The sequence below is a fragment of the Acinonyx jubatus genome, unplaced genomic scaffold (genome assembly GCF_027475565.1).
Source record: "Acinonyx jubatus isolate Ajub_Pintada_27869175 unplaced genomic scaffold, VMU_Ajub_asm_v1.0 scaffold_39, whole genome shotgun sequence".
Lineage (NCBI taxonomy): Eukaryota > Metazoa > Chordata > Mammalia > Carnivora > Felidae > Acinonyx > Acinonyx jubatus.
Window position 1 is genome coordinate 1 of NW_026463958.1, and position 67,390 is coordinate 67,390.

At 52.2% G+C, this 67,390-nt stretch overlaps 4 protein-coding genes and 1 long non-coding RNA gene across 16 annotated transcripts in view; 4 read left to right on the top strand and 1 right to left on the bottom strand.

Annotated features, from left to right (window-relative positions):
- Positions 1–410: 410 nt before the first annotated feature.
- Positions 411–4,073, top strand: LOC128313780 (uncharacterized). Its single transcript, XR_008294829.1, has 2 exons — positions 411–2,312; positions 3,314–4,073. It is a non-coding gene; the product is annotated as an uncharacterized LOC128313780 (long non-coding RNA).
- Positions 4,074–6,904: 2,831 nt separating this feature from the next.
- On the top strand, positions 6,905–15,274 carry LOC128313779 (tubulin alpha-3 chain). Its single transcript, XM_053213953.1, has 5 exons — positions 6,905–7,063; positions 10,817–11,039; positions 11,925–12,073; positions 12,387–13,067; positions 14,877–15,274. The coding sequence occupies exons 1-5, from the start codon at positions 7,061–7,063 to the stop codon at positions 15,171–15,173; spliced, it is 1,353 nt and encodes a 450-aa protein (XP_053069928.1). The 5' UTR covers positions 6,905–7,060; the 3' UTR covers positions 15,174–15,274.
- Positions 15,275–16,410: 1,136 nt separating this feature from the next.
- Positions 16,411–24,752, bottom strand: LOC106983589 (mitotic-spindle organizing protein 2B). 2 transcript variants are annotated; one of them, XM_027049705.2, is made up of 5 exons: positions 24,449–24,752; positions 23,714–24,096; positions 23,344–23,492; positions 22,246–22,425; positions 16,411–16,671 (listed from the first exon to the last, which is right to left on the bottom strand). In XM_027049705.2, exons 2-5 carry the CDS (start codon positions 23,875–23,877, stop codon positions 16,514–16,516), a joined length of 651 nt encoding a protein of 216 aa, XP_026905506.1. In that variant the 5' UTR covers positions 23,878–24,096; positions 24,449–24,752; the 3' UTR covers positions 16,411–16,513. The 2 variants fall into 2 exon arrangements, with proteins under 2 accessions (XP_026905506.1, XP_026905507.1); XM_027049706.2 differs by lacking the exon at positions 22,246–22,425.
- Positions 24,753–24,863: 111 nt separating this feature from the next.
- Positions 24,864–47,619, top strand: SMPD4 (sphingomyelin phosphodiesterase 4). 7 transcript variants are annotated; one of them, XM_015081793.3, is made up of 20 exons: positions 24,864–25,041; positions 27,350–27,433; positions 28,891–28,977; positions 29,843–29,985; positions 30,139–30,214; positions 30,754–30,862; positions 30,971–31,023; positions 31,541–31,692; positions 33,604–33,736; positions 35,296–35,367; positions 38,630–38,716; positions 41,267–41,412; positions 42,201–42,291; positions 42,938–43,038; positions 43,635–43,798; positions 44,294–44,499; positions 45,107–45,340; positions 45,563–45,694; positions 45,890–46,018; positions 46,133–47,619. In XM_015081793.3, exons 1-20 carry the CDS (start codon positions 24,967–24,969, stop codon positions 46,460–46,462), a joined length of 2,604 nt encoding a protein of 867 aa, XP_014937279.3. In that variant the 5' UTR covers positions 24,864–24,966; the 3' UTR covers positions 46,463–47,619. The 7 variants fall into 7 exon arrangements, 6 of the variants coding, with proteins under 6 accessions (XP_014937279.3, XP_014937282.1, XP_014937280.3 ...); XM_015081794.3 differs by lacking the exon at positions 24,864–25,041 and adding an exon at positions 25,111–25,279; XM_015081795.3 differs by lacking the exon at positions 24,864–25,041 and adding an exon at positions 25,296–25,629.
- Positions 47,620–62,983: 15,364 nt separating this feature from the next.
- Positions 62,984–67,390, top strand: part of CCDC74B (coiled-coil domain containing 74B) — a 6,316-nt gene continuing 1,909 nt past the window's right edge. The window contains exons 1-3 of one of the 5 annotated variants that reach the window (XR_008294826.1): positions 63,188–63,815; positions 65,023–65,064; positions 67,234–67,390. The exon at positions 67,234–67,390 is cut by the window's right edge and continues 6 nt beyond it. Coding sequence is in view for 4 of the 5 variants with exons in the window: in XM_027049698.2 (XP_026905499.2) it covers positions 63,566–63,815; positions 65,023–65,064; positions 67,234–67,390 (449 nt within the window). In the remaining variant the exon portion in view is untranslated. Of the gene's footprint in view, positions 63,816–65,022; positions 65,065–67,233 lie in introns of all 5 variants that reach the window. The other 4 variants (XM_027049698.2, XM_015081774.3, XM_027049699.2 and 1 more) reach the window with 4 other exon arrangements.

The window sequence follows — 67,390 nt, forward strand, 5'->3', positions numbered from 1 at the left end:
ATACTCAGTGTGGCTAAGTCTGAGTTCCACCCCAGGCCTGAATGGAGGGTCACAATGCCACTGTGGCTTTATTTCCACTCCTGACTGGGCGATACCGTTGCGGTCTCATCTCTGACTCATGCCTGGGTTCTTCATTGGCTGAGAGAGAATTGCCTCAGAGGACACTTAGCTCACTGTTCACTGACGTTTGGATTTGAAGGTTCAGTACTTACCCACCTCACCCCCTGGCCTGTTCTGCCTGCAGGTGGATATTGGTGTTGGAAGATTCACTCGTGTGGCTTTGAGGGAGATTAAGACTCCTTTTCATTCAGTTGTGGGTTTGGTTTTTTTTATTTATTTTTAGGGGAGAGGGGCAAAGGGAGAGAGAGAGAATGAGAGAGAGAGAGAGAGAATCTTAGGCATGGAGCATGGAGCCTGATGCAGGGCTCAATCCCATGACCCTGAGATCATGACCTGAGCTGAAATCAAGAGTCAAATGCTCAACCATCTGAGCCACCGAGGCATCTCAATTGTGCCTTTTTAATATAGAAAATTCAGGGCACCTGGGCGGCTCAGTTGGTTAAGTGTCTGACTCTTGCTTTTGGCTCAGGTCATGATCTCATGGTTCATGAGATCAAGCCCCATGTTGGTCTCTGCATTGAAAGGAGGGAGCCTGCTTAGGATTCTCTCTCTGTCCCTCTGTGTCCCCCTCCCCTGCTTGCTCGCTCTCTCTCTCTCTCAAAATAAATAAACTTAAAAATATATAGAGAAAATTATATAAGCAGTTAAACATTAAGGAGAGAATCCCCAAACACAAGTTATTAAACTGAAGTCTAGTCACAAATCACTGCTTATTCTAACCCTCATTTATTTAAAACCAGATTTGTGTCAAAGTCTTTCCAGAGACGTTTTTACAGTTCCAATCCTTCAGGCTTGGGACAACTGATGCTTCCTTCTTCTTATTGCTTATTGCTTCCTTCTGCCTGCCCAGTTTCTACAGCTCCAAAGCCAGAGAGTAGCATGCCTTGACCATGTTCCGCTTGCTCTGAGAATTCCTGTCAGCACTGGATTCCATCGTTAAAAAAAAAAAAAAAAAAAAAAAAGGAATTATATATGAAACTTCTGCAAAAATACATGCTTATTCAATATAATGTATGGTTATTGACAGAAGCTTTTAGCATAACAGAAACACCACAGACTTTGGAATCAGGCCTGGGACCAAATCCTGAGTCCATCAACATGGGATCTTCTGAATTGGAGAGCAACACCTGTCTAGATGCAATGTTCCGTTTTCCTATTCCTTGACTGTTATTAGTCTAATCTCCCTAGCCTAGATCTTCTCAGTTTTAAGGGAAATACTTCGGGGCACCTGAGTGGCTCAGCTGGTTGAGCGTCTGACTTCGGCTCAGGTCATAATCTCACGGTTTGTGAGTTCGAGCCCGGCGTCGGGCTCTGGGCTGACAGCTCAGAGCCTGGAGCCTGCTTCGGATTCCGTGTCTCCTTCTCTCTCTGCCCATCCCCTGCTTGTGCTCTGTCTCTCTGTCTCTCAAAAATAAATAACTGTAAGGGAAATACTTCTAAATCCTTACAGTTCGTGTAAAACCATTCCCAGGGCTCAGCCTGGTCTTTCTGTGAAATGAGGCTAAAATCTCCCACCCAGAATCATTGTGAAGATGGGATGAGGGAGCAGACCCCACAGAAAAGGCCTATGTAGAGAAAGACACTATTGGTGCTAGTATCCTTCCCCTCACTCCCCGTGCCTTTTCATTTGTTATTGAGGAATAACGTTTATGCTGAAAAGTGCACATGGATTGGGGTGTGAATTTCCACAAACAGCACAGACCTATGCAACCAACCTGCAGGTCAAGAAATCACAGACTCCAAGGAGCTCCCCGGAGCCCCTTCCCTTCCCTATTTTCATAGTTTGGGGACTAATGACATTGTCATCCATAGGAGAGAAGCTGCCCTAAGGATTTTCTCCAAAACCTTGTGTGTACCAGCAAAAACCAGCAAAGTTCTCAGAAGGTGGTAATGTATTGCCTTGTAATGGGTTTCTCCTCAGGATATCCAAGTGGACAGAGAGTTTGACGACCTCGCTATCTCAGTGAAGGTAATTCTTCCAGCACTTTATATCAAGACTGCTGCCCACAGAGTGGAGTACAAACGACTTGCCTCCAGTCTACACCCCGTCCCTACTGGCGTCTGTCCCTAAGTGACTGCGGTATGTGGCTTCCTCTCACATTGGCCACTTCAACTTCCATGTGGAGAGTTCTTGGCCTCATGATGCTTTATTACCACTTGAGTCTGCAGTGAGTCCCCATGTCAGCTGGGTGGTAAGTCTTGTGGAGCCTGTCTTCATGATGACTCAGACACTTGTACCCTCCTCTCCATCCCATGGCCTCTGTTAATGCAGACGGTGGGCCTTCCTTTGCTCACACTAATTTCCGTAACATGAACTTGTGCTGTGTGCTACATGTTGAGCTGGGTATGGGGTCAAAGATCTCCAAAGTTCCTGCCTTGGTGACTTCAAGAGACCATGAAAATATAAGGTGGTGTGTGACTGGCATTCCCAAACTCAACTTGCAGAGCGCAAACTGACACAAGGTTTTTGGAAGGTTTTATGTACCAAGAGCCTTAAAACTGCCTATGCCCTTTGATTCAATGGTCTGACTAATCTGCTCTTCAGAAATAACCAGAGATGCATAAAAATATTGATGTCCAGGGGTGCCTGAGTGGCTCAGTAGGTTCATGCGTTCGAGCCCCGCATCGGGCTCTGTGCTAAAAGCTCAGAGCCTGGAGCCTGCTTCAGATTCAGTGTCTCCCTCCCTCTCTGCTCCTCCCTCACTCGTGCTCTCTCTCTCTCTCTCACAAAAATAAATATTTTTAAAAGTTTCACAAAAAAATATTGATGCCCAAAAATGCCCACTGAAAGGCTGTTTATAATATGAAAATTGGAAATAATCTAGATGCCCAATAACAGGGGACTGATTAAGAATTGGAACTCTGCAATCATTAAAAGCCAAGCGTTCAAAAAACATTGAACAACTTAACAGTTTATGAAAAAGCACATGGTTAATGTTAAGTGAGAAAATCAGGATTGAAAAAAAATCACATGGTTTGTCTGGCAATTCCTTAAAAGGTTGAACCTGTAGTTTATCACAGACCCAGCAATTCGTGTCATAGAGAAATGAAAACATGTGTTCACAGCAGCTTTATTCATAATATCCACAAAGTACAAATGTCCACCAACTGATGAATGGGTAAAATAAAATATGGGATAGGGGCACCTGGGTGGCTCAGTCAGTTGAGCAACTGCCTTTTGATTTCGGCTTAGGTCATGAGCTCACGAACCTTGGGATGGAGCCCTGCATCAGGCTCTGTGCTGTGCGTTGGTGGAGCAGAGCCTGCCTCGGAGTCTCTCTCTCCCTCTCTCCCTTGCTCTTTCTTTCTCTCAAAATGAATAAAATAACATTAAAAAAAATAAAAATGGTATGCCCATACAATGGAATATTATTTGGCCATAAAAAGAAATGAAATTTGAGGTGATGATAGCATTCTAAACTTGCTTGTGGTAATGGCTGCACAACTCTGTGAATATACCAAAAGTAATTGGACATTTTAAATAGATGAATTGTAGAGGATGTGAACTGTATCTCAATAAAGCTGTTTACAAGAAACAGGAGTGAAGGATCATGCTACCACAGGAATGTATCATGTAACAGGAGGAATGTGTCATGCTACAACATGAATGAACCTTGAAAACATGATGCTGTGAAAGAAGCCATTCACAAAAGACCACATATTGTATGATTCTGTTTATAGGAAATGTCCAGAATAGGTAAATCTACCAAGACAGAAAGTAGATTAGAAGTTGCCTAGGGCTGGGGCGCCTGTGTGGCTCAGTGGGTCGAACATCTGACTCTTGATTTCAGCTGATTGTGATCCCAGGGGATTGAGTCCTGTGTCCTGTGTCTCCATGCTGAGCATGGAGCCTTCTTGGGATTCTCTCACTCACTTGCTCTGCTCCTGCTCTCTCTCTCTCTCTCTCTCACACACACACACACAAACACACACACTCTCTCTCTCTCTCTCTCTCTCTCTCTCTCTCTCTCAAATAAAATTTAAAAGAAGTTGCCTAGGGCTAGGGAGATGGGAGGGACTGGAGGTTGGCAGCGAAAGAGCATGGGTTTTTTTGGAGATGATAAAAATGTTCTAAAATGGATTGTGATGGGGCACCTGGGTGGCTCAGTCAGTTATGCATCCAACTCTTGATTTTGGCTCAGGTCGTGATCTCACGGTTTGTGGGTTTGAGCCCTCCTTCAGGCTCCCCGCTTACAGTGTGAAGCTGCTTGTGATTCTCTCTCTCTCTCTCTCTCTCTGTCTCTCTCTCTCCACCCCTCCACCACTCATGCTCTCTCTAAATAAATAAATAAATAAATAAATAAATAAACTTAAACAAATAAGTCACCTACTCTAACTTACAAATGGATTGTGGTGATGGTTGCACAACTCTGTGAATATACTGCAAACCACTGGATTGTACACCAGTTTAAATGGGTGAGTTGTGGGGCACCTGGCTGGCTCAGTTGGTAGAGCATGTGATTTGATTTCAGGGTTGTGGGTTTGAGCCCCACATTGGGTGTAGAGATTACTTACAAACAAAAAACATATTTTTTAAAAAATGAGTGAATTGTATGGTAGGTGGATTATATCTCAAGAAAGTTGTTACTAAACAAAAAATCATATTGTTGGATCCAATTTTGTAAAACCCATGTATAAGTATATACACAGGAGAAAAAAAAACTAAGAACACCTTGACATATTAATAATGTTTAGCTATAAGGTGTGGGTTTGGGGATGATTTTTATTTTCCTTATGTTATTCTTCATTTCCTACACTTTCTCCTCTGAATATGTGTTACTTTTAAAACCAGAAAAAATAAATAGTACTTTAAAATGTGATACAGGCTAAAATTCAGTTATGTATGTGGAATGATTGGAGCCGTGCGGGTGGAGGAGGGTGCTGTAGACTGAATTGGGTCCCCCTGCCAAATTCCTACGTTGAAGCCCTAACCCCCAATGCGACTCTATTTGGAAATAGGAGGCAATTAAGGTTACATGAGGTCATAAAGGTGGGACCCTGATCTGATAGGATTAGTGTCCTTGTAAGAAGAGACACCGAGAGCTTGCTCTCTCCTCCCACCCCTATAGGCAGGCACAGCAAGAAGGGAGCCTTCTGCAATCAGGAAGAGAGCCCTGGCTAGAAACCAACCCTTCCAGAACTTGACCTTGCATTACTCTTCTAGCCTTTAGAACCGCCAGAAAATAAACTTCCGTTACTTATGCTACCCAGTCCATGGTGTTCTGTTATGGCAGGTGACCTAAGATAGAAGGATTCACTCTCTTGGAGGGAAGAAGCAGGGAGGGTTTCTCCTGGTTTCCCTGGCTCTCCGTTGACCTCCTTCCATCTCCCTCCTCCCTGCTACCAAAGCTATGTTTCTTTCAACGTTTATTTATTTCTGGGACAGAGAGAGACAGAGCATGAACGGGGGAGGGGCAGAGAGAGAGGGAGACACAGAATCGGAAACAGGCTCCAGGCTCCGAGCCATCAGCCCAGAGCCTGACGCGGGGCTCGAACTCACGGACCGCGAGATCGTGACCTGGCTGAAGTCGGACGCTTAACCGACTGCGCCACCCAGGCGCCCCCAAAGCTATCTTTCTAAGGGCCGACCTAATCATACTATCCAAATGTTCCCAAGGCCTACAGAAAAAGTCCAGCTCCTCTACCTGCTGTGTGCCACTGCAGGAGCAGAGTTCCCCGCTCTTCTGTAAGAAGTTAAGGGTCTGCTCCAACATGCTCTAGGGAATCACCAGAAAGGATGTTGCATTCTGGTGATAAGTTTGGGGTTATGCCAGAATTCCTTTTACCCTGCTTTTCTCAGAAATAAATACACAGTGGATCCCAAAGAAAGTTAAGTCAGTCTTTACAGAATGGAAGAATCAGGTGATTGTACCAAAGTTCCCCAAAATGGACACTGCACTCCAACCCAGCCTTGGCAGGGGAGCCTGGGGTATACCGTCCAACTCCCTTGTCCCCAGAAACTCAGAAATCCCCAGATTAAAGAAGTAATCAAGTCCTGCCTGGTTCCTGGGCGCTGGATGGCAAAGGCCTTTCTGCACCGGAAAAACGGTGGACAAGAAAGCCGGGTGCAGATTTTGGGTATGAAGCTGGCATCTATCTTGTTGGTTGTTAGTCTATCTCAAGTCTCTTGAGATAGAACACACCTCCGTGGACCAGATGAAGCCACTTGAAGTAACAAAGTAACATCTGTGAACATGACTTCATGAGCCTCCAATCAACAGCGTCCACCTTCTCAGGAGACCCCCCCCCCCCCGCCCCGGGCCCCCGCCCTGCCCCCAACTTTCCCCGTAAAACCCCTCGTTTATAAGCCATCAGGAAGTCGGGACGTTGAACACTGGTTTTACGTTCTCCTGGGTGGTGCCACACCAACGAATAGCCTATCTTCAAGGCAAAAACTTGGTGCAAGTCTTTTATTGGCTTGCGAAGCACGGGAGAGCAGCTCTCCTTTGCATTGGTTACAGGTAGATGGTGGGCAGGCCTTGAGAGGGTGTCTCGTTTGCAAAGACCGGAATCACGAGCAGACCGGTGAGTGGGCCTGGGCCTCCAAGCAAGAAGGCAGCACAAGCTTGACGTGAAGCCACGCGCACATTGAGGGCTTACGTGCACGAAAATGTGCTATGTCCCACACAGAGAAAACCGTGACCACTCCCACCTAACATCGGAGGATGCATCAGAATGTTCGGCTTTGGCTAGGCCACAGCCTTCCCGCCAAAGCCATATCCAATCAGAAAGCACCATACTCCGCAAGTCAAGTAACGTCCAATCAGAAGCGGGATTCCAGGCCTAGGTCCGCCCCGAGGCACTGAGGACCAATGGGCACCTGGGCAGCGGCGGGCCAATCCCGGGCCGGGTGCACCGCGCAGCAGCTGCAGTTGGGCGCGTGGCGTCGGTGGCAGCGGTTGAGGTCTGGTGACGGCGTTGGGTAGCAGCTGAACTCACCATGGTGAGACCCCGCCGGCCACTCTCGGTTCATAGAGGCCCAGGCAGGAGGGAGGATGAAGCCCGCCACATGAGGCCCTTGGGTGGGGCAAGACTGGGACAAATCCTAGGACCGGGGGGGGGGGGGGGGGTGGGGGGGTGGGGGGGCGGGGGGGGGCGCTGTGTGTGTGTGTGTGTGTGTGTGTGGCAGGGGAGGGGGGTGGAGATCGGGGGAAAGAGGGGGCTGGGCTGGGCACGGGAGGCCCAGGGCTGCCCGGACGAACAGATGATAGTCCTCTCACTTGTTCTCTGGGTGTGCGAACCCTGAGGGCAGCGGCAACCTGCGTCGTGGTAATGTCCCGGATGAAGGGGGTCGGCAGGTGCAGATGTCTTCTCGAAAATTGTAACTTTATGAGCCAGGTTGGAAGCTGGGTGACCTTGACTTGTTGGGTGGCCTTGATTCAGTCTCTGAGGACAGCCGTTATGTTGGGTTCCTGAGGCCTGGAAGGTGGTTCTCAAACGTTGGGGTCCCAGGACATCCCTAGAGTATGTATGTATGTATGTATGTATGTATGTATGTTAACGTATGTTTATTTTTGAGAGAGAGAGACACACACACAGCACAAGTGGGGGAGGGGCAGAGAGAGAGGGAGACACAGAATCCCAAGCAGGCTCCAGGTTCTAAGCTGTCAGCACAGAGCCCAACGTGGCGTTCGAACTCATGTGATGTGAGATCATGGCCTGAGCTGAAGTCCAACACTTAACCGACTGAGCCACCCAGGTGCCCCTACAGTATTTATTTTTTTATAGAGTTTATTTGAGAGAGAGAGAGAGAGAGAGAGAGAGAGAAAGAGTGCAAGTGGGGGAGGGGCGAGGGAGAGGGAGAGAGAGAATCCCAAGCAGGCTCTGCACTGCCAGCCCAATGAGCTCAACTCACAAACCATGAGATCATGACCTGATGGGGAAGCAAGAGTCATGCTTAACCATCTTAGCCACCCAGGCACTCCATGGACATCTCTACAGTGTAACAAATTAGGACTCCAAAAAGCCTTTGTTTATGTGGGTTATCTCCATAGTCATTTGCCATGTTAGAAATTTTAAAAATATTTATTTACTTTCAGACAACATGCTAACATAAACACCAGATATCCAAGTTGCAATAGCCATAGTTTGTCGGCTCTTGCAAGGAAAATAACATTCTGTGAAAAAAGCTAGTTCAGTTGGCAACTGAAAGCACACAAGTGCTATTTCTTCAAACAGCTGTATTTCAGCAGGTGCACAAGTGCTTTATGGATACTTTCCGTTTTATCACAGTACTTGAGGGTGGATGTTTTATAAAATAATCATTTTTTGCTTCATCATGAATATTCTGAAATGAAATTGCCTTTTTTTTTTTTTTTTTTTTTTGGTCTTTGTACCGTGAGTGCATAAGGGTGAAGAATCTAACGAACACTGGTATAGTTTGGTGCCACTACCTTGATTTGTACTAGGGCATTAAGAGTTTTACCCACTTTTTTTTTTTAAGTTTATTGTTTTGAGAGAGAGAGCGTGAGAGAATCCCAGGCAGGCTCTGCACTGTCAGTGCGGAGCCCAGTGCGGGGCTTAAACTCATAAATGGTAAGATCATGACCTGAGCTGAAGTTGGATGCTTAATTGACTGAGGCACCCAAGCACCCCAGTTTTACCCACTGTTTGATTATGCACCATCAGTGAACACGGTGAAATGTGAACACGGTGAAAAGGGCTGGTTATCTCAGTAGTCCTACTGTGAAATCGCTTTAATTTCCAATTACCCTGAAGAGGTCTGTGGATCTCTAGTGGCCTGAGAAGGCCAGTGATTACTTTGAGGACTGTTAGCGGGTAGGGGATCAGTAGAAACAATTGACAGGAGGAAGAGAGCAGATGGGTCTGCGCATTTGCTGTCTGGAAGCTGAAGCTTCTGGGTACATAGGGAACAAAGTAATCTGCCAAGAATATGAAGAGAGCAGTTGGACTGGAGCTTGAAAAGAAAGAGGATGAAGATAAGGCTGAGTAAAGTAAGGTAAAATTTTAATGATCCAGGTGGAGGTTGGTGATGAATTTTTAATGGCTTTCTATTGAAAGCTAGGAATGATTTCTCTGACTGCTTTTCGTCAGTTCCATTGGATAATCAGATGGAAGTGGCCTTGCAGATCATGTAGCACACCAGCCCCCATTTTGTAAAAGAAAAACCTGAGGGATTTTCTCAGGGTACAGAGCTTCCTGTGATCATACTAGGGCTGAGTCCGTAGAAAACTAAATCAGGCATCCTGTGAAGCATAGGCTGCCTGGATTTAAGTAAGGCAAAATGAATAATACTGATCTGTAAATGGTGTGATTGTGTGGATTCCAAAAGACTTCCCAGAGTGTTGATGAATTTCTTCTCTGAAGGAGTGCATTCCTTGTCATTGGAGAAGTTCTTTCTGCAACTGAATAGTTCCTTCTGGGATGGATTCTTAGGGTATTGTGGCGTTACGTGAATCTCTATGCCCCTAATTGGAGAGTTGGTGTTTGTGTGATAAGAAACGGGACTTCGGGGGCACCTGGCTCAGGCGGTTAAGCGTCCGACTTCAGCTCGGGTCATGATCTCACGGTCTGTGGTTCGAGCCCCGTGTCGGACTCTGTGCTGACAGCTCAGAGCCTGGAGCCTGCTTCGGCTTCTGTCTCCTTCTCTCTCTGTCCCTCCCCTGCTTGTGCTGTCTCTCCATAATAAACAAACCTTAAAAATAAAAAAAAAAAATTGCCTGCCAAACTTAAAAACAGGACTTCAAGTTCTTGGTATTGTATATTAGGATTTAGGGTAGGTGGGACACCTTGAATTTTATTTGATCTCCTCTATGTATTTGTAAGGATAAGGTGTCTAAAATAGAACAAATGATTAATGACTGTACAGTTATGTTTATGGCAGGAAAGATAGGATACAGTCAAAATAGGTACTTTGAGTCTAAGGAAACCACCAAAGGACAGTGTAGTGTCCTACCATTTGTGATGTCTGGTTGCCATTAACTCCTAGCCTTGAGGTGAAGGGAGTGGTCACTAGAAGCTGAGGAGGTGGCTTTATCAAGAACACTGACTGCTGAAAGTTTGTGGCCTTGATAAACACACTCAGGGAGCCCATGGCAGTCCGGCAGGGTGGGAGCCAGGAAGTGAGCACCCTGACCACACTGTCCTCTAACCTCGCAGTCTCTTGCCGATGCCTGCCTTGGCTAATGCAACCAGAAGCCAGGTGCAAGGAAGCCCCTTTAATGCAGTCCAGATGGGTCAGCCTCCCTGAGCACAGCCCTGGGTGGAGAAAATAGAGGGTAGCTGTAGATGGGTAGATGGATGGCACACATATGGTGACCACGGGCACCTGGGCCATGGTGACCTGTGTCCAAGTCCACTCTTCCTTCCCTGATCTGTTACTTGTTACATTCTCTTTGGACAGGACACCATCAGAAACTAATCGCTATACTCTTTCGAGGATAACTGTGGCTGTATGTGACTGTATGGTGTGGCGTTTATCACTGACATTACGTGTATGGTAGCAAACACTTTTGTGTAGGGGCTAAGTCCGGCACTTAGTAGCTAGGGTGGTTTAGAGCACCTCAGTTTTCATAGGGACTTGAAAAGGGTCACATAAGCCTTCTGGGAAAGGTCTGGGAAAGCCATAGACAATGTGAAATACATGTAGATGTGTGTGTTAATATGGTTTCCATGCCATATAGCGTTGGTTCCCTTGAAGACAAGGGGATCTCAACGTTTGTGTTCTGGTTCCCAGCGCGAGTGCATCTCTATCCACGTGGGGCAGGCAGGTGTCCAGATCGGCAATGCCTGCTGGGAACTGTACTGCCTTGAACATGGAATTCAGCCCGATGGTCAGATGCCAAGTGACAAAACCATCGGTGGTGGGGATGACTCGTTCAACACGTTCTTCAGCGAGACTGGGGCTGGCAAGCATGTGCCCAGAGCGGTGTTTGTGGACCTGGAGCCCACCGTGGTCGGTAGGTACTCGGGCACTTGGGCGGCTTTCCCGGGAGAGTGGGAGAGCCTCCCTGAAGCCCCCTCCGTGCCCTCTGTGCTCCTTTGAATCCTTTCTGCAGAAAGGACGGGGTGTACAAGTACACGCCTGTGGCTACATCAGGTGAGAAACTGAGGCTCCTAAGTTAGGAGAACCTAATGTACAGGAAAAGCATAGGCTGGTAATAGATTCGCTCGTGGCCGCCTCAGCCCCAGGCAGGTGGTTGTGTAGACTCCACCTGCGGGGTGCCCAGGCACTGGTCCCTCCTTAACGCTGCGCACACCAAAATGCTGCTGCGTGAGAATCTTGACCCGCATCTGACAGAAAGGTAAGTAGAGAACATTCGTGGGCTTCCTCCGGATTAGAAGGCTGAAGTGGTCGCCAGGGAGAGCTGCAAGGAGAGAGCACCTTTCAGTGGCCACCCAGGGGAAGACAGGATGTCACCCTAAAGCCTGTGAGAGGCAGGCCACAGAGGGTGGCCTGATGGGACTGGCCGGCCAAGGTCATGCTGACCTGGTGACTGTCTAGTAGGTAAGCGATTTTTTAGTTACACTCTTTGAGGTAGCTGTGGGTAGGAGGACATACGTATTATGCACGTGCAGAATCCCCTGTGTGCGGGTGTGAGCGGTTTCTCTTCTTTGAGGACCAGTCAGATTGGACTTTGTACCTCCACTTGACTTTACCTGCTGAGCCATAGATTGCTGTTGTGGTCTGCGTATGACGCAGAGACGTTTTCTACGAGACCCTGATGCCGCCGACCCGCGAGGAACGGCACGTGCTTGGTAGATCCCGACGGTCCCCAAACCCACCCCTCCTGGTGAGTTGACAACAGGCTTGAAGCCCTGCGGCCCACGTGTCCTCTTTGTAGATGAAGTGCGCACAGGGACCTACAGGCAGCTCTTCCACCCAGAGCAGCTGATCACCGGGAAGGAGGACGCAGCCAATAATTACGCCAGAGGCCATTATACCATCGGCAGGGAGATCGTCGACCTGGTCCTGGACCGGATCCGAAAACTGGTAAGGGGGTGCCGAGGAGGCTTCCTGTGGACGTTGCCCCGGACGGGAGGGTGTGCAGGGATTGCGACCAGGAGGTCGCTCTGGCAAAACCCCAGGCCAGAATCTGGAGTCCACGTTTCCCTTCACGTGTGGCTTCAGTGCGTCCGTACATCTCTAACGTCTGCCTTGCTTTGCTCCTGAGCGTCCTGCACGTGCGCTGTGGACGATTTGAATGTGTGATCATCCCGCAGAGGCAAAGAAGCGAGCGTGGCTCGTCGGAGGTCGGCGGTGTGGCTTCCGCAGGCACTGACTCACGGTCTCTGGTTTCTCTCAGGCGGATCTGTGCACGGGGCTGCAGGGCTTCCTCATCTTCCACAGTTTCGGGGGCGGCACCGGCTCTGGGTTTGCGTCCCTGCTCATGGAGCGGCTGTCGGTGGACTACGGCAAGAAGTCCAAGCTGGAGTTTGCCATCTACCCGGCCCCCCAGGTGTCCACGGCCGTGGTGGAGCCCTACAACTCCATCCTGACCACCCACACGACCCTGGAGCATTCTGACTGTGCCTTCATGGTGGACAACGAAGCCATCTACGACATATGTCGGCGCAACCTGGATATCGAGCGGCCCACGTACACCAACCTTAATCGTCTGATCGGGCAGATCGTGTCCTCCATCACGGCCTCCCTGCGATTTGATGGGGCCCTGAACGTGGACTTGACGGAATTCCAGACCAACCTGGTCCCCTACCCCCGCATCCACTTCCCCCTGGCCACCTACGCCCCGGTCATCTCAGCTGAGAAGGCGTACCACGAGCAGCTGTCTGTGGCCGAGATCACCAATGCCTGTTTTGAGCCGGCTAACCAGATGGTCAAGTGTGACCCTCGGCACGGCAAGTATATGGCCTGCTGCATGTTGTACAGGGGGGACGTGGTCCCGAAAGATGTCAACGCAGCCATCGCCACCATCAAGACCAAGCGCACCATCCAGTTTGTGGATTGGTGCCCAACTGGATTTAAGGTAGGACTGGGTGATGTTGAGTGGTGTTACCGGTCAGCAGGCAGCCGACCAAGCACGGCATGCCCTTTGTAGGGGATGCCCTGTTCCATGGCAGCCAGCCCCTTGGTCATAAATCAGTGAGCCGGAGTGAGAATTTATTCAGTGGTGCCATTTGAACTCCCTTCAATGTGTGAGTTATCACATTGTGTATCTGCGTGAGAATTTTCTTTTTTAACAGAACAGAAAGTTTTTGGAAGGATTTTTGTTGCCGCTTCTGGGTGAAAGAATTAGTGTGGGAAAAATAGTTTGGACTTGGAAATGTAGCAATTTTCAAGGGCATTTTGATAATTTATGTGGATATTTGAAATTGGGGTATCACTGTAAACATCAGTGTTCCTAAATCCCACGTCATTCTTCAGGCATAAGGAAATTAAACCAAATCTAAATGTCCCATGCAGCATTTGATTTAACGAAAAATGGTCATGGATGTTTTTGGAAGAAATGGCAACATACTCATTTCTCTGTTAGTAAGATTGGCAAGTTTGGGCAGAGGCTGCCTCCAACACAGTTTGTGCCAGTCTTCCATCTGATACAGAATCGGAAACTTGCTGTAGCTCTTCAGCTTTGTCCAGTACTTGGACGCTAAGCTGTCGATGCTTTCCATCTGGGAAAACGTGCTTCCCTCTGCCTTGCTTTCCATGCCGCCTAGCTGGCTCAGACCTTACTGCTTCTGGTGGGCTTGCTGCAGCGGGTCCTTCACTAGCCCTTCCTACTCTGGGTTCAGGGATCGGCACAGTTGGCAGACCAGCCACGTAGAGTTTTATGTGGACACACCCACACCTGTTCATTGGTGTCTTGTTGGGGCTGCTTTTGTGCTCCAAAGAGAGAATTAAGTAATTGTGACAGAGACCATGTGGCCCACCCAGCCTAGAATATGTGCTGCCTTGCTCTTTTTTTTGTTAACACTTATTTTCATTTTTGAGACCGAGAGAGACAGAGCATGAACGGGGGAGGGTCAGAGAGAGAGGGAGACACAGAATCGGAAACAGGCTCCAGGTTCCGAGCTGTCAGCACAGAGCCCAACACGGGGCTCGAACTCACAGGCCGTGAGATCGCGACCTGAGCTGAAGTTGCACACCTTAACCAACTGAGCCACCCAGGCGTCCCTGTCTTGCTCTTTATAGACAAAGTTTGCCGACCCCAGCTCTAACTGACCCTGTGTATTCCTGCCCAAACCTCTGGTCGTGGTGTCTCCTGGTTTGGAAACTTAGAATGCCTCCCCTTTCGGACCCAGCCCTCGAATATCACCCCCTTTCTCCTACTTAGCACACACATAGGCCACCTCCTGTTGCAGTAGTAGCAACAGTCCTAGGACCTGAGGGTGTGCCTGTCGCCCTATTATGCACAGGCTGGCTCATTTGGTGGGAGACCGGGGGTATGATCTCCCCTGGTGATACAACCATAGTACTCTGAATCGAGTGGAAAAGGTTTCAGCTACAGAAATGAATCCCCATCTTGTAGAAGCCTATGGGGAAAACCACATGAGCAATACAAAGCAGTGTCCCCTTTTAGAAGAAACAGCCCTGTTACCTGAGCACCTGTCACATGTCTCAGTTGCTGGGACACAGCCCTTCAGGCAACTTGGGACTGAGCCGGGAGCCAGGGCTCCTTTTCCCCGGTTTTCCTGGTCTGGAAACCAGCACCCTGCTCACCTGACACCTTGCCTGGCACAAAGAAGGCACCTGCATGTCTTTTGTTTCCATGAAAGCAGCTACCATTTCTGGGTTTGACAGAAGTTGCACAGACTGTTTTCTTCCCCTTCTCTGGCAGGTGGGCATCAACTACCAACCCCCCACCGTCGTCCCCGGAGGGGACCTGGCCAGGGTGCAGCGGGCCGTGTGCATGCTGAGCAACACTACCGCCATTGCCGAGGCCTGGGCCCGCCTAGACCATAAGTTTGACCTCATGTATGCAAAGCGAGCCTTTGTGCACTGGTACGTGGGGGAAGGCATGGAGGAAGGGGAGTTCTCCGAGGCCCGGGAGGACCTGGCAGCTCTGGAGAAAGATTATGAAGAGGTGGGTGTGGATTCCGTGGAAGCAGAGGCTGAAGAAGGGGAAGAATACTGAATGGAGACATGGCTGGCAGGCATTCCTCTCTCCCTCTCTCTCTTGCCACCCTGCAGCACAGGTGGTTTTCAGTTGTTTCCAATTAAAGTTTCTGTATGAAACTTCGGTCTATTGTGATGCTCATTTGGGATACACTCATGTGACTGCACAGATGGGTAGGACCCCAAGGCCTGTCAGGCCGTGTGGAAAGCTGTCCTGGGCTGCACTGTGAGTTGTGTACAGCACTACCTACATCTGTAGGGAGCCAGTGCATACTTGACATGATCTGCATGGCCTGGGGAAAACAGTTCTTTCCAAATTGAGGTTCCAAAGCACAAAGATTGCCTAGATTCTAGCAAAACTGAGTTAGGCTTTCAATTGAATTTGCAATTTTTCAGGTTTCTCTGTTGATGGCACATGGTGACTAATGTGTAAGTTTGGAACTGGAGGTTGAACACCTGAGGTCCATGGAAGGGGGCTGTCCATAAAGTCCTTAATGCTGTGGGTCAAATGTGTAGGGTGAGGACATTGGGCAGGGGCGGGGGGGGGGGTGTTGGAGTTGTATTGGATTCTCCATGGCATTCACAGTCACAGGGTGAGCTCTAGATTACGGCTCATCTTTGACTTTACTGTGCACGTAACCTGTAAGACAGCATTTCCACTCCACCCTCAGACCCTTGCAGCTCTACCCTGGGAATGGTCTCGGCAAAAGCACTGCACCTTTCTCTTCAGCGAAACATGTTGACGTGCATTTATAAAAGTTTTAGTAACAAGAGTTTGAACTGTGCAGGTCACTTCTGTGTGGAATGGTACTGTAAATGTATTTCTCTTACGATTTTCTTCTCTCTAGTTTCCTAGAGTATAATACAGTATGTAATAGTATATGATATATGTAGTATATGTATACAGTCTATAATACATACGTAAAAGATGTGTTAATTGACTGTATATTATTAGTAAGGCTTCCTACTAACAGTAGGCTGTTGGTAGTTAAGTTCTGGGGAGTCAAAAGTTACGCTTGGATTTTCAACTATGCAGGGGTTGGTGCCCCTGACCCCCATTTGTTCATGGGCCAACCATACAGATATTTTTCTCTATGACCTGAAAATAAGGTATTGTAGGGTGAAACCACTGGTTTAGGTCAGTTGGTTGTTACGTTCAGCTGCAGTACATCTAGGCCCACAATGCAAAACTGATTCTCAATCTTTGAGCCTTAATGTATTCAAAAGGTGATAGAAAACAGCTTGGATGGACCCTGGGTTTTTCACAAAGCTTTATTACCAACCGGAGGAAACCACACGTAGCCTCTGCTAGGAGGCTGGTGGAGCCCACAGCTGGGCGGCGTGAGAAGTCTGCCCGTCTCAGGTGCTGCTCCGAGTGGGGCTCTTCCCCGGCCCGCCCCCCTTCGGCAGCCTGGTAGCACTGGGTTGTCGGGGCATTCTTTGGCTGGATCCTTCCCGGCCGCCACGCTCTGCCAGTGCTGGGCCTCCACCCAGAGCCGTGCTGCCTTTGTTTCTCCCTGAGCGGACGCAGAACACAATTGTTAGGAACCAGGGCAAACTCCACAGTCGGCACACCTACTACATTTGTGTTCCTTGCACATTACGTCTGGTACATCTCTGTGCGACCTTTCAGCCAGGGATCCTCTCAGCTCTGAGCCCTGAGGCTGAGGACCACCTGGAGAGGGCACATCCGAGAGAAGTCCTCCACAGAGTGCAAGAGGCCCTCGAGCATAGGTCCTAGGACAGAAGCAGCACGAGGAACAATGGGGAAAGTCCGCAAGGCCCATTTAGGGAAAGGTGAGCTCAGCCGGCTGACTCCCGCCCTGGAGAGTGTAAGGAATCGCCCGACCACCAGCAGCACAGGAGGGCTCGCCACCAGGGCCACCACTTCGAAGCCTCCCCTGGCGCTCCCTGCTCCAGATCACCCACAGCTGAACTGCTGGAAGCACATCCATCAAGAATGGAAGTCAGGCTTTTGGATTTGGACCTTGGAATCTTTCCCTCAGGCGTTTCCCTGACTACCTCAAAGTATTTTGCAAACTTTCGCTGGTCAAGCCTCTTGCTCTCAAGTTCAGCTCCAGGATCCTGTGACTGGCTTCATGCTGAGGCTTGACTGCTCAGAGGAAGCTTGCCCTGACCACAGGCAGTCACATTCAGATGGAGACCACTGGTGCAGATATCCCTTGACTTGTAATTTACTTACCTTCCCCTCTTTCTGTGAAGACAGGAAGATCTGTAATCACACTTGGGCCAAACTTTATTCTAAAGGAATGGCTTCCCTGGCTTCAGGATGTTGACAGCATTCACAAGACCGAGAGGACACCAGGAGGCACAAAATGTGCCCAGGGAGCAGGCTCACCCCCTGGGTCACAGTCCCTCCCCACTGGGCCTTCCCCAGCCAGGGCTCCTCTCTGCTCCAGCCTGGCAGGGTCCATCCTGCAGACTCTGACCAGGGGATGCGTCCCATGTTTGACCCTCAACCTTAATGTCAGTTCTTAGTCAAATAAACAGCCTGCAATGGGGACATGTGGGTTTTTGGAGAACAGACACCATGAATTTCTTGGGGGCATGTTGAGTCACTCCTGGTTCACCATTTTTGTCACCTGGAACAAGGGGAGGCACCTACATTTGTGACACTGCAGTTCCTGGCTTCTTCAAGACATCAGACTCCCTTCCCATCCTCTCTGACACTACTTTCTCCCCAGGACTCCTGCAGAGATAGGACAGCCCTTCCTAAGAGCATTTCTGAACAGCTCCTCCCCAGGGAACAACAGGGGGTCTTTGCTGCCTAGTGGGGTGGAAAGGGTTACCATGGTGCCACTGCTTGGAATGCCACAGCTCAGATTTTCCCCTGCCCTGCCTCCCTGGGCTTGCACAGGTTTGATTCAATGGAGATGTAATAACACGTTACAGAGGGCCAAGGGCATGTGGTGGGGTGAAGCTGGGCCAACTCAGGCTGCCAGTGGTTCATGGAAAAAACAAAAGTAGAGAACCGTCACCACACATTTCCTTTTTCCTGTTACACATTCTGATATTCTGGTTCCCACGGACTGGTCAGTGGGCAAGGATCCTGTCTCCTGTGAGTGCACGAGCCCCGCCACCCTACAGCTCCCAACCTGCTGGTCAGCTATGAGGCCATGTCCCTCTCCAGGCCTGGCCAGACTGGCATAACTCATCTGTAGCACCTGGCCTACCCCTGCGTGCTTAGGTATCCTACAGACTAGGCCCAGGGCTCCTGAAGGACCTGAAAACACAGCTCAAGCATAGGCCACCCCCAAAATGGCAGTGTGGGTCTCAGACGTGGGCCCGGGTCTGAATGCAGCTTTTCTTCACCCTGCCATATATCTGAATTTCCTCTCCCCCTCAGTATAATGACCAGGGCCCTTCTGGAAAGTCCAGGATGAGAGGAAAGGAGAAAATAGCAAATAATGTTCATTTTTAACCTTGATGAGGCTGACAAACCCTGGAAATAAGACACCAATGTAAATTTGAGCCATTAAGAAAACCATCTAACCGTTTATCGAGCTCTGCAATTCTTGGAACCTTCAGGAATCACGTGCTCTCAGTTAGTGGAGAGACCCACTTAGGCCTCATGCAGAGCTGGGGAGGCATTCTGGTCTGAGGAGAATGGTGTGAGGGCCTGTCAGTGGACAGACCTGCTCTGTCCTGGACACAGCAGGGGACTTTCTGGAACCGGTCTTACCTGCCCCAGCTCCCTGCAATGGGGTAGTTAGGGTCCCATGGATTGGAGGGCAGGACTGAGCCAAAGGTGACTATAGGCTAGGGTGGGTGGCAGTGACATGCCCCCAGGCCCGATGCCTGAGGAGCCCTCACGGGTGTCAAAGACAATGAGCACTGAAGGTTAAAAACCGCCTGGCTCACGGTGTTAAAAAGTTGGTGCTCCTCCTACCCCTAATACCTGACCGAACCCCCCCAACCCCAGATGAAGCAAAACCCCAAAGGCAACCCTAAACACACCCCCTGCGGCTGGGGAGCTGGCCCGCCCCAGCGGGACCCACTGAACCATTTAACTCTGGTGTGGCCCATGTGATCCCAACTCCCCATCCCCTGCAAGCTCTGTTGGCAGAGGTGCGGGGGGGATCAAGGGTTGACAAAAAGCCCAGAATGTGAGAAGCTGCTCCCATCTTGCCCATGTTCCCCGGGAGTGGCCTTTCTCCTTCATGGTGGGAGCACTCCCTCGTGCTCAAATGGGCCGGTGGGGCCCCTGAGGTCAAATATTAGTGACTGGCCGTAAGCGGACACTGGATGTGTGTGTGAGGAAGGAAAAGAACAAGGGGGTGAGGCAGCACAGCAAGTGCCCTGATATCCTCAAGGCTGGCTGGCAAGGTCTGGTGGCCAGGGTGAGGGTGCAGCCAGGACCACCTATCACTGCTACTCGAGAGCCCACCAGAAGGTCTACACGCACCAGCCAGTCCTGCTGCCCTCTCTGGCTGAGCACACAGGAGTGGCTTAATCAGTCAGTGCTTCTAGAACACATACAGACATAATGACAAAGACTGATGTGCACCATGGACATGCACACATGCACTTTTAGCCCTTAACTGGGCCTGTGCTTCTTAGGAGAAGTGACCCTCTCCTGCACACATGCAGTACATACAGCCCTGACTCAGCGTTTCAGGCAAAGTTCAATTGTTCTGGAGCAGCACTGTCCCAACAGAAATATGATGTGAACCACATGTAACTCATTTTCCAGTAGCAACATTAAAAAGTAAAAAGTGGGGGAGGGGCCGGGTGGGCTCAAGTCAGTTAGGTGTCCGACTTCGGCTCAGGTCATGATCTCGTGGTTTGGGGGGTGGAGCCCTGTGTTGGGCTCTGTGCTGACAGCTCAGAGCCTGGAGCCTGCTTCGGATTCTGTGTCCTCCTCTCTCTCTGCCCCTCCCCCAGTTGAGCTCTGTCTCTCTCTCTCTCTCTCAAAAATAAATAAATGTTAAAAAAAAAAAAAAGTAAAAAGAAACAGGAAATTAATGTAAGTCATGTATTTTAATTAACCTAAAATGTGCAATATTACCATTTCAGCATGTAATCGATATGAAAATTACTTGTGAGGTATTCTTTTTGTTCCAGTTCTCTGGCATCTGGGTGTCTGGTGTATACTTAAACTTGCAGTGAGTCTCAGCTGCAAGCCCTGGGGGGCCCATGGCTCCTGTACTGGACAGCGCAGCTCTGTGTAGGGCTCACAGCTTCTGCACACCAAACTTCATCTTACACATTCCAGAGGAACATCTTTTTAAAGCATACAGTTTCCCTAAGCCTCAGCAGAGAACACTCGACCGAATTTTATTTTTCCTTGGTGACCACACCCTCATCATGACAAGCATTTACCCTCTTTGTGCTCTTAGGGTCTTCTGTTTCCCCATGTTCTGCCTAGTAAAGCCAGGAATGGATGAACTTGTCAGTGACAGTCCCCACAGGCCACCTGGATGCTGAGCATGCTGCAGCTTACCAGATCAAACTCCTGGGCGGGCCTCCAGCCCCTGGTCTGCAGCAGCTGCCACCCCAATTCTGTGGGAAACCTAAGGCCAGCGAGCCCTAACAGCCCCAAACCCCCATCATGATCCTAGGCTACCACAGTCCCCCAACTGATCACTCTGACAACTCTCCTCATTTTTTTCTACCTCAGATTCTGCCCAAGGTCTGTGTGGACAGACAGATTCTGCAACATGTGGCCTCAGAGCTCTTGGTCTCCGATGGCCTCTGCCTCTTGGCCACAGCACACTCCTGGCATGGCCCCTCATGTGCCCCACTCCCCTCCACTGCCTCCCCACCCACCCCCTCTCCAGGCTGCCCTCTACCCTCACTGGGCACCTCCCCAGGACCTCTATGTCCTCATATCCTGGCCACTGGCTGCCCAACCCAGCAGACCCAAGGCATAAGCACTTGAGAAAACCCTGTGGGGCCCAGCACTCCATGCCACTCCTGTCCCTATGCTTGGGGCTTCTTCCCCACCTCTCTCCGAGCCCCTCTGTGTCAGTGCTCTGAGCACCAAAGCAAACCCACTCCACCTCTGGGCTCTCCGCCCTCCCTTTCCTCCCACCTCTCCCCTCCAAGCTCAGGCCCGCTCCCACCAGTGACCTGGGCCCGCATCTCAGGCTGGAGCGCTCCCCACTACTCCTACCTCAAAGGGCTGCAGGGCAACAGGACTCTGAGCCTGCTTAGCCCTTGCTGCTCCAGCAAGGCTGGCTACACTGGCTTCCTCCTGTCTCTGTCACCATTGGTGTCTCTAGCCATCTCCCAAACTGGAAGGGGGACCTGTCCATCTCACAGCCCCCCTGAGCCCTCAGCGCTGAGAGCCAGCCTGGCACCCAGTCACTGGGTGAGCAAGCAGCAACACCCCCTTGAAAGAGGAGGGCTCCATTCCCAGTTTCTCCCTCCCTCTGCCCACTGATCCCTCAACTCAGCCTTGTAGTCTACTGGCTCTACCCTGACCTGCCCCTTGGCCCTTCCCCATGCCGAGTTTCAGGTGGCACCTAGAACAGCGAGGTAGGTGATGTGGGAAAGGATATGGAGAGCACAGCCAGGGCATCTGTGGGATCTCAGGCCCTCACACGCCCCTGGCTCTGGGCCTCCAGCCTCACCACACCGGGCAATGCCTGGAAGGTACCCTCAGCTCAGGAAACAGGCAGGAAAGGACAATCACATCTTACCCTCTAGGCTACCTGTCAGGTGACAGCATCTAAGCAACCAAGGTGTTTCTCACACCTAAGGCTTCCCTCTCTACAGCAAAGTAAAGGCTCTCCTGCCCCTCGGCCTGTTGCCCTCCTCTCGGGGTGAGGGCACCTCTACAGAGCACAAGTCACACCTGGCAGAATTGGCCTCTGGGGGCAGGGGGCCAATTCCAGAAGTCCCATTCCAGAAGTTGGTCCCATTCCAGAAGTACTGCAAGTGGTCTCTAATAAACCAAGATCTGAAATTGTGTCCCCAATCCCTAAGCTGTGTAACAGGGATGGCCCATAGGGTCCTGCCCTGGCAGTTCATCTCCAAGTTGCTCTGACTCTCGAATAGGGGCCACAGCAGTTTCCACAGAAACAAGAAAGAGCACCAACCCCCAGAGATAAACCAGTAAACGCAACCTGCAAAAGGAGAGAACAGGCAGCAAGAGAACCGGAGGGAACCGGGGGGCCCTGGAGAGAGAGGCGAGTGCGTGGCAGCTGGGCCGTGGAGCAGAACCGGAGAGGCCGCAGGCCGCGGGGCCGAGGAAAAGGAGGGCCTTGCAGGGGGACTACAGCTCTTGGCAGAGAGAAAGGAGGCCTCTGGAGGTCAGAGAGAGACACAAAGAGAGCAGACAGAGCGTGGATCAGTAAGGAAGCCTGCGCTCCAGTGCCCAGGGCCTCTCAGGAAAGGGGGCGTGGGTACCCAGGGCCCTGGCACTCCCTCCCACAGGGACCCAGCCTGCCCCCCACCTGAACATCGGCCCCTTCTCAGGATGTCTGTGAGTGCCCGAATGCTTCTGGCCAAGCATTCAGGTTGTTTCTGAAACTGGGAGCAGATGCGACACACCAGGAGGATGCAGCTGGAGCTCCACTGTGACACCTTTGTCGTGGGCACCTGCTTAGCCCCCAGTCATGACTCTCGAGAGTGAGGAGGCCCCTCAAACTTGAGCCCAGTGCGGTGCCCGCTCAGGCCTCTGCACCCTGCGTGTCTAGGGCAGCCAGGGGCTGCCATGATGACCCGTCCTGCAATCCGAGGAAGAACGCTCAGCTGGCTAGACTCCTGGGCAGCACCTGGGCCCAGATGGGGTATAGGCTAAGGGGCGGCAGTAAGACCTCTGCCTGCCCCGCCCCCTGAACACTTTCCTGGAGGCTGTACACACCGTGAGAACAGGAACCAAAGCCACCTTGTTCCCGCGTTTGTGGAATGAAAGCATTTCTACCCAAGGAAGGAGGCAGCATCCCATATGAGGCTTAGCCTGCTGGCCACCCTGGACACCCACTTTGCGACCACCTGATCTGGACTTGCATATGTAGCAAAGGGTAGCAAAGAAACGAAACTGGGGACTGGAAACCAAAAGGCGAGCCCTTGGACAGTCCCTGTGGGTCCTGGGAGAAGACGCACAGTAAGGCCAGGCCACTCAGGACCAAGCCCACCTTGTGTCTGGCACCGCCCACGTGCCTCCCCTGCCACCCGCCTCCTGAGTCACAGGGGCAGGGAGCACCGGGCCCAGCTCTGACCTCGGGTCTCCGGGACGCTCGATGTGGGCAGAGACACGGCCACAGGGTCCTGGGGCTCGCTCGCCAGCCTCTGCCCAGCACACATGGACTTGAGCATCTGGAAGACAGCGAGGGGCGCCACGTTCAGCTTCAGCAGGTCCACCAGGATCCTGGAGAGAACACACGCGGTGGGCAGTGAGCCTTCCTCGCCCAGGCCCAGGAAGGCCACTTCCCTCAAGACCCCAACTCTACTCTGGGCGCTCAAAGGGGTCCGAAAAGGGCGGGGTGGGGGTGGGGGGCTCCTCCAGATCAGAGGCCCGGGCGGGGGAGCAGGGGTGTCGGGGGGGTGGGGGGGTAGGATGGGCGCGCACTCCCACCCGCGCGCGCTCACTTGAACACGTCGGGGTCTATGGCGCCACCCGCCGCCTGCGCCAGCTCGTAAAGTTCCATCTCCTCGGCGCTCAGCACCTTCTTCCGCCGCAGCGCGAGCTTCTGCAGGGCCGCCTCCAGCCCCGGGGGTGCTCCCGGCCCGGGGCCCGCGCCCGGGGCCGCCATGTACCCGGCTAGCGGGAAGACGAGCGCCCCGCCCCGCCGCGCTCCCTCCTCTGACCCCGCCTCCGCCGGGCCCCTCCGGCAGCTCCCACAGCGCCTTCTACTGGCTCCGCCGGTCGCTTCTCTCCCTGAAGCGCTACCGCCTGGCCTGCCCCGCAGCCCTACAGCAGAGGGCGCAAACCGGTTTGTCTCCTCTCCGCCATTCGAGCCGCAGAAATTTCCCTGCGGGATGATGAGGGATAAAAGCAGAAAAATGTGCATCTTTAGCCCAGAAAGCTGATAGCCTGCATAGTTTTGATAAGGATCAAATAAGTACTGGTTGCTACATTCTTAAAGGGTCTCATGACTGCCTGTATGTCTCATCGATAGTTAATACCGAACTGAATGATAAGCACCAGAGAAATCTTGTGACAGTAGTTTTAGGAGTAGAAATTGCAAGAAGACATTTATGATCTATACTCCCTGCACGTCCTCTCCCCCTTGAACACTAAGCATATAACCACTAGCTGCATACAGCAAAAATGCAGCTCTTTCGGCCCACAAGTCCTGTATCGTGCTACCTAAATGAACTTACTAAGTTGCACGGATCATCTCAAGAATTCTTTTTTGAGGGTCGCACTCAATGATCCCACAACTGGGAGACGTGTTAGGCGTAGGGGATGCCGTGGCGGACCTCAGAAACCCGTTTCTGGGCCATCAGGGTCGGGCCGCATTGGTCGTTCTCGCTTGGGCAGCAGCACCCAGGGCAGTGCCTGGCATATTGAAGGCGCTCAATAAACGTCTATCGTAAGAAGGTCAGTCAATCAATGCACAGTGTATGATTTTTCCGCTCCAGTTCCCCATTAGAGGGCGCGCTTCCAGGACCTCAATAAACGGCTTCTCTTTAGCAGGCGCACGCGCGCTCCTTCCAGGGCACACGGAACTCTGGGCTAAGGGACACAGCTGCCCCCGCCGCACACGCGCATCCGGAGGTGTAACCCATAAACCCCGCCGGCCTTCACTTTGCGCACGCGCCCTTTGAGGTAACTGCTCGCGGAGGTAGCGGTGCGTTTCCCGCCAGGCCAGGGGAGGCGTGACGCCAAGCGCAGCTTGATGACGACATTTCGGCGCCGGGTAGCCGAATGGCGGTCTCCGTCCCTTAGGCGGGCGACTTTATGGGTCCCACAGGTGAGTGGTTGGGGCCGCGTGCGGGACGGCCCCCGCGTTCCGGCCCCCCCCCTTCCGGACCTCCGCCTAAGTCATTTCCGTTTCTACGCGAGCCGCAGGCCTTAGGCCCGGCGCCGGTAGCTCTGCCCCCGGCCGGGCGGGCAGGCTGGGAAGCCAAGGGCTCGGCTGTGCGCCCATGCCGTCTTCCTGGGCTGCGCACTCGTGCCACCTTCTCGCGCGCCTCGCACACCCGGTCCTGGTGGGTGCTTGGTTAACGTTCGTTGACGGGTTGGCGGAAGGGAGAGATTCAAGTTAAAGTTGAGCCTTGGGCTCCACAGGCTGTGTGGGAGGAAGAGCCGGGTGTGGAGTCTCGCCTGACTCTTCCTCCCTGTGTGGACCGACCTTTGTGAGCCTCAGTTTCGTCTTCTGTAATATGGAGCTCCCATGCTCACTTAACAGCATACTTGTGAGCATACTCTGGGAACATACTCTGCTTCTCAGAGCGCAACCAAAGGGAGGCCTGGGCAGTAGTGTGATTTGCTTGGAATGACTGGCGATGCCTCTCTGAGAAGAAACCCCAACAAGGATCCGAAGCAGCCATTGAAGCAAGTGGGTGTAAAGTGGCGGATGAAGGGAACACTTGGTACACAGCGGAGAACGGTGTGATGGACGAGCCAGGCTGTGGCAGCGTTAGAGAACAGGGCAGACGAGACACTGCCCTCTCTTGGAAATACTCCTTGTTTTGGTGCCTCTGGGCCTCAGTTCTTAAACTGCTGCCTATGCAGGCTTCGTCTAAGAAGGAGGTGCTTCCACCTCATCATCTCTAAAGCTCTGCCCTTTGCAAACAGGCCAAGATTTTATGCTGCTTTGATCCTTCTGCTTTGGTCATCTTAATCAGTGTTCTCCTGGCCACTTGGTTCAGGAGCAAAGTGTTTACATTTTCCCTGAAACTGAATTTGATAGCGGGTGCCTGGATGGCTCGGTTGGGCTTGATGGATTGATCACTCGTGGTTTTGGCTCTGGTCACGGTCTTGCTGTCCATGGGTTCAAGTGCAGAGCTTGCTTGGGATTCTCCCTCTCTCTCTCTCTCTCTCTCTCTCTCTCTCTCTCTCTCTCTCTGCCCCTCCTCTGCTCATGTGCTCTCTCTAAATAAATAAATAACCATTTAAAAAAGACACCTGAATTTGATAGCTAATATCAAGAATTGAAGAAAACCTGGAAGATGCTTATATTGCCAAGAAGCAGAGATGCACATCTGCCCTCAACTCCACTGCCTCACAGCCTCCTTGCATCTAGTCTTTCTCCATCCACATACACTTTCATTTGCCACCTCAGCACCTTTACTCTTGCTGTGGGCACAGCTGTGCCAGGAAAGCCATCATCAGTGGGACTCGGCAGGCTCCCTTCCTGTTCAAGTCTGGATATTTTCCGTTTCTGACCTGGATGGTCAGAGAGAAGGGAATCTAAAGAGTTGCTCCTGATTTTCTGATGGCTTGTTCGAAAGCTTCCTCCAGCTTGCTCATCCCCTCCATTCATTCTCATAGAGCACAGGTGACATTCGGGAGATTCACCCACCTGTCTCTGTGGGAGATGTGTTAGGAGATGAGTATATTAGAGTCTTGGCTCTGCTGAGTGAGGGCAAGTGAGTTACCTCCTCTGTGCTGCTAGTTCTTTATCTGTATTGGCCCAGCAGATTGTTGTGAGGAAGTATAGTCTGTTCTTGCTTAACAAACTTAGCAGCTTAAGACTGCGTCCATTTATTATCTCACAGTTCTATAGTCAAGTCCAGGAGGGCTTGGCTGGATTCTCTGCCTAGGATATCACAAGACTGAAATCAAGGTGTTGGTTGGCTTTGCTGTTACCTAGAGGCTCTCAGGAAAAATCTTTCCAAGCTTCTTCGAGTTGCTGGCAGAATCCACTTCCTTCGGGCTGCAGAACTAAGGTCCCCATTTCCTTACTGGCTGGCAATGGGAACTGCTCCATATCTTAGGGTCCGCCCACTTGTTGAGACTTCATTTGTATCTGCAGAATTCCTTCACAGGACCTGCATGAGCATTTGGTTGAATCGTGGAGGGCTATCTTTAAAATTCTGCCTACCACTGAGTATTAAATGAGGAAATCCGTGGAGGGTCCTTAGAACCAGGCGTGCCACACAGCAAGTGCTGTACAAGCTTTACAGATTCGCCACTGCGAACTCGGCTCTGAAGCTGGCCACCACGTACTGCATCAGAACAGCGTTTTTGTAAAACGTGAAACTTGGCAGCACAGGCTGTGCTGTAGTATAGTGTCGTGTGGCAGATGTTGAGATTTCGCCTTGGTTTTTTCACAGTGGTTTCCTAAGGTGGCCGTTGTCAACGTTCCCCAGGAGGCTGCTATGGCGTTCCCTCACCTGCAGCAGCCCAGCTTCCTCCTGGTAAGTGTCAGTTGCCCGCGTGAGGGTCAGTGAGATGATGGTTCTACAGCTGAGGGACTTGAGAGTCCTATCCACTGACTTGAACTTTGCACTGGTGGTTTTCTGAGGGGCATGTGAGGAAAAGAACGTTGGACTTGGGATTAGAATCCTTAGACCTGGCTCTGCCCCCTAATGGTGTAGGACCTTGGGTTTACTCAACCTCTGAGCCCTGTTTTTCTTATCTACAAGAGGAGCTTCTTACCTACAAGATAAGTTGATTCACATGCCATTTTTACTGCTTCCTGAGGTCTGGGGAGGAGCACGGGAAAGGATATACATCAGAATTTTCATGTCTTGTAAACCTTTACACATTTATGGGATATTCTAATAATCGTACTGTCATCCCTGGACAATGGAGGGGCAGGGACCCTGCTGTGCTGGGGGCAACCAGGACTGTACTCTAAGTATTAAACATGACGCCAAGAAGTTAGGTGTGAGGCAGATATCAGTGGTGAGGATTCCTAATTTCAGGTCCCAGAAGATACTTCTCGTAAACATTTATTCAGAAGGACATCCTTCCATGGTGCACCCTCTAGAGCCAACAGATGCAGTGCCTCTGGCATCGAGTGGGTAGAGACCAGGCATGCTGCTAACCTACCCACCCTCCGTGGCTGCAACAGCCCAGGTTTCCACCTCTGACTGAGACACCACCTTCATTTAGAGGTGGCTAAGGCCTTAGGTATCCTTGGGCAAAGCCCCCTTGGTTCACATTCCGATATTTTCTCCTGATCTTAATCCATACCCCATGACCTTGGGTAGATTTCCTTCATTCTTGTCCTGAATTTCCTAGCCTGTCCGTCACCTTCATGATTAGTGTCAACATTTGGTTAAAGCTATCTATCATTTCTCACCTGCGTGCCTCGTTTCTTCAGATAGTGAGTTTAGTGGGTTTGTTACCTACTGAATAAAGGGTAGCTTGGTTGAGAGGCCTTCTGTCACTCTCATTTTGCTGGGCATCCTCACTGATGATCACAGTGGGGTCATCACAGGGGGTCGTCACATGGGAAATTTCCAGTTCACGTGTATACACTCAGTGAGTACCCTGTGGTCTCTGAGGGGTGTCCTACGCATAAGCATCCTCTTCTGGTTGTGGGACTGACCCTGGAGCTGACCCCCTGCTTATGGATTGTGTGGAAGTCACCTCGGTCATGCAAATGTGCAGTTCTCTGCTATAAGTGGGGATGCCTGACAGAGGGTGCAGGGAAGAAGCCTGAGAGTTGGCGATGTAGAGAGCCAAGGCGTCTCCTAGTCGTGTCCTTTAGGCCACTGACACAGGCACGAGGTGCCGGGGAACCAGGCCGGTGGTATGTCTGACTCCTACCTATCATTTGGATTTCTGTTTTGATTCGAGCCAGGATAACCGCAAAAGCCACCAAGTGACTATGCTCATGATCTTTTTGGTTTGTTCTATCTTCTAGGCTAGCCTGAAAGCTGACTCTGTAAATAAGCCTTTTGCACAGCGGTGCCAAGACTTGGTTAAAGTCATTGAGGATTTTCCAGCAAAGGTACAGCTGTGCTAGCATCGCCTTGGGGCATGTCTCATACTCGTTGAAAAACATTTTTTTTTAAGTTTATTTATTTATTTTGAGAGAGAGAGAGAGAGAGGGAGAGAGGGAGACAGAAAGAATATCCCAAGCAGACTCTGTGCTGTCCAGGCAGAGCCCTGTGCAGGGCTTGATCCTGTGAACTGTGAGATCATGACCTGGGTGGAAATCAAGAGCCAGATGCCTAACCGACTGAGCCACCAGGCGCCCCTGAAAAATGTTCTTATGTAAGCCCCTGATTCCTACCTCTGAGCATTGCCCTGGACAGAGGCTTGACCCAGTATTGTAACTGTCGCGTGTATGGACACATTTAAACATGTCAGCATGTAGGCCAGGGGTACTCAGCCACAGGTGCTTCTGTCCTGCATGGGATACTTAGCACCGTCTCTGGAGACATTTTTGGTTGTCACACAGGGGAGGGTGCTACTGGCATCAAGTGGGTAGGGACCAAGTGTGCTAGTAAGTATTCCCAAATGCACAGGACAATCCCCGCCCCAACAAGGAAGCATCCAGCTCAAAAAGATTGAGAAACCCTGATGAAAATACTGAAAAGACACATTTAAATCACACCCAGAATTATCAAATAGTAGTGTAAGCTCAGGCAGCTGGCCTGGACAAGGATTCTCACCGATGATCAGAGGAATGTCATCAGGGGTGGTCAGTGACTCCAGAAATTTCCAGTTCATGTGTACACACTCCATGAACAAGGTGGGCAGTTTGTGGCACGGGGCTGGACTGGGTGGGAGGCTCACGTGGCATGGAGCCCGGCAGTGGGCACCGGTCCTCAGCAAGCCTGCCCGCAGCCTCCCCTGCACACCCATTTCAGGAGCTGCACGCCATCTTCCCGTGGCTGGTAGAGAGCATTTTCGGCAGCCTGGACGGTGTCCTCGTTGGCTGGAACCTCCGCTGCTTACAGGGGCGAGTGAGCCCTGTGGAGTACAGCATTGCAATGGAGTTTCTAGACCCCGGGTAGGTAGGTTTGTCACCCGAGAGGGGCCGGATGTTTCCTCATGGTGATCCCATTCTTGAAGCACTGAATTTCTCAAAACTCAGAAAAAACCGTCAAAGCAAGATGGTTTGCAGTTCGTTGCCCTGTTTTTGTTGTTTTAATTTCATCTCCAGTGGCCCAATGATGAAGTTGGTTTATAAGCTCCAGGCCGAAGACTATAAGTTTGACTTTCCGGTTTCCTACCTGCCTGTAAGTAAACCGTGGGGTGAGAGCCGTGCTCGGGCAGAGCACCCTGCACAGCGGCTGCGGCCGTGGGGGAGGCGGGCAGGGCTTGAGGGGCTGCGGCAGTGGGCACGGCACCATGGTGTCTGCTCAGGGCCCAGGGGGCGTGGCACATAGAACTTCAGTGGCTACTCTTTTTAAAGATCATTCCAAACTCTGCCCATGGGGAAGGCGCCACACTCCTGGTTTGTACCTGGCCAGGGGGCAGAATTAAGGGATGACTTGTTCAGGGGGTTTGAGGAGCAAAGAAGACGGGGAACATCAAGTGCTTGACAAGGCTCAGAAACTCAAACAGCTGCTGCCCTTGCTGTTTGCGGGTGTTCCTGAGGATGGCGTGAACAATTCTGAGTGGAGGCCCTCTTGCTCTGGTGCTACCCAGAGGACGGCACCACTCCCCCAGGCAGGGTCTGAGTGCCTGTGGCCTCCACCGCACCCCTCCCAAAGGCTGCACTGCATGGGGCGCCCTGCCAGAGCCTGTCCACAAGCCCAACACGCTCTCTCCGCAGGGCCCCGTGAAGGCATCCATCCAGGAGCGCGTGCTCCCCGACAGCCCCCTGTACCACAACAAGGTCCAGTTCCCCCCGACGGGGGGCCTCGGCCTGAACCTGGCCCTCAGTATCCTTTGTCAGTCCCCCAGGGGTGGGGAGGCCATGGGTGGCCAAGACGTAATGCTGAGGGTGGTCCAGCAACCCGTGCCTGTTTGCCCCCTGACACTGCCGTCAGATCCGTTCGAGTACTACATGTTCTTCTTTGCGTTGAGCCTCCTCACTCAAAAGGTACGAAAGGGATGCCCCTAAGCAGCTCTTTACCAAAGCCCCCCCCATGAAGGGTGGGGGCTGTGGCCTAGGACTTTCTTTCTCTTCGGTCTCCGCCTCATTTCTCCAGCTCCTCCTTTGCATCCTCCTCCAGCCTTCGCCCTTCAGGCCATTCTCACTTAGTGAGGATGACAGGCTGGTGGGCGGATTTGACAGGTCATGTGGGGTGACCTGGGTGCCTCGAGTGGTAGTCGGGAAGGCTTCCCACAGGAAGTGCTTACTGGGCATGGGCGCAGGGCAGAGGTGCCCAGGAAGTTTGCTGTACATCATCTTCCCATGTGCCGAGAAGGACTGTGGGGTCTAGCCCCCTGTGGTGGGAACTTTGCTCCTGGCACTGCCCAAGGTGCTTGTGTTCGGGCCCTTGGGATATGGCCCATGTCCCAGGGCTCATGTGCAGTGATTTGAGCCCTGCAGTTGCTGGGGTTAGCAGCCAGGGTGGCACCCAGAGCTACACACCAATGCAGATTTGCTTTTCCAGCCACTCCCTGGGACTCTCCACATACGAACTTCAGACTGTGCCTATTTCATCCTCGTGGACAGATACCTGTCATGGTTCCTGCCCACAGAAGGCAGTGTGCTCCCCGCACTCTCCTCCAGTCCTGGGGGGCCCAACCCCTCACCCGCTCCCAGGTAAGGCTCTCTGGTTGCCCTGGCCCTTGGCCTGGAGTGGCCCAGTCCTGTGGCTAGCCTTTAAGGCCTGGTTCTTCCATGAGGGGGTGGTCTGGTCAGCGGGCATTGCTCATAGGGACAGTAGTGCCACTCTTTGTTCATGGTGTCCCAACTTTTCTTATGCCTGAGATCTCAACCCCAGCTGCCCTAGCACAGACTGGAGAGGAGGGTAAAGGAGGACATCTGTGTGGGTTTTCAGTGATTAGGTCCTGTGGCCACAAGGACGAGGGCTGCCTTTGGTCTGGGAGTGGGCTGGGTTCTGCCCACAGCAGCCCTCCCCACATGTGCATCCAAGCCCCACACTGAAGCGGTGTGTTGCCAGGGCTGATTGATGGCACTAGGCAGGTGGTGCTGGAGAGAAAGGGGCTGTGGGCAGGCCACAGCAGGGCTGACATGTGGAGGAATAAGAACAGGAAGAATGTGTGTAGGCTGCAGGACCAGGTCTTGGCCTGAGCCAGAGGCCCTGGGGCAAAAAGCCTTTCGTGCCAGTCCAAGGCTGGGCTGTGGCTAGACCGTGCAGGACGGGAGTGTACAGCCAGCCTCAACTCGAGGGTGAACTGAGGCCTTGGCGGGGTGCATTTAGCCAGTGGCTCATTGGCCGCCTCTCCCCAGGAGACGCTCCTGACCTGGGAGCTGCCAGCTGTGCTCCTCACCCTCCTCAGTCTTGCTGGTGTGCCTTCTTCCCTGGGAGGCAGGTTCAGGCCCACCCCACATCTGCTGACATGTGCCGTGCTGTGACCCAGACCTCACATGCGTGCACAGATGTGCCCAAGGAGGGGGGATTGAAAAGAGGAGGTGGGGGCACGGAGGTGGGGAGAGGCTGCTCCGGCATCAGTAATGCTGCGGCCAAGAAGGACCAGGGCTGGCCAGGTTCACACCCTCTCAGAGGCAGGTTTCTCTGGGCCCGATTTTGTTGGCTTGTTTTAGCATAGATTTGCAGACTTCTAGAAGACTTGCCACAATAACAGAAAACTTTCATGAGTCCTTCACCTACGTTTCTGAATCATTTCGTTCTTTATCTGTATGTGTTTTTCCTGGGCCATTTGAGTAAGTTATAAATGCAATGCCTGTTCCCTCTTAATGTCTTGGAGTGTATTTCCTAAGAGCCAGTGCATTCTCCTACACAGCCTCCTGCACTTCTATCCAAGTCAGGGAATTAATATTGCTACCCGGCTGCCATCTAATCCTCAAACCCCATTCGGGCTGCACTGTCTTCCCCACTAATGTTTGCCACCTGGCTGGGATCTGGGGGAGGGTCACTCTCTGTGTGTGGTTGGCTCTGGTCCCCCTCCAGTCTGGAACACTCTCTCAGTCTTTCCCTGTTTCCTGACCTCAACACCTTTGAAGCGTGCAGCCTGGAGGTGTGCAGAATGCCCTTATCTTAAGTTCTCTGGTATTTCCTAGTGATTAGACCCAGCAGCCCGTGGAGTCTGTGTGCTTGCAACATTGTCTTGATCGCTGGGCCAAGGGGGTGTTGGCCAGGTTTTCCTACCATAAAATTAAATGGGTCCTTTGTGCCTAAATTAATTAACAAAAGGGATTTGTTGGGAAGATCTACTGAGACTCTGTAATTATCAGTGGTGTTCGTGTCCCTTGACGATCGTCAGCCAAATCAGTTATTAATTGGTTGGTTGCCAGAGGATAGCTGTCTGGTTTCATCCTATAGTTATCAGTGGGCATTCTGTGGTAGGAAAGACTTTTCTTCCTGTCTGTTGATTGTGTGTATCGATATGGATTTGTATGGATTTGGGGGTCGTTCTATGATTCAACAAGTGGTAATGGTTACTGTTGCCAGTGATGTTGATGTTGAGATTGCCCCTGGTTGTGCCAGCAGGATCCCCTAACGAAGGCCTTTTCCTGTGTCTCCCTCAGAACACCAACCATGCCCTTCGCTTCTTATGGCCTCCACCACACCAGCCTCCTAAAGCGACACATCTCTCATCAGACATCTGTGAATGCAGACCCTGCCTCCCATGAGATCTGGAGGTCAGAAACTCTGCTTCAGGTGAGCGCGAGGAGGCTCTTCTCATCTTCTGTTTCAAAATAAACTGCCTGGCCACCTTCCACCCCAGGGGCAGAGGCCTAAAGACTGTCCTCAGCCTGAAAGTGGTTCTGAATTGTTGGTGTTCTCCTGCTGTGGCGTGTGGGAATCAGACTAGAAGAAACGTGCCCATGTGTCTAACCTGTATGTCATTGGTAGTATTTTTCATCCCAGCGTCCCCTTTCCAAAGACTTTTGTCTTTCTCATGGTAATATGAGCGCTGCTCAGTTTCCATTGGATCCGTGTAAAAGCTTTCCCCACCTTCGACATTTTCAACCTGTTCCCACGTTGCTGGAGATGTTTCCTGTGATCACCATCATTTGGATATTAAACCCCTGCCCCAGTAGCGTTTTTGTTGTTGTTGTTGTTGTTGTTTGGTTTTGTTTGTTTGTTTTATTTTAGGGAGAGAGCGCATGCACACGAGCAGGGGAAAGGGGCAGAGGGGGCGCAAGAGAGAATCTTAAGCAGGCCCCATTCTCAGCGCAGAGCCTGACACAGGGCTTGATCTCCTGATTCGTGAGATCATGACCTGAGCCGAAATCAAGAGTCCAATGCTTAACCAACTGAGCCACACAGGTGCCCCAGAGTTCAATAATGTTCTGTCATGTGGATATTCCCCTTTTTGTGTTTCTGTTCATCTATGGATGGCCACTTGGGTTGTTAGCACATTTTAGCTATTGTGAATAGCTGTTTCTACATGGATGTACAGATATCTCTTAGAGACTCTGATTTCGGTTCTTTGGGGTATATACCCTGAAGGGGAATTGCTGGGTCATATGATAGTTCTATTTAATACTTTAAGGAGCCGCCATACCATTCTCCACAGTGGCTGTACCATTTTATATTCCTGTCAGCAGTGCACGACCTTACCAATGCCCATCATTTTCTGTCTTTTAGTATAGCCATCCTCATGGATGTGAGGTGGTGTCTCCCTGTGGTTTTGATTTGCACCTCCCTCATGGTTGATGATTTGAGTATCTATTCATGTCCTTATCGGCCATTGGTACGTCTTTGGCGAAATGTCTGTTCAAGTCCTTTGCCCATTTTTTAATTGAGTGGCTTTATTTTTTTGTGGTTGAGTTTTAGGAGTTGTCTTTCTATTCTGGGTATCCGTTCTTTATCACATACACGATTTGTAAATACTTTCCCGCATCCTGTGGGTGACCTTTGTCTGTGGATAATGTCTTCTGACGTGCAAAATATTTTTGAATTTTCATCAAGTCCAATTTGTCTGGTTTCTTTTGTTGCCTGTGCTTTTAGAGCTAGAAATCATAGCCCAGTCCAGTGTCCTGAAGCTTTCTGCCCACAGTTTTTGCTAAGAGTTTTAAGTCTTAGCTCTTACATGTATGCCTTTCATCCATTCTGAGTTATTTATTATTCATGGTGTGAAGTAAAGGTCCAGCTTTATTCTTTTGCATGTAGATATCCAGTTTTCCCAACACCGTTGGTTGAAAAGAACTGCCCCTGGAATGGCTGTGATACCTAAGATGGAAACCATTTGACCATCCAGTGCTCTCTTGCAGGTTTTTGTTGAAATGTGGCTTCATCATTATTCCTTGGAGATGTACCAAAAAATGCAGTCCCCTCACGCCAAGGTAGGTTGCCACACTTTTTCATCCCCTCTGCTCTGGCCCTGGTGTGCCTGGTCCACCTGCTGCTTCTTGTCCTTGATCTCAGCTCGTTGTCAAGGGCTGGATGGTGGGAAGCAGAAACTCACCATCACCCCTTACTCTGATGCCGGACGGCAGGTGGGTTTCATTCTGGGGTGGGCTTGCACCCTGCGGGCTGGAGGCCTGTCCTCTCTGGGGTCCTCCCCATGCTATTTCCAGAGCCCCCTCCCTGGCAGCCGGGATGGCTGAGGTTGTGGTGCTCGTGCTCTGGGGCCAGGAGAGCTGCGGATGCCTCTGGGAGTCACATCCGGGCCTGTTCCCTCTGCTGTCACAGCGTCTCCTGCTTTCCTGCTGAGGTGGCACCCGGCCGACTTCGCTCACCTTGGTGCCCGTACTGCCTTCCACCTCCTCCAGAGCATTGGCAGGCAGCCCTTTCTGCAGTGGGTGGGATCTGATGCCTCCCTGCATGCAGCCTGGCCTGTCTCCTCCTCTTTTTCCCCTCTCTTCCCTCACAGGGCAGCATGCTCATTTGCAGAGGCGTGAAGGCAGCTGTGTCCCTGGAACGTTCCCAGGGCCGGCAGCCTACTGGACTCGTCAGAGTACAACAGCTCTGTTCGCCTCTTATTAGGCAGGGTGGGCACCTAGGTTCACGCTCCATGAAACCGCCTGAAACGTGTGAACTGGGGCCTGTAACCAACTGTGTGATCTGTGGCTTCTGTGCACTTCTGTGTTTGCTCCTCAGACTTTGCTTTTGTCAACGCCAGACAGAATTCTTGAGAGATTCCTTACGAATTAACACTCTATAGGCTAAAATTCACGAGGGTGGCCTGTGACCTTCCCTCTGTGATTCCAGCAAGTGGTGGTGGTTCTGCAAAGTGTTGGCAACCAGTTCTGCTTCTCTGCTGCCCTTCTGAGTACCCATTTGGGGAGCAGCCCCCAACCACTGCTCTCTTAAAGTGCAGAGTGACCCAAATCTCTGTCCTTGACATCACAGGGAACAGAGGGAAAGCCAGAACTCTGTCTTGGGCCTCTCGCGTTACTAAGTGCTTGCACTGCCATTGCTGCTTCCACAGTGGACTGGCTGCATGTTCCTGGCTGGTGCACGGGGGTCAGGGGCCAGGCTTCCCCCTAGGGCCCTGGGGGCTCACTCAGCCCCTGTGCATGTGGCTTTTGCAGAGGCCGGGGCTGCTTTGCTGCATTGCCTTCCCATCTGCTCGTTCTGTCTTCTGAGCCAGGGGGAGCACATTCACTGTCATTTTTAGCAGATCTGCCAGTCACAGAGGTCCTCTAGGTTGTCTCCTGTGAGGATCCCGAGCCCTATACGAGGGAGGAGGGTGGGCCGTCCCTGCCGGAGCAGGGGAGCCTTCCCCTTCTTCCTCACGTTTGCTTCCTCTTGGCCAGACCACAGGGCGGGGGAGAGCTGCTCAGAATGACTGGTAGTCAGGGGGCGACTGGGAAGCCCCCACCAGGTACCCATTGAGGTGTTTAGTTGTGTTTTGTTTTGTTTTGTTTCCTATTTGTCTTTGCCTCCTATTGAGGCTGAAAGCAAAACCTAAGAAAACCTGGTGTGTGGGAAGGGGAGAAGGACAGCCATGGAGGTCTGCTTCACCTGAGGCTCCTTACCATTTACCCAGGCCTGTGCTGTGCTGTTTGGAAATCCTAGCCTTGGGGTCAGTTTTCCTGATGTGAAAGATGCAGGAAACGCAGCTCTGAGAGGTCCCATGGTGCTTCCATGCCTAGCCTGGGTCCGGAGTGTATGCTCGCTCCTTACAGCCCGGGCCTCTGCTCTGCCTCAGCTTACTGGGCAGGGAGGGCTTCAGGAGAGTCAGATGGTCGGTAAAGACCGCATATTCCTGCAGGACACTGTGGGGCCTGCACTGTGTTCCTGCAGGCTGGGCAGACCCCCAACAGGGGAACCATGTGCTCCCTGATTCCTCACTGAGAGCTGTCGCTGAGCCCGGGTCTGGCCCAGAGGAAGGCCATGAAGGGCAGACACCTCCTTGCTGTGCTGCTTCCTGCCCCTGCTCTGCGCGTCTGTGGCTGTGCCTGTCTCCTCGAGGTCTGGCACACGCATTCTGACCTCTCCCGTGTGAAGCATGGTACGCGGTGGGAGGCATGGCCCTCCCAGGGCAGGATGTGTGCCAGGGCCGGCTCTGGGTTGTGCTTGGCTAAAGGGGACTGCTTTAGCAGGCCTTGTCGCTGCAGCGGGGCAGGGCAGAGGTGGGGTAGGGGTGGACAGCTTAAGCCAGCTCTGCTGTCATCCCCCATGGCCCAGGCTGTCCCAGCCTCAGTGTTCCAGCTGCCTCTGGGTGTGTGTGGCCATGACCAGATTCTTGGGGCCCGTCGGGACTGATGGAGGGCTCTGGGTGTCTGGAGTTGGGGAGTCCTGGTGAGGTACGAGAGGTGGGTCTTCCAGGATTCGAACCTATGAGTGTTCACGTTACCTTTAACGATTTCGGGAATGTGGGGTGTGGAAGGTGTCAGGCCTGGTGAGCTAAACCTTGCTTGCCTCTGTGCCACCCTGGGAATCAGCCCCATTCAGGAGGGGTCGCTGATTGGATCTTTGACACCTAGGAACTGATCTCATCGTATATCAGTTTGGTAAATTTCTTCTTGGGACAACACAGGGAAGTCCGATAAGTTACAAATTTTTCTTTCTTGAGCAAAGAGGTCTCCCTCTGGAACTAGCTCCTCAAAAATTTCTCTTCTGAGCCTCGGGGCCTTCAGGGCCTTGGTGGCCATCAGTGTGTCCCAGCAAGACTCCTGGGGGATCCTGGTGGGCTCCAGTGTGCACACGCTGCACACAGAGCATTCAGGGTTGGGGGAGGGCAGGACCCTCTGGAAGGAAAGTGAGTCAGGCTGACCTCAGGGAGCTGGAGAGAACTTCAGGCCCCAGAGACATGAAGGAGGCTGCCCAAGTGACCTTGAGGGTCTGTCTGTCCCTCTGCCTGGCAGGTGGAAGAGCACCCCTTGGGCCTGGCTCTAGTCTGCCCACCAGGAAGGGCTCCGTCTGGGCGGCTGAGAGGGTGGTGTCCCATTGGTCTGAGGCTGCTGGGCTGTGATTGTTTGGATTGTCACTGACGTGCTTTCGTTTTTGTTTTTGTTTTTTGTTTTCTCTCCTTACTTCTGGGCTCACTTTTGTCTTTCTCTCCCTGCTGTCCCCTCCCCGGTCTCTCCCCTCCTGTCCCCTGCCCTGCCCTCTGCCCTCCCTGCCTGTTCTTGGCTTCTCTGTTTTGTTGTCTCTCAGCTGGAGGTTCTGCACTACCGACTCAGTGTCTCCAGCGCCCTCCACAGCCCTGCCCAACCCAGCCTCCAGGCCCTCCACGCCTACCAAGTACTGGCCGCTCTCATATTGTTTTGTTTCACCCCTGCCCTGTGGTGTGAGCCATGGAGCGCATGGCAGTGCAGTGGTAAAGCGAGGGTCCGGCCGGGGGCCAACCGGGGTGATTCAGGCCAATTCCAAGCAGAGTGAGGCCAGTGTGTGTTGGGGATGGTGGCAGGCATCCGTCTTTAGCCTGGCTCAGCCCTCAGCTTGGTAGACTAGCCCGGGTTTGGGGTGTGGGGCCACCAGATCTGCCTGGCCAAGCCCCAAGCCAGTTGGAATGTGGTAGGCTCTTGGGAGTTGGTGACTTCTGTGCTTGGCCCTGGGTTGAGGGAGCGGAAACAGTGTGGCCTTCGCAGTGGCCTGACTCACCTGGCTTTGCGGGCCTGGTACCTAGGAACTGACTGAGCCCAGGGAAGCCCCAAGGCTCATGGTGGCATGGTCTGTCAATCCCAAGCCTGTGTGAGGCCAAGGGGCAGGGAGGACAAGGGCTTCGTCCCCTAGCCTGGAGAGGCTGTTGGTCCTTGAGCATGCTGGGGCCTGGCCTCTTGTGGACTTTTGTGCTCTCACAGAGGTAGGCGAGAGCAAGAGAGGGCCTCACGGAGACTGGTCTGCTTTAGGCAGAGATGACCAGTGTGGACGGATTTGAAGTCTTGAGGTCGGTAGATGGAGTGCAGGACTACAGGCTGTTTCAGGGCAGATGGAGTCTGGTAGTTCATGGATTCGTGAGATGAATGTCAGGAAGTTTGGGCAGAAAGCATGCATCTAGATCCCATGCTCGAGGCCAGGGGTCTGTCCAGTTCCCCCTCAGTGGGAGCACACCGCATTTAACCTGATATTTGAGCACAAGATAAGAAATCACGTTTGCTGGGATGGGGTGGTGAGTGCGCACAGGGTTCCCACTCAGAAGCAGCAGCCACAGGGAAGAGGGAAGAGAATGATCCAGAAGGGCCAGCAGGGGCGGGTTTAGCACAGAAGTGGTACCACTCCAGCGTGTGTTGGGGAAGGGCTCACTTGGCCAAGAGCAGCATCCCTGGAGAAAAGTGCACAGCAGGAGGGGTAAGAGCCCTCCCCCCACCCACCATGGGAAGGGTTGCTGAGCTGAGAAGGGCTGGGCCCAGTGAGAAATGCCACTGGCTTTGGGAAAGTGTCCCTAACGGCCATGCGGGTGGAGGAGGCCCACTTACAGCAGCGGTGGCTGGATTCCTGTGGGGATTTGGCTCTCGAGGGTGGGGGGGGTGAGAAGGAAGGTTTGGCTTCTGTCCAGAGGGAAGATAGCCCAAGGAGCTTCCCGGTTCAGTGCAAATGCTCTGTCCTCCTCTAGGGAGATGGTGGGTGGGTCGGCGAGGGGCCAGGAATGAGAAAGGGGGAGGCTCCTGGGGGGAGTCACAGCCTGGCAACAGTGCCCTCTGATCCTCCGTTACTGTGAAAATATCTTACGTTTTTTTTTGTTGTTCAAATGATGCAAGTTCATCGCTTAAGCTTACAGATAAGCAGAAGAAAATCTCCTCCTGAAGCCCCGTAGCTTCCCCCGCAGTCATATCGAGTCGTGTGGTGTGTTGCCTAGGCCTGTGGAGACAGATCCATGGCAAGGAGAGCGGAGAAGGCAGTGCCGCGGGCAGTGGTGGGGCTGTGACTGGGTGCCCGGGCTGTGCCAGGAGGCACGGCTTGTGCCAGCCTCAACGTTGCGCGGGATTTGGACTAGGCTGCCAAAAGCTCTATCGAGGTTGTGGGGGTCCCAGAGGCCTGGGGGGTGAGTGTGGGGAGAGGAGCGCGTCTGGGCACCCCAGAGCTGGGAGCCGGAGGCAGCGTATCCTGCCGGTGCCATCCCCTGCCACTTTGGAGACTCCATCCTGTATTCCGTCACAGAAGAGCCAGCAGACAGGCTTTCCTCTCGGGGCTGGGTCTTAAAGATCCTACCTGAACCTTGTGAATGAGAATTTCACCTGACAAGATAGAAAGCACTCTTGTCTTGTGCTGACGGCAGGGCTGTTAGCAATAGAGGAAGGGCCACCCTGCGCCAAGCCCCAGCTGGCTGTGTCCGGGACAGGAAGTGGATGGAAGGGTGAGGGTTACAGCAGGAGAAGGAATTTGGGAGTGTTTCTGCCTGAAAAAGGAAGCCATGGGCCCCAGCGAGCTGCCTTCATATACCTGGGAGGCAGGCAGGAGACCCTGAGTCCGGATCCAGGGTGGGATACTGGCCTGCCTTGCCCCCTGCTCCTCCTCTGGCTGGCCAGGAGTTGCGGGGGACCCCTGAGGACTTGGCCGGGCAGCAATGACCCGAGTCAACCGCAGAGGGTGCAAGAAGCGGTTGGAAGCACACAGGGAAGCATTCAGGTCTGCTTTAGCAAAGCCGTCCCACCCTGCCTTGCGTGCTCTTAGCGGGTCTCAGAGCTGGCATGCGAGGTCTGTCTGCTGCGTGCCAGGCCCAGGGAGGGCCCTGTGGGTGGCCCACACATCCTGTCGGGGAGAAGTGGTCCTGGGCGGGACATACATGGCCAGGCCTGGGGGCCCCACCCTGGGACCAGTCTGGGTCCTGACACAGCTCCCCCTCAACCTCAGGAGTCGTTCACACCCACGGAGGAGCACGTGTTGGTGGTGCGCCTGCTGCTAAAGCATCTGCACGCCTTTTCCAACAGCCTGAAGCCTGAGCAGGTCTCTCCCTCCACCCACTCTCACGCCACCAGTCCCCTGGAGGAGTTCAAACGGTGGGTACAGGGCATGCACAGGCCTCCCGTGTCCCTGGCTGCCACTGCCTCCTACTGCACATACTTGTTGCCCACAGTAACCTATCCTTAGGGCATGGGGTCGGCCTGTGAGGCGTCTGCAGGGTGGGGCAGGTGGGAAATCACCTTGACCCCTCCTGGGTCTGTTTCCCGACGCCTCCTCTGGCTCCACAGGCGGGTGGGGGCTGCCTGGCTGCCACGGCCTTTCCTTCCAGGCCTGCCGTCTTCAGTAGAAAGAGCCAGGCTGGCCAGAAAGAGGCCCCATCTTGTTGGCCTGTCTTGTCCCCTCCTCCCCAGTGTGGGCAGAGTGGAAGATCTACATTGACCGCACTCAGAATGCCCAGGAAAGCCGATGGGCTGGGAGTGCCTTCACTGCAAAGTGGCTCATTTGTCATGGGAGACTGAGCTCTGTGCTGCACCCTCCCCCTCCTCTTCCCCTCTGCTCCCCCAGTCCTTCTGTCAAAAGGGCCAGGACGGTGGCCTGACTCCTAGGCCAACTGGGGCCAGCAGAGCAGGTGACTTGTGTGTGGTGACCCAAGCAGAGGTGGTCACAGGAGCCATACTAGGTCAACCGCTTGTGTGCTGTTGTGTCCTTGGGACATTCCCTAATCTCTCTGAACTTTGGTTTCTTTGTGAAAAATGGGGCCCAAAATAGGAGGCCTTGCCTTCAGGGGTGCCCAGTGTTCACCCCGGCAGAGCTGGCCCTTGGAACCGGGAGCCACTTGGCTCACCTAGGAGGGGACCCTCTCCTCGCCTCCCCTCCCCTGCAGGGCCGCCGTCCCGAGGTTTGTCCAGCAGAAACTCTACCTTTTCCTGCAGCACTGCTTTGGCCACTGGCCCCTGGATGCGTCCTTCAGAGCCGTGAGTGTCAGCCCCATCTTGCTTTCTTTGTCTTTGCCCTCTGTGCCTGATGAGGGAGGTCCCGTGGGGCGGATGCAGGAAGGAATCAGCTATTGCCGCAGAGGGTCACATTGGTGGGTCACATTGTTCTGCTCATTTGAGTTTTCAGAGCCAACCCCCAGGTACAGAAAAGCTGTCTGCCCTGACCTGGAACCCAGTGGGTCCACGCTGGGTGGGTTCCCAGCCCCACTGAGCCTCACAGGCTCCGCTCCCTCAGCTGGGGAAAGCACTCCTGTGTTCCACACGTTCCACACTCGCTTCCGAGGGGCTGGCACGAGGGTTACATGTCCTAAGGGTTAAAACTAATGTAACGTTGTGTGTCAGCTATCTGCAGATTAAAAAAATCATTTTAATTAAAGATGAAAAAAGAAACATCATAGGGGGTGCGGAGTTCCCTCCTGCTCCCTCTCGGAGTGGCGGGTGGGAAGAGAACGTGGTAACACCTCCAGGAGAACCGAAGCCCCACGGTTAGGATCACCCCCTCCTCACCTGAGCTGCCTGCCGGGAGCCGAGCTCCAGGCCACCCAAGGATCTGGACCAAAGCCCCAGCCCCACAGCCCAGCAGAATGCCAGCCTCCAGGCCCTCAGGGCACACGTGTCCCACCAGGTCCTGGAGATGTGGCTGAGCTACCTACAGCCCTGGAGGTATGCACCTGAGAAGCAGGCTCAGAGCAGCGACTGCCTGGCCCGGTGTGTGTCGGAGAGATGGTGAGCCCCGGCCCGTTGTCCTCCCTAGGGGGACCTGCTTCCAGGTGGGGCACAGGCCCCTCCCTCCTTGACTGTGCTTTGTTGTCTGGGCCCTGGGCTTGATCTCCCACAGAAACAGCTGGTGACTCCTCTGTGCTGTCCCCTTGCCGTTGACTGTCTCCCCTCAGATGTATGTTTGCACTCGCCCCCAAGCACCCCTCGACCCGTCTTCACTAGCGTTCTGCGTAGCAGCCACCACCGCCTCCCCTCCCGCCCTCACGGCCAACCCCCCAGCCTCCGCCAGCGCCTCCTCTCCACGACTGCCTTCCTTGTGCTCCTTCTGGTGCCCGGGCCAGCCTCTGCTGCGGAGGCTTTGGCCCTCTCGGGAAGGGCCGCATCCTACAGAGGATTGCGCCGTCTATAGGAGGCCTAGGTCTTCCCTGCCGCCCTTGTGCCTCCTCCCTTGCCCCCACCCCTGGTCCCTCAGCCACGATGAGGTCGTGGCAGGGGAGAACCTGGAACCCAAGGAAGAGAGCGCTAGTGAAGCGGGGGCATAGACTGGTGTAGTCCTGCCTCCAGTGGGAGTTCTGGGCCCTGATGCACTGCCTGGTCCCCAGGGCACCCTTTGTGCAGGAGAATCTGCTGATGTACACCAAGCTTTTTGTGGGCTTCCTGAGCCGCGCGCTCCGCACCGACCTGGTCAGCCCCAAGAACGCGCTCATGGTATTCCGAGTGGCCAAAGTCTTTGCCCAGCCCAACCTGGCTGAAATGATCCAGAAAGGTAAGCCCTCAGCCAGAGGGAAGCAGCACTTAGAGAGGGACCCACGGACCCTGCGTGTGCCTCACGGGCTCGCGGTGGGCTGGCAGAGGTGCCACGGGGACTCCTGGTGCACGGTGGCGGGTGGACGTCGGAGCCTAGCGGCATCCTGCCTTCCCTGTGGCACGCGTGCCGGGCAGGAGCTGCGGGGGTGCTGGGCGGGGGAAGCAGAGCTCAGAGCTGTGTCTCCCTGGTGACTCTTGGTGGCATCAGAAAGCAGTCTTGGCCCGTGTCGTGTCTTAGATGGCTTTATCGGGTGTTAGCTTCTCTGGTTTTCTTTTGTGCATGTCGGCCTTCCTGTTGAGACTGGTGGGGGCTCCAGGAACATTAGGAGTTGGGCCCCTGTGCCACTCGGTCCCTATCCCTCGGAAGCCTCAGCGGCACCCAGGAAGCCAGCCAGCGGCTACTGGCTGTTTGGTGCCATGGAAGCCGAAGCCAGAGTCGGGTTCTGCTTTCCAGGGGAACAGCTGTTCCTGGAGCCAGAACTCGTCATCCCACACCGCCAGCACCGACTCTTCACAGCTCCCACTTTCACCGGCAGCTTCCTGTCCTCGTGGCCCCCAGCCGTCACAGACGCCTCCTTCAAGGTGAAGAGCCACGTTTACAGCCTGGAGGGCCAGGACTGCAAGTACACCCCAATGTTTGGGCCCGAGGTCCGGACGCTGGTGAGTTGGGGCTCCCCCAGGCCACACGGCCGTCCCGAGGCCGTGGCAACAGCAGGGCCAGGGAGAGCACACGTGTCGTACGGAAGGAGGAAGGTTGGGTGTTGGTGGACGCTGCTGTACCTTGGCTTTTTTTCTTTTTTCAGTGCGGTCTACGTTTTTTCTGATGATAAAGGCAGCACTTGCTAGAAAGTTTTCACATTTAGAATATGGGCGTCTTGGGGGCGCCTGGTGGCTCAGTGAGTTAAGTGTCTGACTTTGGTTCAGGTCATGATCTCAGGGCTCCTGAGTTTGAGCCCCACATCGGACTCTGTGCTGACAACTGGAGCCTGGAGCCTGCTTTGGATTCTGTGTCTCCCTCTCTCTCTGCCCCTCCCCTGCTCACAGTCTGCCTCCGTGTCTCTCCAAAGGAAATACACACACACACACACACACACACACACACACACACACACACACACACGTAGAATATGCACGTCTTAGTCTTGAAAGACCCTGGCCTCCTCCTGGCCTGCTGGGGGCCCCCAGGTCCGCCTGCCAGCCTGTTTGGTGGCTGGGTGGTGTGCGGTGGCACCACCCGAGCTGGCTGACCTGCCCCCATGCCCCGCAGGTCTTGCGCCTGGCTCAGCTCATCACGCAGGCCAAGCAGACTGCCAAGTCCATCTCTGACCAGTGCGGGGAGAGCACGGCCGGCCGCCCCTTTCTGTCGTGGCTGGGCTTCTGCTCCACAGACACGAACGGCTCCTACGCAGCCAACGACCTGGACGAGATAGGGCAGGACAGTGTCCGCAAGACAGACGAGTACCTGGAGAAGGCCCTGGAGTACCTGTGCCAGATGTTCCGAGTACGAGCCGGGGGAGCTGTCCCCTTCCTGGCGTTCGGTCCCGCGGCCCTCATCCCCTGCCCAGCCCGTGGGAGATACAGCCCGTGCCCACGATGTCACGTCTGGGCCCCCTTGCTGTCGCCGTTAGAGGCCCAGGGGGGCCAGTCTCCTCCCTTCACCCCGAGAGTGAAGGCAGGTAGCAGGAAGCGGCACTGCCTCCTCACGGGGCTTCCTCCCTCACAGCTCAGCGAGGCTCAGCTCACCCAGCTCACGCTTGCCTTGGGGACAACTCAAGATGAGAATGGGAAGAAGCAGCTCCCAGACTGCGTCGTGGGGGAGGACGGGCTCATCCTCACGCCCCTGGGCCGGTACCAGGTAAGGGCCACACCCCGGAGGGCTCCGCTCTCCTGGCGGCGTGGCCGTGGCTCCCGCTGGCCGAGCCTCCGAGCCCTGTTGTCCCGGCAGGCCCGGCAGCGGAGACCGCACTTGTGAGGCGTCGCAGAGGTGTGTTCGCAGGGCTGCTCGCACGGCCCAGGTTTCACCCGGGGCTCGCCTCTTTGCTGCTTCTAGATCATCAATGGGCTGCGAAGGTTTGACATCGAGTACCAGGGTGACTCAGAGCTGCAGCCCATCCGGAGCTATGAGATCGCCAGCCTGGTCCGCGTGCTCTTCCGGCTGTCCTCCGCCATCAACCGCAGGGTGAGTGCACGCGGGAGGGCCGCCCCCGCCTCTGGTCCTGCCACCCTCGGGGAGAGGCCGGGGCAGCGTGCGGCCCTGCCCGCGCCCACTCCCCGTGCCTCTGTCTCTGCCCAGTTTGCAGGCCCGATGGCAGCCCTGTGTTCCCGTGCCGACTTCCTCGGCAGCTTTTGTCGGTACCACCTCGCGGAGCCCGGGCTGGCAGACAGGCACCTGCTGAGCCCGGTGGCACGAGGGTGTGCGGCCCGCCGTCCCCGGGGCCCTAGGCTCAGCCTGCGCTTCCTGGGCAGCTACCGGACGCTGCTCTCGCTGCTTCTGGCCTTCTTCGTGGCCTCCCTGTTCTGTATTGGGCCCCTCCCTTGCGCCCTGCTCCTCGTGCTGGGCTACCTCCTCTACGCTGTGGCCATGACGCTGCTCACCGAGCGCAGCAAGCTGCACCATCTCTGACCTCGGGCCGGGTGCCGATGCAGGGCCGCCAGCGAGAGGCTCACACAGCCTCTCCCTCGAGCCTGAGAGGCCACCTCCGAGCTAGGGGGCCACTTTCCTGCAGCCACGGAGCCATGCCACGCGTAAGAGGAGATGAAACCGGAAGGGTGTGGTCCAGGCTTGCCAAGGAAGGGAGTGACATCAAAGGGCCTGTTAGTGTCACAGGACGGTGCCGGACCCAGCCACTCGGTCCTCCCTGCTTCCCTCAGCCACAGGCCCTGCAGTGAAATGGGCCTCCAGGCCTTTCTCCAACCTGACGCCCCAGGGTCTAGCTGTGTGAGGCCTGGGAGGCAGTGCTGCCCAGGAGGGGCTTCGCCACCCTTAAGGTTGGCAAGGTGGCGTGCCTCTCCTCTCCCTGCCGACAGCAGGACGGTCCCTCAGTGTCTGGTTCCAGAGAAGATTCCAAAACCCTAGAGGTTCCTGAGAAAGTTAGAGGATGGTTCTCTGATTCCTAACTTTAAACCTAGATTTTGCCATCGCATTTGGCAAAGTGAGGGTCACTCTTCACGCATTGCCAGCAATTCTGGGGCTGGGCCCTACAGCTCCACTTTCTAGAAGAAAAGATCCTCCAGGAGCACAGATGCTCAGTGGGACAGTGCTTCACCTCTGGCTCCCTCCTGGCCCCCAAGCCATTAAGCACGTTGCTTGGTGGCAGCCCAGCGTCACAGCCTCATCCGGGACAGGCTCGCTTGTCCCATGGGCAGAGGGGATGTGGCTGGGCCATGGGAGTTGGGCATCGTCTGGTGCTGCAACCAAAGATGGTCAAAGGCATTGTTTGTACCTTCAGTAAAATCGAGTGCAAAGACACTAACTTTTTGATGACATTTGAATGTCCATACTACACAGCAATTTCATGTTCTCTGTCGAAAGTCATCCCCACAGGGTCTCAAGCACATGCGTTCATCTTACAGGGGACGCACCAGAGAGAACATCTCAACGACGATTTTAAACCAAACCTTTGTTTTGGGTGTTTTCGGTTTTTTTCAGTTTCCAAACTAAATGTTGAGCTTTGTATTTTGATGTGAACTCAGAATAATGGCATTCTGGGGCCTGTGACCAAAAAACAAACCAAGTTTGTAACTGACCGCAGATCTGAATAAAGCAGTTTTTCCTCCCGAGTCTTGTGGTCCCAGGGCTCAGCCTCCAGCGCGGTCGTCTGCACAGGTCTCCCAAACAGCTGGGGTTGGCAGAGACCACTGAGGGCACCATTGTCCTTCCCAGGGGGACGGTGGGTTTGTTTACAGCAGCAACAGACCAAGGCAGCCATAAACCCCTAAGTGGCCATGATGGGAGAGGGCAGGCCTCCGAGAGCTCTGGGAACCAGGCCCAGAGTTGGCCTCAGCCAGCATGGGCCCTGAACTGTATCTAAGCTGGGAGAATTTTTTTTTAAGTTTTTACTTAGTAGAATCCCAAACAGGCTCGACGCTGTCAGCACAGAGCCCCACGTGGGGCTGGAACCCACGAACCACGAGATCATGACCTGAGCCAAAATCAAGAGTGGGTCACTTAACTGAGCCACGCAGGGGCCCCTATGCTGGGAGAATCTTGCCTTCTACTCAGCGCGTCAGGGGTGGCCTTAATACAAAAAGCTGGCAACCCCAGGACGTGAGTCAAATTTCCTGTGACTCCAGGAAGCTCCGAGGGTTGTGTGTGCAGCTGGGAACCGAACCGTGCACCTTCCGGCCCCACATGAGTGTCTGGGGTGCTTGGCCAGGCGTGAGTGTTAATGTCCTCCTGTCCCTGGGCAGGATTGTTACTTTTGTCAAATTCGATGGAAGTAAGATAGTATTTTTTTTTAATTTTTTTAATGTTTTTTATTTATTTTTGAGACCGAGAGAGAGCATGAATGGGGGAGGGGCAGAGAGAGAGGGAGACACAGAATCGGAAGCAGGCTCCAGGCTCTGAGCCATCAGCCCAGAGCCTGACGCGGGGCTCGAACTCACGGACCGCGAGATCGTGACCTGAGCCGAAGTCGGCCGCTTAACCGACTGAGCCACCCAGGTGCCCCAAGATAGTATTTCTACAAGTTGGACGTGAACAGATGAGTGAGTGACTTTTGTTCCCAGACTCATTCAGTCAAGAAAAGCGATACGAACACACGGAGATGATGGTGTGGGGTCAGATCTCAGTGGCGCCGTTTCCCCGGCACACCTCCCTCATAGCTCCCCCTGACGGTGTCCACCCTGCCCACAAGGATGGGTGTCCCCGTGACCCTTCACTTTCCCATGGCTTCCCTCATCCACATTTCTCTTGTGCCCTTTTTTCACCTGAAAACATTCCCTAACACCCTAAAATGCGAAAACAAGACACTCCACCCGTTCACCCATGAGCTGTAAAACAGCCACCTGCTGTGTATACCCCGCGCTGTGCTGGGTGGGCGCTGTGTTCCCCAGAGAGAACAGACAGGACCCTCCGTTTCCCTGGGACTTAGTAGATGCAGAGTCCAGAAGTCATAACGAAGAACAGTGAGGTCAAGGAAGGGAATGGTTCCAACGGTCGGGGTCTGGGGGAGCAGCGGCACGTGGTCAGACAGCCCACAGCGTTCGGTGGCTCCCGTCTCAGGAGCAGGAGCAGAGGGGGTCCGGCGTGGCTGCTGCTCCAGGTGAGGGCAACGGGGACCTTACCCTCCCTGTGACCCCGAGCTACTTTGCAAAGAGCTCTGAGCTGCAGCGTTGAGAAAGGGCCGTGGGACGAGAGCAGAGGTAGAGGTACAGGCGGAGGAGCCCTGGAGTCACAGTTGGGGGAATGGGGACCGCGGGTGGGCAGTGCCCGCAGCAGTTCTGTCCACAGCACACTGAAAGGGTAGGTGACATCCAAGGGCAGAGGCTGCAGGGCCTGGCTCGGGCTCAGACGGGCTTCCTGCCGCCCATCCAATCCCGCCTCCTGGAGCTTCCCATCCTGCTAACTGGCCTGGCCCTCCAATTCCTCACGCCTCCACCACCAGCCACCACCACCCCAAACGCTGCCAAAGGGCCAAATCCAGACACCTCAGAGCTCACGACCCCTTCTGGTGGCATTCAGCACAGGAAGCACAGGTGCACGATCTCTGGAGGCTCTGCTCTGCCTCCCGCGCCTCAGACTTGCCAACCCCTCAGGTGACATTGTTCCCAGGAGCCCATGCTGGCCCACTGCCTTTCAAGACCAAATCCATCAGACACTGAGGCTTCACCCGGCCCCACCGCTGACCCCAGGTGGCTCACTCAGGCTCTGATTGCTCGGTATAGGTGACGTAGGACAGAGGCTCTGGAATTGGGAGGAACCTGTACTTGCCCTCTGATGTCGAAGAGTAGATCAGACCTTCTGCATGAGCAGCCCTCAGATGATATGTGACTCGGGTAGCTTTCACTTTAAAAACTTCGCTAGCTTTTTTTTTTTTTTTTTTTTTTTGGACTCTGCAAACCAGAATTCCTGGCATAAGTTTCTCAAACATCTAATGACCGAAATAGATCAAATTGTTTCCCAACCTCTCCTCTCCCCATCAAGAAGTCCTACTCCCTCTCAACCAATATTCCAGCTGTGAGAACAGCCACTGACTTTAACATCCATGTGGGTCACTGCTGCCCCAAGAGGTCAGAAAAATGCAAAGAAGCCAGAGAAGGGAGCAAATGCCTTCCAGCCATAGAGTAAGGTGGGCCCTTGGGGGCGCCAAGCGCTTACTGCACCAGGCGGTAGGGGAAGGTGAAGTTGTCAGCCGTTCAACTGCTTTCACCGTCCCTTTTGGGTCTTCGCACCATTATACATCTGCAGCCACCTCCCTTAGCCTGCCTTTAGCTGTGTTCAGCTTCTGGAGAGCAGCCGCTTCAGGGAGAATTGGACCTGCCACGCAGCACCCCCACCGCCTGAGTGCAGCAGACATGGCATTTCCCGGCATGCACTCAATGTATTTCTTGTGATGCTCAGGTGAAAAGCTCCCCAAACCATCTGGAGAACGGTGGACTTCCCACAATGAACGTCTGCATCTTCTGTTGTACAGAACACCATCCGGGAGGCTCTGAGTTTGTGCATCTGACGTCTTATCATTTAAGGGTCTATGTTCTAGGCAATGCAGTAAAGTGGGTGAAGCGAGCCTTCTGCCTGGGATGGCTTCAGACGGCCCGGAACTTGCTTCCTCCGCCCTCCCTCTCTGGGTGGAAGGAGCGCTGTTTTCCCCGCGCACAGCCTGGTGCCCACTGAGGAAGTGTACATTCTGCTCCTCAGGCCACGTCTCTGAAGGTCGGCTTGGCCTCCTTCCTTCCTCAGCAGCCGACTGCCACCCATCCTGGAAGACCGCCAGTCATCACTTCCTCTAAGAGACCTTGCCTCCTCCACTTCCCCTCCTCCTGGACTGGATTTAGTGCCCTCCTGTGCACTCATTGCCACCATTCAGCAAATAAAAGTAAAGAGGGATGTCTTATTTGCTTGGTGCTGGGCACTTCAAGGTGCTGAACAGAGGCTCCTGGCTGGCTCAGTCGGTAGAGCACATGACTTTTTTTTTTTTTATGTTTGTTTATTTTTGAGAGAGAGACAGACAGAGTGTAAGCGGGGGAGGGGCAGAGAGAGAGGGAGACACAGAATCCAAAGCAGGCTCCAGGCTCTGAGCTGTCAGCACGGAGCCCGATGTGGGGCTTGAACTCACGGACCACGAGATCATGACCTGAGCCGAAGTCAGGTCCTTAACCGACTGAGCCACCCAGGCGCCCTGAGCATGTGATTCTTAATCTCAGGGTCCTGAGTTCAAGTCCCACATTGGACATGGAGCCTACTTAAAATAAAACAAAGTACCGAATAAATAAATACTTCTGAATGAACCTCCAGCTTGTGTGTTTGCTCCTTGAGGACAACTATCATATTTTACTCACCTTTCTAGCTCCGGTATCATGCAAGCACACAGCAGCTGCCCAATAAATACGATTGTTTGACAAATACTGTACCTATTATATACACATCCAGCCCCTAACACCTCAGGAATCACAATATGAATGCCTTGGATAAGTTAATTTGTACATGAGTAGAAAGGATTGAGGTCAGGGAAGGGGCTTTTCAGCCTAACGTTGAACAAAAATCACTGGGGGAAAAACACGATCACTGCACTGGAAGGGTCCTGTCCAAAAACTTAGACCCGGAGAGAGGATCAAAGACCCAGATAGAGGAGCTGAAATTATAAAAGAGGAGAGCGGCGCCTGGGTGGCTCAGTCAGTTAAACATCGATCGGACTGTGGCTCAGGTCATGATCTCTTAGGTCGTCAGTTTGAGCCCCGCTTTGGGTGAGCCCTGCTTCTCTCTCTCTTTCTCTGTTCCTCGTGGGATTCTCTCTCTCCCTCTCTCTTTGTCGCTCACTCACTTGTACCCTCTCTCAAAAAAAAAAAAAACCTGTTAGGAGAAAACAGAGGAATAATCTTTATAAATTTGCATTAGTTAATAGTGTTTTAGGTATGACACCCAAAGTACAAATGCCAAAAGAAAAAATAGGGAGAGTGGATTTACTCATATCGTGGTGTATATGAGTGCTTCGTTCCTTTTTATGGCCAAATAATATTCCATTGTGTGGATATACTACATTTTATTTATCCATTCACCACTTGGTGGACACTTGGGTTATTTCTCCTTTGGGGCTATTTATTGTGATTAATGCTGCCATGAACATTTATGTATCCGTTTTGTATGGAACTATGTTTTTTATGTATTGTTGAGAGACAGAGGGGGGGGGGCAGGCAGAGAGAAGGGGACAGAGGATCCGAAGCGGGCTCCATGCTGACAGCAGAGAGCCCGATGTGGGGCTTGAACCCACGAACCTCATGACCCGAGTCAAAGTAAAACGCGTAATTGACTGGGCCACCTAGGTGCCCCATTTATTTCTTCTTTTAATGTTTGTTTATTTTGTGTGTGAGAGAGAGAGAGAGTCAGGGGGAGGGGCAGAGAGAGAAGGAGAGAGATAATCCCAAGCAGGCTCTGCACTGTCAGCACAGAGCCCGATGTGGGACTCGAACCCACGAACTGTGAGATCATGACCTGAGCCAAAATCAAGAGCTGGACCCTTAACAGCCTCCCAGGCTCCCCTGGAACCTATATTTTCAATTCTCTTGGGTTATGTACCTAGGAGCAGAATTGCTGAGCCTTCTCTTTACTTTTTGAGGAATTGCCAAACACTGTTGCAACATTTTACATTCTCACCAGCAACGTGTGAGGGTTCCAGCTCTGTCTCGTATCACGAACTCTTATTAGTGTTTGTCTTTTTGGCGACAGCTATCCTGGTGACTGTGAAACGGTGTCTTATTGTGGTTTTGGTTTGCATTTCCCTGATTACTAACAGGTGCTGAGTATCTTTTCTTGTGCTTATTGGTCATTTGTGTATCTTCTTTGGAGAAATGTCTGTTGAAATCCTTCACCCATTTTTATTTTTATTATTTTTTGGTTTTATTATTTTTTGAATATGAAATTTATTGTCAGACTAGTTTCCATACAACACCCAGTGCTCATCCCAGCAGGTGCCCTCCTCGATGCCCATCACCCCCTTTCCCCTCCCTCTCAGCCCCCATCAACCCTCAGTTTCTTCTCAGTATTTAAGAGTCTATTATGGTCTGCCTCCTTCTCTCTCTGTAACTTCTGCTTCCCCCTGCCACTCCCCCCTGGTCTTTGTTAAGTTTCTCAGGATCCGCATAAGAGTGAAAACATATGGTATCTGTCTTTCTCTGCCTGACTTATTTCACTTAGCATCACACTCTCCAGTTCCATCCACGTTGCTGCAAATGGCCATATTTCATTCTTTCTCATTGCCAAGCAGTATTCCATCATGTATATAAACCACAACTTCTTTATCCATTCATCCATTTTTATTTTTTAAAAATGTTTATTTTTGAGAGAGAGAGAGAGCATGAGAGGAGGAGGGGCAGAGAGAGGGGGACAGAGAATTCCAAGAAGTCTCTGTGTTGATAGCAGACAGCCTGATGCAGGGCTTGAACTCACAAGCTGCGAGATCATGACCTGAGCCAAAGTCGGATGCTTAACCGACTGAGCCACCAAGGTGCCCTGGCCTTCACCCATTTTTAATTTGGATTCTTAACTTTTTTTATTATTGAATTGTAAGAACTCTTTGCATATTCTAGATGTAAGCACTTTATCAAATATGTGACTTGGAAATATTTTCTCCCATTCTGTAGATTGTCTTTTCATTTGGAAAGTGTCGTTTTTCGGTACAAAATATTTTTTAATTTTGAAAACATAGGCCCACACAAAAACAGATACACAAATGTTCATGGCAGCATTATTGACAATAGCCCCAAAGTAGAAATAACCCAAATGTCCGCCACGTGATGAAGGGATAAACCAAATGCTGTATGCCCATGCAATGGAATACTATTTGGCCATAAAAAGGAACGAAGTATTTACAATATGAGTAAATCACAATTACTCATATTTACAATATGAGTAAATCTTTTTAAAAGCTATTTATTTACTGGGTTGCTTGTTTATTTAGGAAACTCTATGCCCAGAATGGGGCTTGAACTCACAAACTCGAGATTAAGAGTCACATGTTCTACCGACTGAGCCAGCCAGGTGCCCAGGAGTAAATCTTGAGAACATTATATTAAGTGAAAGAAGCCATTTGCAAAAGATCACATATTGTGAATTCTATTGCTACGAAATGTCCAGAACAGGCAGACCTATGGAGACAGAAAGTAGATTCCTGGTTGCTTAGGACTGGGGCCAAGAGAGGCAATGAGGAGTGACCATTAATGGGTACAGGGTTTCTTTTAAAAGAACAAAAAGGTTCTAAAATTACCTTGTAGGGGTCCCTGGGTGGCTCAGCTGAAAGAGTGTTTGACTCTTGATCTTGGGGTCATGGATTTGAGCCCCATATTAGGTGTGGAGATTACTTAAAAACTAAAAAAGTTGTGTAAAAAAATGTTACAATCAGGGGCACCTGGGTGACTCTGTTGGCTGAGCATCCAACTCTTAATTTCAGCTCAGGTCATGATCTCGTGGTTCATGGGATCAAGCCCCGCATTGCAGTGTCAGCGCGGAGCCTGCTTGGGATTCTCTCCCTCCCTCCCTCTCTCTCTCTCTCTCAATAAGTAAATAAACTTAAAAAAAAAAAAAAAAAAGAATCAGGGACTTCCGTGAGTGTGGGAAGAGCCAAAAGAACAGAGGTAATGGAAGCTATCTGCAAGAGCAAAGAAGCTCATGCTAAAGACCTCAGCCTGAAGCACCAAGGTGGGTGGGTCTCAAGATTCTCCAAGAAGCTTGTACAGACCATCTCAGAATTCAGTGATGAAGGGGGTCGTGCTCCAGGAAGCCAGTGTGGATCTCTTGTTTACCCACATACTTGCCTGTGACTGACTCACCTCCATCTTCCAAACCTCCTACAACTTTCTCTCTCTGGCTGGCTCTATCCCAAAACCCTAAGGGAAAGGGGATTCTGGAAAATAGAGTTCTCAGCCTTAAAAATGAATGGTGGTGGCGCCGGGTTAACCACAACCAGCCTAGCACAATCTACCCCTGGGTCAGCTCAGCTTTGCATCCAAACACCTCCTTTTCAACATTTAACTTCCAAGTAAAGGTATTCGGAGCACCATGCTTTCACATTGTATGATTCAGCTATCCTTCCGACAGCCGAACCGAAAGAAGAAACCCAAAGTTCCCCCTTACCCATCTCTGAATAAATGTGCCTTTGTTTCCTGATTCGGATTCTGCTATCCTGTAGCCTAATATTGAGTTACAGAAATAGCCATGATTTATACATTAATACTTCCTGGTAGCATGAGAATGAGAGAGGAGAAAAAGACAAGTATGAGGTACAAAAGTCCATATCAAAGTGAGACACAGGACATCTTTGGCCACAACTGTGCTCGCGGCTGTGATTGGTCACATGACAAGATGAGTGTTCTTCCACCACCCTTTCTCTTTGTCCCCAGCAAGCACCTCAGCCAGTCATATTTGGGAGGGGGGGGCGGGTAATCTGGTGGGGTGACCTAGATCTTTATCCTTGAAAACAAATTTTTTTAATGTTTATTTATTTTTGGGGGAGAGAGCACGGGAGAAAGCGCACATGCGCTCAGCGGGGGAGGGGCACCGAGAGGAGGACAGAGGATCCAAAGTGACTCTGCGCTGACAGCAGAGAGCCCGAGAGCCTGAGAGCCCGATGTGGGGCTCAAACTCACGAGCCACGAGAACATGACCTGAACCGAAGTTAGATGCTCAACCCACTGAACCACCCAGGTGCCCCTTTATTCTGGAAGTTTTTGTGCTTTAAATGGTTCTGCCTGTTTTATTATTTATTTGTTTGTTTTTATAAATTCAGTGTTTTCTGAAATATACTTTTTTAAAATATATAATTTATTGTCAAATTGGTTTCCATACAACACCCAGTGCTCATCCCAACAGGTGCCCTCCTCAATGCCCATCACCCACTTTCCCCTCTCCTCCACCCCCATCAACCCTCAGTTTGTTGTTGCTGTTTTTAAATTTTTTTTACATTGTATTTATTTTTGATAGAGAGACAATGCACAAGTGGGGGACGGGCAGAGAGAGACGGAGACACAGAATCCCAAGCAGGCTTCAGGCTCCAAGCTGTCAGCACAGAGCCCGACGTGGGGCTCGAACTCACAAACCACGAAATCATGACCTGAGCCCAAGTCTGACACTTAACTGACTGAGCCACCCAGGCGCCGCTGTTCTCAGTTTTTAAGTCTCTTATGGTTTGCCTCCTTCCCTCTCTGCAACCTTTTTTTCCCCCTTCCCCTCCCCACTGTCTTCTGTTAAGTTTCTCAGGATCCACATATGAGTGAAAACATACGGTATCTGTGTTTGTCTGTATGACTTATTTCAGTTAGCATAACACTCTCCAGTTACATCCATGTTGCTACAAATGGCCAGATTTCATTCTTTCTCATTGCCAAGTAATATTCCATTGTATATATAAATCACATCTTCTTTATCCATTCGTCAGTTGATGGACATTTGGGCTCTTTCCGTAATTTGGGTATTGTTGAAAGTGCGGCTATAAACACTGGGGTACGAGTGCCCCTATGCATCAGCACTCCTGTATCCCTTGGGTAAATTCCTAGCAGTGCTTATTTATTTTGCGCGCGCGCGCGCGCGCGCGCTGCGCGCGAGAGTGTGCAGGCTCCCAGCGCAGAGCCCAATGAGGGACTAGAACCCCTGAACCGAAAGATCATGACCTGAGCCAAAACCAAGAATCGGACGCTTAACCGACTGAGCCACCCAGTCGCCCCTTAGTCCTGCCTGTTTTAGGTTGCTATAGTTTTCCGTCATTTTTACCACAGCATGTGGGAGCCCTACGTAAGATTACCAAGAGAATCTCCTGGGTTCCAGGTGTTCCTCCTTGCCCCCATTCTGGAGTAGCAAACGGATTTACGCTTGATAATCAAGCCCAGCCACCCAACCAGTACAGCAACCCCCTTTTTGCCTGACAAAGTCACCAGGTGGCAGTCTCAGCTTCCTGTTCAGTGGAACCAGCGTGTCCCTTGCCACCTGTGGCAACCAAGCAAGACCTCTAAGCCAGCAGAACCCGAAGCTGTGGGGGTGGGAAGTTGAAACTTTACTGGTAGGTCATTAGAATAGTAACAGTGAAACAAGCTCCTCCCACTTCTACCCCTTGATTCCTGAAGTCTTTGGATATCTTTGCCTCGGGGAAAGAAACTTCACTACACGTTAGTGGCTGCTTCAAAGCACGTCCCGCATCTCCCGGGACATTAGGGACATTACGCTAGCTCCACCAAGTGATTTCACCCAGCTGACACCAGAAGCAAATCTTCAAAAGGCCATTCCGCCATCCTTCAGGGTGATGGGAAATACAGCAGGACCGGTGAGTTCCAGACAGAGGCACTGACAACATCATGCTTTCGCGAGCCCACGGCCACACTTCGTTTGCTGTAAAATGAGGTAAAACCAAAACTAAAGTTGTAGGATTACAAATATAAATAAGAGAGGAGCTAAGAATAATAATGGGACTGTATTAGAATGTGGGATTGGTGATAGAAGTGAGTTAAACCCTCACTCATTAGAACAGGAAAGGAAGCCGGTGGGTGTGGCTCATTTTGGTAAATCAAGAAATAGTAAAGGTGCCTGGGTGGCTCAGTCGGTTAAGTGGCTGACTCTTGATTTCAGCTCAGGTCATGATCTCACAGTTCATGAGATCGAGCCCCACATTGGGCTCTGTGCTGACAGCATAGAGCCTGCTTAGGATTCTCTCTGTCTCCCTCTCTCTCTCTCTCTCTCTCTCTCTCTCTCTCTCTCTCAAAATAAATAAACTTAAAAAAATCGTAGCAAAAGCATATCACCGAAAGCTATGGAGGTAACTACTGGAAAAAAGAGCCCCAGATATGTAGTATTCATGTCTGGGGCGTTGTGAATAGTGGCAGTGAAGAGACTGAAATCTTCCTGTAACAGTAGATTTTAAAAGATCTTCATTATCTCTTAATTTTATTAAAGGAATATATACATTTAAAAGGAAAAATGATAAAATGAATATCCATCTGACTTGCCTGTCTCTTAAGGAAAGTATTCTTTTCCTATTATTTTTACATTTTTTAATGTTTATTTTGAGAGAGAGAGCACGCAAGCACCAGTCGGGGAGGGGCAGAGAGAAGGAGAGACAGAATCCCAAGTAGGCTCCACTCCATCAGCACAGAGCCCCATGTGGGGCTCAAACTCACTAACTGCAAGATCATGACCTGAACTGAGATCAACAGTCGTCAGACACTTAACCGACTGAGCCACCCAGGCACTATGGGAAAGTATTCTAGAAAACATCATCCATTCTACTCAATGTTTCGTATCCAAGCCACCAAAATGCTCAATCCCTCCATATGGGTCCCAAAGAAATTTGTTTCTGAAGAATGTACATATTTCCTTTGCGAGAGAATGAAAACTCTATTCCACAATGACTTTTCCTTTTGCCTTAATTGTCAAAAAACTGTAATGTTGAACAGTCAACTGTGATGTTGCTTCAGTAAGAAGTGATTTTTCTCAGGTTCCTGACACCATTTTTTTTTTTTTTACACTTATTCATTTTTGAGAGCATGAGCAGGGGAGGGGCAGAGAGAGAGGGAGACACAGAATCTGAAGCAGGCTCCAGGCTCTGAGCTGTCAGCACAGAGCCCGACGCGGGGCTCGAACTCACGAACTGCAAGACCGTGACCTGAGCCGAAGTCGGATGCTCAACTGACTGAGCCACCCAGGCGCCCCTGTTACTGTTTTCTATTCATTGCTCTTTGTTTCTCTTTTTGTCTTCCACTCTTTTCCCACCTTGTCTGGCTTTAACTCAGACTTTTTTTTTTTTTTTTAAGTTTGTTTATTTGTAAGTAATCTCTACGTGGGGCTTGAGCTCCCAATCCCAACAAGATTAGGAGTTGCATGCTCTTCTGACTGAGCCAGCCAGGCACCCCTGTAACTGAACCTTTTATATTATCCCATTTCTCTCTTCTCTTAGCATATCAATTATACTTTTGATTTAAAATTATTTTAAGTGTTTGCCCTTGAGTATACACTTACAGTGAATCCAAGTTCTCTTCAGAATAACACCATAGCACCTCACGGGAGTGCAAGACCTTAGAATATTTCTGATTTCTCCCTCCCATCTCTGATAACATTGCTGTCATTCACTTATTGATAAGCTATAATTACCAAATGCATTGTTGCTATGATGATTATTATTTTTTGCTATGGTTATTTTAAACAAACTGTTATCTGTAAGATTAATTAAGAATATGACGGGGCGCCTGGGTGGCTTAGTCGGTTAAACATCCAACTCTGGATTTTGGCTCAGATCATGATCTCACGGTTTGTGAGTTTGAGCCCCACATGGGGCTCTGCGCTGACAGTGCAGAACCTGCTTGGGATTCTCTCTCTCCCCCTCTCTCTGCCCCTCCTGCACTTTTCTCTCCCTCTCTCTCAAAATAGATAAATAAACTTAAAAACAAGAATATGAAAAAGAAGGGGTGCCTGGCTGATTCAGTCGGTGGAGCATGTGACTCTTTATCTTGGGGTTGTGAGTTCGAGCCCCACAATTCTTTTTAAGTTTTAAGAATACGAAACAGCAATTTTTTTTTTACCGTCATTTATTCCTTCTCTAATGCTCTTTTCTTAATGTAGATCTTAGTGTCTGACCTATGTCATTTTTCTTCTTTCTGAAGAATTTCTTTTAACATTTCTCACAAAGCAGGGCTACTGGCAACGAAGTTCCTCAATTTTTGTTTGTCTGAGAAGGTCTTTATTATTTCTTCTTTACTTTTGAAGGAAAATGTAGCTAGATACAGTACTCTAAGTTTGTGGCTTTTTTCTTTCAACATGAATATCTTTCTCCACTCTCTTGCTTGCGTGGTTTCTGAGGAGAAATCCGATGTGATTCTATCTTTACTTCTTACTATGAAAGCTCTTTTTCTTTTTTCCTCCTCTGGTTTCTTTCCAGATTTTCTCTTTGTCTTTAATTTTCTCCAGTGAGAATGTGATATGCCCAGGAGGAGATTTTTTGTGTGTGTCTCTCCTGCCTGGTGTTCCCTGAGCTTCCTGGATCTGTGATTTGTTGTCTTTCGTTAATTTTTGAAATTATCAGTCGTTATTGCTGTAAATATTTTTTGTTCCTTTCCCTCTTCTCCTTCCGGTCTTCTCACTCTACATATGTTACACCTTTTGAAACAGTCACAGGATTTGTGGATATTCTGTTCTGTCATTTTCATTCATCCTTCTCTTCATATTTCAGTTTTGGAAGTTTCTCTTGACGTAGCTTCAAGCTCATTGATTCTTTCCTTGGCCTCACCCAGTCGGCTGATAAGCCCATCAAAGGCATTCTTCACTTGTGTTACAGCGTTCTTGATTTCACACATTTCCTTTACCTTCTTAGAGTTCACATCTCTTTGCTTACATTATCCATCAATTCTTTCATATTGTCCACTTTTTCCATTAGAGCCATTAGCATAGTCATCATAGTTGTTTAAAATTCCCAATCTGATGGGGCGCCTGGGTGGCTCAGTCAGTTGAAGTCTGACTGTTGATTACAGCTCAGGTCATGATTCCAGGGTCATGGGATCAAGCCCTGTGTCAGGCTCCTCGCTAAGCATGGAGCCTGGTTAAGATCCTCTCTTTCTCCTTCTGCCCCTCTCCCCTGCTTGCACTCTCTTTCTCTCTTTAAAATAAAAAATAAAATAAAATAAGATGTGAAAAAATAAAAATTTCAATTCAATAATTCCAACATCTCTCCAGATCCAAGTCTAGCTCTGATGCTTGTTCTGTCTCTTCAAACTATGTGGGTTTTTTTTTTTTTTTTGTCTTTTAGTATATCTTGTAATTTTTTTTAGGTTTATTTATTTTGAGAGAGAGCGAGCCAGCTGGGGAGGGGCGGGGGGGGGGGGGGAGATAGAGGATCCAAAGGAGGCTCTGCGCTGACAGCAGAGAGCCCAGTGTGGGGCTTGAACTCATGGACTGTGAGATCATGGCTTGAGCCGAAGTTGGACACTTGACTGGCTGAGCCACCCAGGCACCTCATAGTATGCCTTGTAATTTTTTGTTGAAATTTGGATATGATGTGCTGTGAAGAAGAGCTGAGGTAAACAGGCCTGTAGCATGAGAGTTTGTTTATCTTGCCAGGGTTTAGTCCATGTTTATTGCTTGTTGCAGCCATAGGTGTCAGAGGCAAAATATTCCTCCGGTGCCCTCAATTTGTCTTCCTTGTTGTCTCTGGGTTTCCCTAGAAACATTATTATTATTATTATTGTTATTATTATTATTATTATTTTTAAAGTAGACTTCATGCCCAGCATGGGACCCAATGTAGGGCTTGACTCATGAACCTGAGATCAAGACCTAAGCTGAGATCAAGAGTCAGATGCTTAACCAACTTAGCCACACAGATGCCCCTAGACACTTCTTAAATTAGTTCTGAGATGGGCAATTCTTTCGCTTGTATCCCATTTTTACACAGGCCCCCACTGATGTGGTGGAAAGGTGTGGAGAGAGGGGAAGGCTAGAAGCAGCTAGAGTTAGGTATTTCTTTTCCTCCAGGTCTGTTAGGCTCTATTAAAATCCCAGCCGGTTTGGCATTTGGGGCTGTCTTAGTTTGTTTTGAGGGAAATCCCTGAAGAACAGAAAGCTCTGGGCAATACTTCAGAATGGCTGCTTCACCCTCTTCCTGTTGGGACCACAAGGGGATTTTTTCCATCTTTCTTCCTCATGAGAATCTGGTAGGGCTCCTGGAGGTTAAACTCACAAAGGCGCGGGGCCCCTTAAGATTGGACCTCTGCCCCCTGAACTCTTTAACCCTTGTCTACACTGGCCACACCAGCAATTCATCAATTACAGTTTAGCTTTTCCTCCCCTGGTAGTGGTTCAGACAGAGATTGATGCTCCAGTGGGTTGTGATTCTCTGTCTCTCCAATTTGGGGGCAGCCGTTTGTCCTGTGATCTCAGTTCTCTGATGGATCTAAGAAGAGTTTATTGATTTTTCAGCTTGTCAGCGACTTTCTCTTTTGTGCGGATGGCAGTGATGATTGCCAAGGCTGGACCAGGAAACCAGAAATCCAGGTACATTTGTAGTTGTAGGATTTCCTTTTTTTTTTTTCCCTTTCATTTTTAACGCTTTGTCAATCATTTAAAATTTTTTCTATGATTCCACTCACTATGGCCGTCTTTTTCTGTAGGTTTTAATCATATTCATTATAAAATACTTTTCTGTAACTTTTCTTATCTAGTATTATTTGCAGATCTATTTCCATTGACTGAATCTGGATTTTTTTTCTCGTGACTCAGTCACATTTGTCTGTTTCTTGGCATGTCTGGTATTTTTTATTGTATATCAGACATCATGGATGACAGGACACAGAGACTCTGGGTTCTGTTATAATTCTCTGAAGAGTGTTGAGTTTTGTTCTCCAGGGGGTGGAATTATTGGAACGTCACCAAAAGCTTGTGGAGGCTGGGCTTTTAAGTTTTATGAGGGTGGGTATTTTCGGATTTTGCCCTTAGTTCTAAGGCAAATCTCTTATTTCTAGAACATAGTCTTTATTACCAAGGTGTGATCCTTTTGGGGGTTAAAAGAAAAACTGAGGCGTTTACCAAGCTCCTCTGTCAGACTCCAAATTCTGTCTCCCCTGGAGCTAGCAGCAAATGAATCTCTTCTCAGCTTTTGGCCTTCCAGCTCTTTCTCTTTCCCTGGAATCCCTGGAATTCTGTGGGCAGTTCAGGCCAGCCACATATTTGAAGTTTATTGCTTTCAACTCCTCACTTGCAGAGGCTCCAAACTTCACTGTGTTGCCCCCTCAGTTTCCAGCTGCACTGTCCTTCCCAAACTCCATCCTCTGCCTTCTGCAGCCCATAGGACTGTGGCTTCCTGTTTGAGGTCTGGCTGACCAGAAGAGAGAGCTCAGGGAAAAAGCAGCTCTTCTTTTTAAAAATAGTTTTATTTATTTATTTTGAGAGAAAGAGAGCATGCAAGCGGAGGAGGAGCAGAGAGAGAGGAGAGAGGGAGAGAGAGAGAGACCCAATCAGGCTCCTTGCTCTCAGCGCAGAGCTTGACACGGGTCTCCATCTCACAGTTGTGACTTGAGCCAGACTCAAGAGTTGGGTACTTAACCAACTGAACCACCCAGGCGCCCCAAGCAGCTCTTCTTTCAAGAGCTGCCTTCGTCCACTTTGCTTTTTGTTCTTCTCCGTTGTTTCCAGGTGGCTGTTTCATGTATTCTGTCCACATTTCATAAAGCAGAAAGTCCTCTACCTTTGGATTTTTGAATATGTAATCCATATCATCTATTCCAGAAGCGAACTATTAAAATAAACAAGCATAGACAATTGGACAGTAAGACCTATGTAAAGGCGGACGATTATCTGACCTTAATTCAGAGGATGCCTTTCAAAGTCAGGGTGTACGAGCTCAGGCAAACTTGACGCAGGCCCCACCCCCACCAGCAGCGTGGTCTCTGGGGCATCACAGACGACGCCCCGCCGCAAGCCCCGCCCCCCTCGCCCGCGCGCGCCCGTTTCCATGGCGACGCGGCACCAGGCCGGGGCAGTCGAGCCACCAAGTGGGAGTGCAGCGACGGCAGAGGCGGCGGCAGAGGCGGCGGCAGCGGCGACATGAGGGCGGGGGTGGCGGCGGCCGGGCAGCGGCCCCCCAGCTCGGGGATCCCGGGCTCCCGGGGCACGTCGCGCCTGCGCCCGCCCGCCATCCTCCAGCCCGCGCAGCACAGCACGCAGGTTGGGCTCATCGAGGCGCAGAAGCGGGTCGTGGACCTGGAGAAGAGCCTGCAGTTCCTGCAGCAGCAGCACTCGGAGACACTGGTCAAGCTCCACGAGGAGATCGAGCACCTCAAGCGGGAGAACAAGGGTGAGTCCGGGCGCCGCGGCCGCGAGTGAGGCGTCTTCCGCGGCTGGGGCCCGAGGGAGAGGCAGACCTGCCGCTCCCGGGTGCCTCCAGTACCGAAACACTCGTGGACTCTAGAACACGAGGTTTAGAAACCCTTAAACAGGGTATAAGGAGGACACAGGGCAGCAAGCCCCACCCCGGGTCCTGCTACGTGGGTCTCGGACTCCCTGCCGCCTCCGCACCCCCTGCCTCCTCCGCACCCCCGGGCCCCAAACCTGGGTCTTCGTGGGCGGGGTCGACGGGGCCGCCCCACCATCTGGTGGGGTGGTCTGGCTGTGCAGCGTTTCCCACAGTAGGCCGGGTCGCAGTCTCCTCTCTCGGCAAGTCGGGCCCGCCTGTTCTAAAAAACTTCTATGGAAGTAAAAAGTGCGAGTGTACAGCTCAGTGATTTTCACAAACTAAACACAGATCGAGAGCCGACTTGCCATTCCCATCCAGCCCCTCCTTGGACACCTCCCCCTGCCCCCGCGTCTCCTCAGGGCAGGTCCTTCCTAACTTTGCCCCGCTGGTGGCTCCTCACCGCCATGGGCCAGGCCTGAAGCAGAACTTAAGGCCTATCACGGTGGGACACTGCTGTCCTCTCTCTTCTCCCTTATATGCTGTAGTTGGAACTCCTCCCCCCACATTCTTAGCCCTGTCTCAGTTTCTCCCCACCTTTCTCCTGTTGCCTTTACCTGAAGGGCTATTAGATCAAGGGATCACCATGATGTCAGGACTCCCTCCTCCTGACATAAGGAGTCTTGAGTCTCACCCCTGTCCCCTCCCTGATGCCCAGGCTGGATGTGGCCAGCCCACGTTCTGGGTGTCGCTTGATCATTGCTCTGACCACATTTGCTCATCCATGACTAGGGGCTCCTGGAGGACTGGGTCATCCTGACTCACTCACCTCTGTTCCCCTGGAGCTTGGGGCTCCACCTAGCAGAGGGTGCCCTATAGATGTCATGGGCAGAGGAATGGACTCCTGGCGAGGCTCTCACCCAAGGGCTCTGGCTCAGGGAACAGCTAGAGGCATTGCTGGCCCTAAGACACCCAGGGTAAAGGCTTGGCCCGTGGGGCAGTGTGTGAGGTCTCTCAGGGGTTCAGCGGGGAGTGCACAGGGCAAGCCAAAACCTCTCCTCCCCAAATGGCTGCAGTTTCAAAAATGACCAGAGCACATGCTTGCTTTCAGATCTCCATTACAAGCTAATAATGAATCAGAAGCCAAAGGAAGGTAAGACTGAGGCCCTTGGGTGCCTGATGGGAAATTACTTCTGTCAGGAATAGCCCCTCCAGAGTGCTTGTGTCTACCCAGCTAGCTGCACTGGCCCATGTACTATCCCAGTGGGGAGGAATCCTGGGGGACCTGGACAGACACCACTGCCCCCCACCCCCCCCCGCCATGGTGTGGGTGACTGTGCACCCAAGCACAGCAGGTGGGGCTCTCGGGGATCCCAAGGCCTGAAGTCTGCAGTAAGGAAGCAGGAAGAGCAGCTTGGGGTGGGGCTGCCGAGACCCCACCCCTGCCACCACCGCCCCGCCCCCGGGCCCCCAGCCTTGCTGCTCTGCTGGATTCTTTTACTTGGGTTGCTGCTATGGCAGCCCCCAGCCCTGTGCCGCTGGCACAGACGGCTCTGGGCACAGTCCTTCTGGGGATCCTCCCTGCCATGTCTGCTGTGAGCAAGTGTAGAGACAGAGAGACCTGCAGTCACTCGTCTAAGGCCCTTCCTCATCGTGACAGCCCCTTTCTCTTTGCCTGTCCTTCAGCCCAGCCCAGGGAGACTCAGGCTGTGTTGGGCCTGTTCCCCCCACATACCTTTGGGGCCAAGTCTGACATCAAGAGGTGGTCTGAGAGGTGTTAGCCTGGTATGCCCCAGTCTGGGGATGTCCCGGGGCTCCCTTCCTAGGGGACATGGAATATGGGAACAGTGGTGGTGGGCCCTCCTCGAGCGGAGCAGAGCAGTTCCAGTGAGCTATCCTGGGCAAGTGGCAGGGCCTGTTAATGGTCCCAGTCCTGCAGGGTCGGGGGTCCCCAGTGGGATATCAGAAGAGGCCATCCTCCCATTCAGGGCCTGCTTCTTCGGGCCCAAGCCCGCTGCTTTCTGGATGGCCCTTCCAGAAATCACCTTCCCCTTGGCCTTGGTTCTGCCTCACCAGAGCGGGGGGGGGGGGGGGGGGGGGGGGGCTCTGCACAAACACAAACACAAACCGGCCTGCCGGGCCAGGAGGAAGGCACGGGTGGCCTGGCCCCTCCCAACAGCGGGGCACAGAAGTGTCCGGGAAAGCTGGGACCAAGGTGGTGCTGCCACCATCTCAGACTAACCGTGTGCATTTCCCACAGGCAGCACTTCCAATTCCAGCTTTCAGTCCATCAAGTCCGTCTCAAATTCGACCTTGTCAGTTGGCATGCCAGCACCCTCTGTGAACTCAGGGTCAGGGGAGGGGCACATGCCCCACTGGGGCCCTGGGCCCCGATGGCCAGTGTGGGGTGCTGACCAGATTGCACCTTTGCCAAGCTCTGTGGACTTAAGGGTTAAGGAGTAGCTGAAGGGAGCCAGAGAGGGTGGCCGCCAGCTGACACCAGCAGGAAGGAGCCGAGGCGGGGTGTGACAGGACCATGAGTTGGCCAGAGGGAGACTACGAAAGCGAAAGCGGGGTTGGCTACAAAGGAAGTGAACGTCAGATCAAGTCAGATCAACGTGGGGCACAAGGTCCTGTGGCAGGCACACCCTGCCTGCATACAAAGAGAGGAGCCCCTGAGCCTTCCTAAGTGGTCTTCCAAGGGCAGCCTGGCAGAAGCCCTGCTTGTCGTGTTTCCTGCAAGCAGGTGGATACAGGTGGGACAGCCCTGCCTAGCGTTCTGGGCTTGTGGTGTCCTCTGCAGAGTGAGGGGAGCTAATAGCCCCTTCTCTGCACTTGGCCTCCGTGAGAGGCCAGGCATCCTCCCCGGGAGTGGCCCTTGCCCCTTCCATGCAGGGCCTAGGCGGGCCGTGGGCCCTGTCCGTGGCAAGGAAGTCTGTGCAGGCCGGGTCCCAGAACTCTCATACAGTTTCATTTTGCCCAAAATGGGGTGCTGCTTCAGAGTCAGGGAACAGCTGCGGGGCCACCCTGACCCCTGGACTTCCCCGAGGCATGGGAGACTGACCCAGTACAAGTAGGGGGAGGCCAGCTTCTACAGCAGCAGTAGTTTTAGGGCGTTCAGCAGGCACCACCCACAGACCCCCTTTTTGGGTCACCTGGCAGCCCCCCCAATGGGGACTCTGTTACCATCTCTCCTTTACAAGGAGGAAACCGAGGCAGAGGGCAGGCGCTCCTTGGGCACTCACAGCCAATCCTGGAGGACGTGGGCCCTGGCTCTTGATGCCCACCCACAGTGACTGCCCTGTCTGGGTCTGATCTACAGCCAACTCTCAAGGAAAGGCCAGGCCCCGGCCCAGCTTCTCCAAGAAGCAAGACTCAAAAACTGACAGTCCTCCGAAGACGGACCTGGAAGAGAAGACCCCAGCTGCTGCCCTGTTTCACAACAGCAAGCGGGACCAAGCCCCAGGGGTGCAGGGGCA

Excerpts from the sequence above, each read along its gene's own strand:
- LOC106983589 (XM_027049705.2), bottom strand. The coding sequence starts at position 23,877 with ATGGCGGCCCCGGGCGCGGGCCCCGGGCCGGGAGCACCCCCGGGGCTG. Across the intron at positions 23,493-23,713 it reads ATAGACCCCGACGTGTTCAA|GATCCTGGTGGACCTGCTGA; the intron begins GTGAGCGCGCGC and ends TGTTCTCTCCAG. Across the intron at positions 16,672-22,245 it reads CCTGTTCTCTCCTTTTGCAG|GGAGAAACAAAGGCAGCACG; the intron begins GTTGCGTTTACT and ends GCGTCCGCTCAG.
- LOC128313779 (XM_053213953.1), top strand. Across the intron at positions 12,074-12,386 it reads TGGACCGGATCCGAAAACTG|GCGGATCTGTGCACGGGGCT; the intron begins GTAAGGGGGTGC and ends GGTTTCTCTCAG. Across the intron at positions 13,068-14,876 it reads GGTGCCCAACTGGATTTAAG|GTGGGCATCAACTACCAACC; the intron begins GTAGGACTGGGT and ends CTTCTCTGGCAG.
- SMPD4 (XM_015081793.3), top strand. The coding sequence starts at position 24,967 with ATGACGACATTTCGGCGCCGGGTAGCCGAATGGCGGTCTCCGTCCCTT. Across the intron at positions 29,986-30,138 it reads ATGGAGTTTCTAGACCCCGG|TGGCCCAATGATGAAGTTGG; the intron begins GTAGGTAGGTTT and ends TTTCATCTCCAG. Across the intron at positions 30,863-30,970 it reads CGGCCTGAACCTGGCCCTCA|ATCCGTTCGAGTACTACATG; the intron begins GTATCCTTTGTC and ends CACTGCCGTCAG.